The sequence below is a fragment of the Artemia franciscana genome, chromosome 11 (genome assembly GCF_032884065.1).
Source record: "Artemia franciscana chromosome 11, ASM3288406v1, whole genome shotgun sequence".
In the NCBI taxonomy this organism is placed as follows: Eukaryota; Metazoa; Arthropoda; class Branchiopoda; order Anostraca; family Artemiidae; genus Artemia; species Artemia franciscana.
In genome coordinates, this window is record NC_088873.1 from 30,638,685 (window position 1) to 30,699,097 (window position 60,413).

At 36.6% G+C, this 60,413-nt stretch overlaps 1 protein-coding gene across 1 annotated transcript; it reads right to left on the reverse strand.

Moving 5' to 3' along the window:
• Nucleotides 1-233: 233 nt before the first annotated feature.
• Nucleotides 234-60,165, reverse strand: LOC136033375 (uncharacterized). The gene is made up of 8 exons (XM_065714162.1): nt 60,019-60,165; nt 53,125-53,277; nt 44,194-44,332; nt 34,475-34,632; nt 32,336-32,470; nt 24,738-24,871; nt 13,231-13,450; nt 234-453 (listed from the first exon to the last, which is right to left on the reverse strand). Exons 1-8 carry the CDS (start codon nt 60,116-60,118, stop codon nt 320-322), a joined length of 1,173 nt encoding a protein of 390 aa, XP_065570234.1. The 5' UTR covers nt 60,119-60,165; the 3' UTR covers nt 234-319.
• Between the last annotated feature and the right edge of the window lie 248 nt (nt 60,166-60,413).

Consider the following 60,413-nt stretch of genomic DNA (forward strand, 5'->3'; position numbering starts at 1 on the left):
GCTACATGCGTGGTTTGTCCTTTTTTATTCACAACGGCCAAGAAAATGAACAACATTTGAAACGAAGTATTTCATCGGGCTTTAGCACGAATGTAACGACAGTTAAGAAAAGACAGCTGACACTGTAATCAGAATAGAAATATAGCCAGGATATCTGTTACCTCGAAAATACCTTAGTTTTATACGAATCAATACATGAGTTTTTGAATAAACACAAGGAATAAAAAAAAACACGAGGAAATTTGCCAGTCATGTTTAAAATTCATTACTTATTAACTTGTAACTTTTCAAAAAATACATCATCATGTCTGTTCAGTGGTTATGCAACTGTATTAATCCCAGCGGTTGAAATGCACGGTATTTGGTTGTAATTTAGACAGAAGCCATCAGACAAATCCGTTTCAGCCTCGAAATTATCGGTATGGACACGAACTTCAAAAGGCTTGGATGTACCTGAAAGCAATAAGATTCTAAGTTTCTAAAAAAAATTAAATAAAAAATTAATGCTCGTATTGACATTACATTGAATTTGTTTTACTTTTGATTTAATTATTTTTAAAAACCTTGTTTTTTGGCAAAAGCCTGATAACCAAAACGAACCATAATTGGACTTTATGTTTTACCTGGAAAATGAAATGTGGAATTACAAGGGGTAGTTGTATGCTAAATTTCAAAATGCTACCAGAAGTTTTCTCCACGCATATTTTTTGTTAAGAAGTTCTTTATAAGTTGCTAGCTTAAGGAAATTTGGATTTTTTGATATTATTAAAGAGCTGTGAGAGAGACGAAAATTCTACAGATTTGTTTGCTGTTTTAAAAAATCCAAAATAATTTTTCTGCAACTCGCAGGCTATACATGATGATTTTTTGAAATCTTAAATCTGAAACGTCCTCACACGCCCTTTTCCCCAAAAGAAATCCGATCGAAATTCTGAGATGATCATCTTGTTCAAAGTAGTCCGAAGGCCAACTAACTTTGTCTCTGGGGTTGACAAGGCACTCCAGAGTCCATGACGCAAGAACAGTAGGGTGATTTTATTTAAGATCATTACCAACTTATTGTTGATAGATAGATAGATAGATTTATTCACACGAAAGCCCAATTGGGCCATGGTGACTTACACAAAACAAGCGAAAAAAATACAGCAACAAACATAGACTGAAAAGACATAAAATTAACTATTTAAGAAAACATCACGATACCTCATACATACACGGACGAACTTTCCAATATTGATTATGCTCAAGTAACACCTACTTCTCAAAAGTTCCAAAATCCAATCTCTCCCCCAAACCTCCCTACCAAATATTTCCAAGCGCAACTCTCTCAAATCCCCTAAAAAATGATACAAAGACTGAAGATGCTAAATTTGAAAATGCTACCAGAATTTTTCTTCACGCATATTTTTTGTTAAGAAATTGATATAGGTCAAACCTGATACAGATCAGGTTTCGTGTCGAGAGACTAAAAAGTCAGATATACCGTAGTGGTAAACTGTGCTCCGTTGAATGAAATAAGTTCGTTAGCTACCAGAGTTAAGTGTAATTATATTAGTTGAGTTGCATAAAACGTGGGTTCTCTATACGGATTACGAAATAAGTGGCGTCAGAAGTGGGATACTCAACTGAATAAAGTGAAACTTGAATTTTTTCGCTGATTAAATTGTAGCATAAATTAAGGTAAAGAACCCACCATTTTCGTAACATTTAGTGCTGTTAAAAAGATACTTTTTGGATTTTATTATCGTTATCTCCATCCATATATCTCTAAATTGTGGATAGTATTAAACGTTAACTAAATAAAAAAAACTAGTTTTTTTTTAACTGAAAGTAAGGAGTGACATTCAAACTTAAAATGAACAGAAATTACTCCGTATATGAAATGAGTCGTCCTCTCTGCAGTCCCTCGCTCCTTACGCTAAAGTTTTTAATTGTTTTAAAAAGTAGAACTGTGGCAAAGAGTCAAACTTTAGCGTAAAGAGGGAGGAATTGCGGAGGGGACAAACCATTTCATATACGGAGTATTTTCTGTTCGTTTTAAGTTTTAACGTATCGCCTGAAACCTATTGCCAGTTATTCCGTGCGATACAGAAGGAGGCAGACCAGTCATTTACCGACTACGGTAAGAAGCTAGAGCAGCTGCTGACCAAATGGTTGGACGTCGCTGACTACAGATTGATCACGACCGTAGATTGGCTGTGAACGAAGATAGGTGATATCCTTAGAGAAATGGTGGTTGAACAATATGCCACTTCCATTAGAAATGAACAACTACGCGTTTGTTCTAGAGAACTTGAGGAACCGGCTCCCGTTACTGTCTGCAAGGTGGCTGAAAACTTCTTTCTAGCCCACGAAGATGACAGAAGCGAAGGATTGAATGGAAGCTCATATCAGTCCTCAAGGGAGGAAATGGCTCCAAAGGAAGCATAACTAGTTGAATCTGCGAACAAGCCAGTGAATAAACTAGATCCAGGAGTAAAGACGTTTCGCGCAAGAAAATTAACAGAGGGGCAAGAGGTTGTTTCAACTGTGGAAAGTTTGGTCACAAAGTTATTGACTCTAGGGAACCAAGGAGGTGACAAAACTTGTTGTCTCGCAGTCTAAGCCCGGAAGAAAGAATCAAGCCAAGATTTCGTGTCAGGGGTGTGATAGATGGTAAGCCAGCATAGTTCCTTATTCACAGTGGAGCAACCATCACTATAGTCCATGGAAGGTACACTGGAAGCCTGGGTGGCACTGGAAACCTTCAATAACAAGAATTTACAATGACAAAGTGTTTCACTCTGACTAGCTCAGGCCAGGGTTTCGAGATCATCGATGGTCTGCTCTACAGGAAGATGGAGACTAGGTGGGACAATGAAGAGAATACACAGCTGGTAATTCCCAAGCCTTGTATGTCGTTTGTGTTAAGAGTCGTCCATGATTCCCCAATGAGCAGCTACACCGGAGTTGCACGCACTCGGGTTGGATCACTCATAGGTTCTTCTGGCCAGGGGTAGCGTCAGAATGTCAAACGGTTTGTACCTACTGGTGAGCTGCCAGCTAGTGGCACGGCTTAAGCAAAATGAACTGGTCCCCATGTTACGACTACCGGTCATTGAAGAGCCTTTCAGGAGGATTGCAGTAGACATTGTGGGACCATTGGTACCATCTGGGAACGGTAATCAATTTCTTATGGTGGTATCAGATTTTTGCACTCAGTATCTCGATGCAGTACCCTTAAGATATATGAAATGCCAGGAAAATTATAGAAACATTTGAGCAGTGCCTCTGTCGGGTTGGTGTTTCAGAAGAAACCTTGACAGACCAGGGTTCGAATTTTGTCACTAAGAGCTTACACGACGTATACAAAATTCACAAAGTAAAACCTATACGGACATCACCCTTTCATCCACAAACAGATGGGCAGGTTAAAAACTTAAAGGAAATTGGTTGAAATACCTTCCGTTCCAAAAGGATAGTCAGCAGAAGGACATCGAACTCACTCATTTTTTAACTTACAAGTCACTAGCCAAGCAGATGAAAAAGGAGCCTATTTTGAGCTACGGGACGGTCTTTTATATCGGCATACCAAAAGAAAAGATGGTTTGACTCATTTCCAACTGGTGGTCCCAGAGGACTAATGTTCTCAGCTAATCCTGCAATCTCATTTCTTGAACTCCCCTAAAGTTGGTTCATCTAGGTCGTAACGCAACAACTAAGATTTTACTTGCTTACTTCCTTTGGCCCGACATCTACAATCAAATCAAGAGCGAACTGGATTCGTGTTCATGATTAGGAAGCAAAGCGTTTGAAGAATATGCTGTGAAAGTAAAAAAAGTGTTACCTTACGTAAAAGTCAAAGGAAGAAGGAATGTGGTGATTCAATCTAAAATCATTTACTAACTTATTATATAGATCACGTTTCGTGTCGATAGACTAAAAAGTCAGATGTACGAGAGTGGTGAATTGCGCTCCGTTGAATGAAATAAGTTAGTTAGCTACCAGAGTTAAGAGTGATTGAATCATTGTTATATGTTGCACAGTAGAGGGAATAAAACTTGTGTTCTCTATACGGATTACGACAGATGTAAGTTACACGAGTTGCTTGTTATTAACATATAAGGCTTTTCATTGGGAAAAAGGGGTTATTTTGATCCTAGATCTCCTAAAGGGCTTAAGATATTAAGGTGAACTTTAAAGAAATGCTGAAATGGTAGGCAAGACACAATCAAACACACTATGACCATAACGGCTGCGAAAGGACATATCAGCAATATCCAAGGAACGGCTAAGGGCATTAAGCTGAAACTTTAAGGGTATTTTGAGAGGGATGTTGAAAGACGATCAGAGGGGAAATAGCTCCGTCTATATTTTTCAAATATCCTTTCTCTTCAATACCGAAAGAAATTTTGAAAAATCTAGTTTCCTGAAAACCTTCAAAGATTTAGTAACTATGCCCCTGGGGATGCCATATCCCCCACAGCCCCGAGGCAAGGATAGTAAATTATGCAATTTGCACATTGTATGCATGCACGATTTATCAAAAGAACTTTATCAAAAGAACAATGTCTAAGGAACAGCTGAGGGTATTAAGTTAATAGTTCCATGACATATTCAGGGGAATGTTGAAGAATAATCAGAGGTAACCAGCCCCTCTTGTCCTTTTCGAAGCACCACCTCAACACATTCCAATATTACTTATACTTAAGTAACACCTACTTCTCAAAATTTCCAAAATCCAATCCCTCCACTCAACCTCCCTACCAAATTATTTCAAGCGCAACTTCCTCAAATCCCTACAATACCCTAAGAAATGATACAAAGACTGAAAATACTAAATTTAAAAATGCAACCAGAATTTTTCTTCACGCATATTTTTTGTTAAGAAATTGATATAGGTCAAACCTGATACAGATCAGGTTTCGTGTCGAGAGACTAAAAAGTCAGATATACAGGATTGGTGAATTACGCTCTGCTAAATGAAATAAGTTAGTTAGCAACCAGAGTTAAGTGTAATTATATTAGTTGAGGAGTATAAAACGTGGGTTCTCTATACAGATTACGACATAAGTGGTGTCAGAAGTGGGATACTCAACTGAATAAAGTGAAACTTGGATTTTTGCTCATTAAATTGTAGCATAAATTAAGGTAAAGAACCCAACACATTCGTAACATTTAGTGCTGTTAAAAAGATACTTTTTGGATTTTATTATCGTTATCTCCATCCATATATCTCTAAATTGTGGATAGTATTAAACGTTAACTAAATAAAAAAACTAGTTTTTTATAAATGAAAGTAAGGAGCGACATTAAAACTTAAAATGAACAGAAATTACTCCGTATATGAAATGAGTTGTCCCCTCTGCAGTCCCTTACTCCTTACGCTAAAGTTTTTAATTGTTTTAAAAAGTAGAACTGTGGCAAAGAGTCAGACTTTAGCGTAAAGAGGGAGGAATTGCGGAGGGGACAAACCATTTCATATACGGAGTATTTTCTGTTCGTTTTAAGTTTTAACGTATCGCCTGAAACCTATCGCCAGTTATTCCGTGCGATACAGAAGGAGGCAGACCAGTCATTTACTGACTACGGTAAGAAGCTAGAGCAGCTGCTGACCAAATGGTTGGACGTCGCTGACTACAGATTGATCACGACCGTAGATTGGCTGTGAACGAAGATAGGTGATATCCTTAGAAAAATGGTGGCTGAACAATATACCACTTCCATTAGGAATGAACAACTACGCGTTTGTTCTAGAGAACTTGAGGAATCGGCTCTCGTTACTGTCTGGAAGGTGGCTGAAAACTTCTTTCTAGCCCACGAAGATGACAGAAGCGAAGGATTGAAAGGAAGCTCATATCAGTCCTCAAGGGAGGAAATGGCTCCAAAGGAAGCATAACTAGTTAAATCCGCGAACAAGCCAGTGAATAAACTAGATCCAGGAGTAGAGACGTTTCGCGCAAGAAAATTAACAGAGGGGCAAGAGGTTGTTTCAACTGTGGAAAGTTTGGTCAAAAAGCTATTGACTCTAGGGAACCGAGGAGGTGACAAAACTTGTTGTCTCGCAGTCTAAGCCCGGAAGAAAGAATCAAGCCAAGATTTCGTGTCAGGAGTGTGATAGATGGTAAGCCAGCAGAGTTCCTTATTCACAGTGGAGCAACCATCACTATAGTCCATGGAAGGTACACTGGAAGCCTGGGTGGAAAAATATCGTCCACCATGGAGATAATTTTTGTCCACGGCGATTGTAAGCAATATCATCTACATGAGGGCTATGTAGAGATGGGACCGTGGCAATTATACCTTCCAAGGCAATGTAGTAGTTGCAGTTTCTGTGAATCTACCCGCAGTCGCTTTCATTGGAAGATCGTTTCCATGATTCGTAGAGCTTTGTAGCCGAAGTTCAGAAGTAGACTCGCTGGTGTCTCTATTTTTCTGTCGACTAGAGCAAAAGACTACACTGGACCGGAAGCTGAGACCCAAACCCCCGAAATAAATCTTCCAGAAAATGATGTTTCCCAGATTATGGTTGAGTCAGAGAATGGGAAGGGCAGCATGAGAGACAGAAAGAGTCGAAGACGCCGACGAAAGAAGAAAGCAGATTGGGGACGAAAAAAACTTGGAGAAAAACCTTCAGAAGTTGATCCAGAACAGTTGACTTTCAAGGAATTGGCTAACCTTCAATAACAAGATTTTACAATGACAAAGTGTTTCACTCTGACTAGTTTAGGCCAGGGTTTCGAGATCATCGATCGTCTGCTCTACAGGAAGATGGAGACTAGGTGGGACAATGAAGAGAATACACAGCTAGTAGTTCCCAAGCCTTTTATGTCGTTTGTGCTAAGAGTCGTCCATGATTCCCCAATGAGCGGCTACACCTGAGTTGCACACACTCGGGTTGGATCACTCATGGGTTCTTCTGGCCAGGGGTACGTCAGGATATCAAACGGTTTGTACCTACTTGTCAGCTGCCAGCTAGTGGCACGGCTTAAGCAAAATGAACTGGCCCCCATGTTACGACTACCGGTCATTGAAGAGCCTTTCAGGAGGATTGCAGTAGACATTGTGGGACCATTGGTACCATCTGGGAACGGCAATCAATTTCTTATGGTGGTATCAGATTATTGCACTCAGTATCTCAAGGCAATACCCTTAAGATATATGAAATGCCAGGAAAATTACAGAAACATTTGAGCAGTGCCTCTGTCGGGTTGGTGTTTCAGAAGAAACCTTGACAGAACAGGGTTCAAATTTTGTCACTAAGAGCTTACACGACGTATACAAAATTCACAAAGTAAAACCTATACGGACATCACCTTTTCATCCACAAACAGATGGGCTGGTTGAAAACTTAATGGAAATTGGTTGAAAAACCTTCTGTTCCAAAAGGATAGTCAGCAGAATGACATCAAACTCACCCATTTTTCAACTTACAAGTCACTAACCTGGCAGATGAAAAAGGAGGCTATTTTGAGGTACGGAACGGTCTTTTATATCGGCATACCAAAAGAAAAGATGGTTTGACTCATTTCCAACTGGTGGTCCCAGAGGACTAATGTTTTCAGCTAATCCTGCAATCTCATTTCTTGAACTCCCCTAAAGTTGGTTCATCTAGGCCGTACCGCAACAACGAAGATTTTACTTGCTTACTTCTTTTGGCCCGACATCTACAATCAAATCAAGAGCGAACTGGATTCGTGTTCTTGATTAGGAAGCAAAGTGTTTGAAGAATATGCGGTGAAAGTAAAAAAAGTGTTACCTTACGTAAAAGTCAAAGGAAGAAGGAATGTGGTGATTTAATCTAAAATCATTTACTAACTTATTACATAGATCAGTTTCGTGTCGAGAGACTAAAAAGTCAGATGTACGAGAGTGGTGAATTGCGCTCCGTTGAATGAAATAAGTTAGTTAGCTACCAGAGTTAAGAGTGATTAAATCATTGTTATATGTTGCACAGTAGAGGGAATAAAACTTGTGTTCTCTATACGGATTACGACAGATGTAAGTTACACGAGTTGCTTGTTATTAACATATAAGGCTTTTCATTGGGAAAAAGGGGTTATTTCGATCCTAGATCTCCTAAAGGGCTTAAGATATTAAGGTGAACTTTAAAGAAATGCTGAAATGGTAGGCAGGACACAATCAAACACACTATGACCATAACGGCTGCGAAAGGACATATCAGCAATATCCAAGGAACGGCTAAGGGCATTAAGCTGAAACTTTAAGGGTATTTTGAGAGGGATGTTGAAAGACGATCAGAGGGGAAATAGCTCCGCCTACATTTTTCAAATATCCTCTCTCTTCAATACCGATAGAAAATTTGAAAAATCTAGTTTCCTCAAAACCCTCAAAGATTTAGTAACTATGCCCCTGGGGATGCCATATCCCCCACAGCCCCGAGGCAAGGATGGTAAATTATGCAATTTGCCCATTGTATGCATGCACGATTTATCAAAAGACATTATAAGCAATGTCTAAGGAGCAGCTGAGGGTATTAAGTTAGTAGTTCCATGACATATTCAGGGGAATGTTGAAGAATAATCAGAGGTGACCAGCCCCTCTGGTCCTTTTCGAAGCACCACCTCAACAGTGATAGAAATTATGAACGGTCATTTTGTTTAAAGGATCTAATAATTATGCCCCTGGGGACCGCCAGGTTAAGGAATGCAAAGTATGCAAATAGTCTATTTTTTTACATCCGAGATTTATCACTGGGAAAGTGGGAATGATTGATCCTGCATTTGTCTAAAACAGCCAATAATATTGAGATGAAATTTTGGAGAATGGTTACGTTAAGCTAAACTAAAAGGAACTACGTGCAAACAGGTTCTCAAAAAGGCGTATCTGCAATATCTTAGGTAGAGGTAAGGGCGTTAACTTGAAACTTTCAATGATACTACTCCTACAATTGCTGCTGTAACTGCAACTTCGACTACTTACGACTGCTGTTGCAACTATTTGCAACCGCGAGTAAGATTACTTGCGACGGAGACTACTTGTAACTGTGATTGCTTGCGAGCTCGACAACGACTACTAGTGGGTCCTACTACTTTGGCTGCGACTACGAATTCTTGCAATTCTGACTGCAAATACTTGTGACTGCGACTGCTTTTACTTTAATTACTTTCAGGAAACTTTGAGGAGGATACTGAATGAAATTAAAACACATTACATGGATGCTGGTTTTTAAAAAGATGTATCAGGAACATCTCAACGACAGCTAAGAGAACGACGCTGAAGCTTTCAGGGCATGCTCAGGGGGGATGTTCAAAAGTTACTAGAAGGCTGCCAGCCACATTCACACTTGCCCTATTTACATGCTCCCTCCCCCCATTGATCACAATTTTGAAATGAATAGATGTTGTTCAAAATATTGACCCCCAAGCTTCTAGGGTAATGGCTTTAAATTATGCAATTTGTCCATTGTTTACTTACAAGATTTATCATTGGAAAGGGGGGAATTATCGTTCCTCCGTGTGTTCGAAAAAGCCAACAGAGTTAAGTTTAAACTTCAAAGAATGTTGAGGGAGACAATGAACTAACACAACAGATACTGTGTGAATCCAGGTTAGCAATAGGGGGAAGCTGCAATATCTTAAGGACGCCTGAGTTTATTAACTTGAAACTTTCAGCACCACTACTATTATGACTACTACTGAAGCTGCAATGGTGACTACTTGTGACTGTAATTATTAGTGCTTGCACCTGCAACAATTTGCGACTATGACTGCGACTGATTACAGTTGTTACTAATTCTGCTTTAGACTATTTTTAGGAAGTTTTTAGAGGGACGTTAAAGAACATAAAAACAGACTATGAGCATGCCGGTTGTCAAATTGGTATATCAGCAATATCTTTGGAACGGCTCAGGATATTCAGTTAAAAATTTTCAGATGTTTAGAATGTACCTGCTCAACACTGATCAATATTAAAAAAAACACTTTGTTAAAAATAGTCAAAACGTCTAATAACTATGCCTTTGGGGATGCAATGACTCCTACATCCCCTGAGATTGGGTTATAAATTATGCCGTGTCCACATTACTTACATATAGGATTATCGTTGGGAAAGAGCGGGAACGTTTGATCCTAGATGTGTAAAAAGATGCTAAGGGTATTAAGCGGAAAATTCAGCAAAGTTTAAGATGGATGTTAAACTAAATCAAAAGACTCTAGGCATATCCTGGTTGACAAAAAGATGAATCGATAATACTTCAGAAGCGGCTAAGATTAATACCTTGAAAATTAGGATCGCTATTGCTACTACTATTGGGACTGCAACTGCGACTACTTGCGACTGCGACTATTTGAGACTGCGACTAATACTACTTACAAGTGTGACTAATTGTGAATTCAACTATGACTACATGCAACTGGGACTACAACTACTAGTGACCATGACGACTTGCGACTAATGCTACTTGCAATTACGACTACTTTAGACTGAGAATACTTGCGATTGCGACTACTTTGGACTATGATAGCTACAGACTGCGACTGCAACTGCTACTAATTGTGCTTGCGAATGTGAATGTAACTCATCTGCTACTACGGGTGCTTCCGACTGTGACTACTTATAAATACAAGTTAGTCAACTTGCACCTACGAATGTGGCAATTCGTGACTACAACTGCTACTACTTGTGACCGGGACTAATAATGATTGTACTGCTTCTACTATTGCGATTGTGACTATGACAGCAAATACTACTGCAACTTTTACTATTATAGAAAATCAGAAAAACTTAACTATATCCTGCTTTTCAAGATGTCCATATATCCAAGCCTATATCCAGGTTTCCAAAAAGGCTTAAATATAATATTTCACGAATAACTAAGGTTATTAAGTTGAAAATTTCATGGGATAGTGAGAGACATGTTGAACTAAAGTAAAAGATGCTTAGTGAACTTAGTCCAGACACTTACGCACATCCATACAGATCTCAGGAATGGCTAAGCGTATTAAGTTAAAACTTTCATAGAATGCTTAGGGGGATATTAATCGAAAACCAAAGATTCCATATGCATCCAGGATGTCAAAACGAAATGTTTTCGATATTTAAAGAGTATTTAGGGAAGGATATCAAGTTAAAACATTCCGAGAATATTAAGGAGGATTCTGAAGACAAGGATAAATGTTCATTTCAGTTGCTAATGGGTGTAGCTGCAATATCTCAGGAATCGGTTAGGGTATTAATTTGAAATTTTCAGGAAATGTCAAATTGGGAAGTTGAACTAAATCAAAAGATACCATATGCATTCTGTTTGTCAAAATGGCATTCCTGCAATATCTCAGTAATAGGTAAAGGTAATAAGTTGAAATTTTCAGATAAATTGTGAGGGATGTTGAACGTAATCAAAAATTTGCTGTGTGTATAGCAATTGCCCCAAGTGTAAATGTGCAGTATATAAGGATTAGCTAATTGTATTTTGCCAAAATTTGGAGGAGATGTTGAACTGTATCATATGGTAATGTATGCATCCAGCTTTGCAATATCCCCAGAACCGTTGAAACTTTCAGAGAATGTTCAGGGTGATATTGAACTCAATCAAAAGATACTATCATCATCCTGGTTGTCAGAAGGGTTTATCCGCAACATTTCAGGAACAGCTAATGGCATTTAGTTGAAGCTTTCTGGGAATGTTGAGGGAGATTTTGAAATAAATCTAAAGACACTAATTATAACTAATAAATTAGAGTCCAATATTTTAATTCTGAAGCCAATGACGTTTAAAATTGGAGATACATTCATTATATTAACCAATAACAAGATTTTGGCAGTAAAAAACGAACAGAAATTAAGGTCAGGAATAGAAATCCTAAAACGAGTAAAAATTAAATTGAATGGTCAAAGTAAACCAAAAACGAACAAAAATTACTAAAAATAGGAGTTTTGCTACCGCTACGTTTCCAATCTCCTAACCGTAAACGTTGTAAAACACATTGCGTCACTTGTACTTTAGTGAAAAAAAAATATTAACACATTCTTTTTATATTTATACCATTGAAGAAAAAAAAATAGATTACAGTGAAATAAAACCTTGAATTGTTGAGACTTACAGGAATTCATATCATCGATGTTATCCTAACCAACTCCTTACTGGTCTTTTCTCCATGTGTAATTTTAAGTAGTTATTCCTAGGAGAGGTAGAACAAGCCTATAACAGTCGATATTAACAATCTTCCCTATACACCTTGTATATACACCGTAGCATATTAGGGGCTATGTATGTTCTAATTGCCACTAAGATGTTTGTAGTCGAAACCATATCGACATGTGTTGTGAAATATTCTTACAGTTGGCTTAGCGTATCAGCGAGAGACAGGCATCAAGGTTATATTAGAAAAGAAGAACAGGATCTCATGTCACATCTATAAACCTGAACATAATTTTTTTTTTTAAACACAACCGCAAAAATATGAAAATTGCAACTATAAATCTCAATTTTTTCTGCGAGCAACTGAGATATGTGTGCCCACTGTGTCCCCTATCATCTATTGCAAGAAATGGTCGGTAAATAATGTCAATTGTCCTCGTTGTATCTTGGCCATAACTACTGGGAGTCGTATTAAGTTTTTAGTGAAGGTTTTCATAAATTATAGGAGGCTACACCATTGGGATGTTTATATCAGAAATAAATATAGTCTCACGCGCTATACGAATAGAAGCAATAAATGAATGTTTTTCTAATTAAAAGTAAACCAAGCATGACCTTTTTTAGATTTAAAATTTGGAAGCACAATTCAGGAATTAGTTCTTAGAAATTTAAGTTTGTTTTAGGCTAATATCTCCTTGAGGTTTTTAATCCACCTTATATTTATTTTAAATAGGAAGTTTAACGCAATTTTTAAAAGTGAATAAGAAACCTATATAAAAAGAAAAACAACAATAAAACTTGTTTTTACATCCGAATCATGAAATGACTGCTTCTTCAGTCACATTAGAGGCCTTAATTTTACTGTATCTTATTGCATAATCCATTAGTGGGAAATTCATAGGGACTTGGTTGTTGAAGTCACTATAACTGTAACTTCTCGCATGGGCTATTTTTATTTGTTCAAACCATGTATTTTTCCTTTTCCTAACCATATATAACCACCCCCTTCTCCTGAACCAGACTCATGAGGAGAATGTGAATTGCAATGCTACTATCTAAAATAGCTAAGTTGTGTTTCCAAAATGAGTAAAAGTGCTGAAGGGAAGGCAAGCTGTAGTCACGTTATAGACATGTACACAACGTAAACTTACTGCATACAGGGATCTCTGATGTGTCTTCACCATCTGCTGCAAGAAATGGTCCGCAAATTCTGTCAGTTGTCTTCGTTGTACCTTGGCCATAACCACTGGGAATGGTGATCCAGTCTGTTGTACAATCTGTATCTACACTAGCCGTGCCTGCCTCACCACTGATCTGGAAAGCTGGAGGAGCCGCTGAAGTGCATTGGGAATAGCACACGCCACAGAATCCCTGAAAATTAATGGCTCTGAAGTCATTTTTACTTTTTGTGTAGTGGGTTTCTCCAAAGATTTCAAAAAATAATATAAAAAAGAATTGGTCTAATGCCAGTGGAATTCACAATTGGAACAGATACTCTGAATACTTTACCTGCATAAATAACTACTTTCCCTCCATGCAAATGAACAAGAAAAACAAGAAATAAAACAACAAGAAACCAATAACAATTTTGACTGAAAAGGAAAAAAGAGGAAACAAGAAGATAAAGCCAAAAATGATAAGTAATATGAAGGTCAAGGAACTATCAAATACACTAAACTAATACATAGTTGAGTTATGTATGACCACTACAGGACTTTGGATTGCTTGGTGGGAGAGGGAGGGAGGATATTGAAACTCTTATATGTCGAAAGTTCATATAAGTTTGACATAGATTTTCATTTTAATTTATGTCTGTTTTAGAATTCGTCCATAGCAGTCTCTGTTGTTTTAATGTTTGATACGACTATTCATTTTCTTTCTTGTTTGTTTTGAGTTCTGTTTATTCATTAATATTAACTTACGTTGGTTCTAAGTTTGGATCATTATATGAATTTATTTGTGCTCATCTTAGATTTTAATTTTGCTCTTTGCTTTTCTTGAAAAACTTTTTCCAGCAAAATGTTTTATATTAATTTCAGTTCAATATTTAAATTAATGGCTTTTTTATTGATTAAGTGTGTGAATATTTGTAAAGTTTTCTTTTCCAGAATTTTTTCTTACGAGCCAAAATGCTAAGCTTAGTTGCAAATTTTGGGCTAAAATTTTAAATATTAGTTTGTTTGAAATGGAAAATCTTTCGTAATAACTGTAAAGCTGTTTTAAACGAAACTGTTTAGCCAACTGTAACTTTGGAAAAAAAAATGTGGAAAAAAATGTTTTATAATATTCCCATTTATACACCGAATGTGGCAGAGAAAAGTTTCATTATATACAATTGCTTTAGTTTTATTCTAAAGTTATTACCGTCAGTGCAGGAGTTTTGTTTTATAATGTGAGTTTGTTTCTTATTTATTTTATTGTTTATATTTTTTTGTGGTGTTTTATTTATCGTGGCATTTTATTTATGATGTATTAAAAAAAGTCTTATATTGTCGGTTTGTAATTTTCTTCTTTTTTTCCGCTGAGAAAGGCTCCCGGACATGCGGCCGAAATATTCGGAGTATTCGTATTATATATTTTTAGTTAAAGTGTAGTTTGTATATTTTATTTTAGTTCACTGCTTTATAGAAATTAAACCCGTTTTTTCTTCAATCAATTTTTCGTAATTAGACCTTAGATCCTCCTGTGTCTCCGGAGGCGCCCAGGGCGTCAAAGAAGAGTCTCCAGTAGTCTCTGAAACTTGCAGCTGCAACGATGTCTTCCCACTCTGACTGAAGAAGTGGGATTGAAGCGTGAAGGTGTCATAGGTCGTTGTTGTAGGTACGACGGAGTGTATTTTAGGGTCTTCCTCTGTGGTGGGTGCCCTCGGGTAACCAGAAAAAAGTAAACTTGGGAATTCTGGAATCGTCCATGCACAGCACATGTCTGAGGTAGCTCCACCTGCGTCTTCATATGGTCTCGATGACGGACGGTTGACCTGTGATGTTTCAAATGTGCTCTTTCGTTACCTTCTGGGTCCAATGGATGCCGAGGAGTCTACGTAGGCACATGTTTTCAAACGACTGAATTCTCCTCTCTTGTTCTTGATTGAGATGTCATGTTTTAGATGCATAGAGGAGGACGGGCAGGACGTTGCTGTTGAACAGGCGGAGCTTAAGCCGGAGAGAGAAGTTACTCGATCTCCAAACTTTTTTGAGTCTGTTGAAGGTGCTGCTATCCTGTCCAATTTGGGCGATGACTTGTTTGGCTGTGGATCCCGTGTTCTTGATGGTGCTGCTAAGATATTTGAAATAGACTACTTGTTCCACGTCGTTATCACCACATTTGATTTTCATAGGTGAACCGCTAGTTGCCATGCCTTTGGTTTTACTGGCGTTGATATTGAGTCCAAAATCTTCTGCTTTTTGTTGGACGCTCGAGAGCAGCATTTGAAGCTGTGATTTGCACGTTTCGAGGATGGCAATATCGTCAGCAAAATCTAGGTCACTCAGCAGGCGATCATTTAGGCGTAGCCCAGTTGAGTTCACGCTCCTCAGTACGAAATCGATAACGATTGCGAACAGTAGCGGGGATAGTACGCACCCTTGTTTCACCCCGGAGAGGATGGGAAATTTGTGTGAATTTCCCTCTGTTGTCTTCACACAACAGGTTGCATCTTCATACATCACCGTGATGAGATTTACTATGATATCAGGGATACCATAGGGGCGAAGGAGCTTCCAGAGTGACTGGCAGTCTAATGAGTCGAACGCCTTTTTAAAGTCTATGAAGATCATATAGAGTTTATTGCGCTATTTGCAGTTCTCCTCCGTGAGCATTCGTAGGGTGAATATCAGGTCCGTGCAAGAGCGGTTTGGGCGGAAGCCATGCTGTTCATCACGCAGGTATTCATCTAGGTGACGCTGTATTCGGGACAGGATAATGTCGTACAACAATTTGCCAAGAATCTAGAGCAGGCTGATGCCTCGCCAGTCGTTACAGATCGTGGCATCACCCTTCTTGAAGAGCTTCACGAGCCTACTACGGCGCCATTCTGAAGGTACTTTTGCTGTTGTCCAGATGGTTCCGAAAAAGTCTTGCCAATAGATGACACAGGTGTCCAACGAGCATTTCAGCATTTCTGCCGTGATGCGGTCGTCTCCTGGACGGAGACGACCGCTTTTTGACTGCCTTCAGAATTTCGTCTTTCGGGGGTTCGATGTTGATGTCTAGTGAGATTTGAGGATCTTCGGGGATGGAGATTGGCTCGTCCGGAGATGGTCTGTTCAGGATTTTGCCCTTGGTTGGCCCAAACCTCCTTTTTCTCTTTGGGACCGGTAACCAGTACGCCGTTTTCGTCCTTCACCGGACCATCGCTGGCTCTCTTCCTCCTGATGATCTCGTTTGTTATCTTGTACAGCGACCTCCTGTCTCCATTCTTGGCAGCTTCTTTAGCTTCACGGTCTTTGATTCGTAGAAATGGCGTTTGTCTCAGTGCGCGCTCTTTTTGACAGCTTTGTCAATCCTTCTGTAATTCTCGGTCTTGTAGATCTGATTTACGTCGTGGCAGGCAAGGATCTGAAGTTTTGCGACTTTTCTCTCCTCTAGGAGCTGCCAAGTGCGGTTCGATAGCCACTGGTCCTTTGGTTTCTTGCGGTGCCCAAAGGTCTTGCTTGCTGACTCAATGTAGAGGTTCTTTATCTAGTCCCATATCATCTCCTGGTCGTCTTTGTCACTGATATAGAGTGCTTCGAACTTGTTGCTAAGTTCGGTAACGAACTCATGCCTGGTCGTTCGGTCTAGGAGCTTGTCAGAATCAAATTGGAGTTTTTAATTTGGTGCCTTTTTCGCATTCCTCTTCAACTTCAGGGAGAATTTGATTACTAGCAGGCTGTGGTCTGATCTAACGTCCGCGCCTCTGTATGCTCTCACGTCTTGTATATTGGAGCAGAACTTCTGGCTGACTAGACAATGGTGATCTGGTTTCTAACTGCACCACCAGGGGAGGTCTATGAATGCTTGTGGACGTCTCTATGAGGAAAGATGCTGCCTCCTATCACCAGATCATTGGCCATTGCAAAGTTGATAAGCATCGTTCCATTCTCTTTACGCACACCCATGCCGTGCCTACCGAGTGTCTGTGGGCAGTAGGACTCGTCGTTACCAATGATGGCGTTTAAGTCACCGAGAACGCACATGCTGTCATGTTTCGGAATGTTGTTGACCGCTGCCTGTAGAGTGTGGTAGAATTCTTCTTTGGTCTCGACTTCTGTGACGTTGGTGGGGGCGTAACAGACTACTACAGAAAGTTTCGCTTGTCGTCCAGTGAAACGCGCTACGAGAATTCTTGGTGATATGGGAGTTCCTTTCAAGAGAGATCGAGGTTTCCCTCGTCATGATGATTGCAACTCCTTGTTCATGCCTGCTTTCAGCGCCACTGTAGAGGGTCGCAGAATGGTCGTCAAGTTGTTACTCTCTGGAGCCAGTCCATCTTACTTCGGACAATGCCAGGATGTCTAGATTATATTTGTGCATTTCCTGAACTACTTTTTCGGTCTTCGCTTTTCCGTTGGGACATCGTGCGAACATTCCAAAAACCAAATTTTGGGTTGCTATTTGCTTTTAGAAATCATGTTTGGGGGCATGCGTTTGTCGTCGTCGGTAGGGGGTTCAGATCCAAGGCTCTTCATTAACGTTTCCGTTACAAGAGAATTTTCCCCAGGGGATTACTCCTCTGGTTCCCGGGAAGGGGTTGCAAGTCCGTTGCCCGACCCTCCTCCTTTATACAGGCTTGGGACAGGCTACTGGCACTGCTGGTAATAGGTCTAAAAGATAAAGCCAGTTTATGCTTAAAGATGTCTATTGCTTAAAGTTCACTATATTACATCCACAAAACGGGGGGTCCTATGATATACCATACTTTTTACTGTATCAGATGCACTTTTCATGATCAGAAATATTCCTTGGTATCCTGTCGGAATTTCAGCCGGTAATTAAAGCACACTGAATTTATATTCATCTATCTCAGACGCCTGGTGGAATAGGGAGGGATACAACTAGAGTATGGTTTTATTTATTCTAAACAAATAAAGACTGGTTAAGCTTTAAAAATATTTATTACTTAATCATATTGAAAAGGATTTTGGAAAAAAACACACATGTTTACATAAAAATAATAGTTGGAGTTTACTATTATAGAACCCGAAACGGGGCTTCCATGATATAGAATGCTTTTTTTACCGTCTTGTATGCACTTATCACGATCAGGTATGTCTCTTGGTATCCAATGTGTGAAGAATCTAATCTCGTCTTCAGGACGATAATAAGCCCCTTTAAATTTAGGACAAACAAACCTTTTAAATTCAAGTGTGGAATTTTAGGGTCACATTATTTAGTCAGAAATTTATCTGTAGGCACATTACCCTTCTGTGAAACTGTGAAAAATTGAATATTCCTTGGACTTCTTCCTAAACACTACTCAGTTCTTTCCCAGTTTTCTTATATGGTGTAATCGCTCGGCCATAGAATCCCTGTCTGTTCATGTGGCTTAATGTAGTTCTCCGACAGCGTTTATCACATTCAAACATATTATAGTTTACTTTCCATTGATAATAGTCATTTTCTTTATGTTCCACAGAAAATAAGAAAAATACAAATTCGAATATAATACAAAATCATTTTTAAACCAATAAATTCAGTGTAATATCGTCCAATTATCTTTGAAGCTATTGTTGTAGCATTTAAGAAGAGAAATGCTTCATCAAACTTTTATACCTTTGCCCAAGGTTAAAAAGACTTGTTTCGTAATTGCAAAAAAGCTGTAATTCACTGATCCCAAAAGAATGTGTTACACATCTAGTATGTGAGTTCCTTTCAGCCTCAAACGGTACCCTATAGTAAATATATATCTTAAGTAACTAGGAATAGTTAACAACATTTGAGTATATATTACTTCCCTCATAAGGCTCTCTTTTCATCGGTTAAAATATATACAACTTTATTAATTTCGTTAGATCATGAGATATGTACTTTCATGTCTCAAACGACGTCCTATAGTAAAAAATATATCTTAAGTAACTAGGAGCATATAACAATGTTTGAGCTTGTATCTTTTCTCTCATATGGTTGTTGTATCACCACTTCAACTATTTGAGTTTTGTGCTCAAAATTGCTTTTATTTTTTTATATTATAATATAAATATATATATATATATATATATATATATATATATATATATATATATATATATATATATATATATATATATATATATATTTATTTTATATTTTATTAAATTTTTGGTACTCATTCAGCAAGTAAAATACAAAATTTATGAACTAGTTGAGCTTCTGTGCTCATAGGTGCTTTCATTAAATTTTGATACCCGGTCGTAACCAAGACATTCGGAATTTATCAACTATCTGAGGTTGTTGAAATCGGATGTGCTGTTATCAAATTTTCGGCTCTCAGCCATCAAATAAAACACGGAATTTATCAACTAGTGGAATTTGTAGTACTCAAAGTACTTTCATCTCATTTTTAATAACCAGTCAGTAACTAAAAGATGTGGAATTTATCAAATAGGAGAGATTGTTTCACTCAAAAGTGGCTTTATTAGTATTTTTATACCTAGTTGGTAACTAAAAGAGTTAAAATTTACCAACCACCTGAGATTGTTGCACACAACTTTTTTCATGTGTTTTTATGTGTGAGTTTGCTTTTGTGTTTTTTTGTCTGTCCCTTCACCCGGGCCTGTGTGACTGAGTGTTTGTTTTCATGTCTCTGTGTTTGTCTTTGTGTTTTTGTGTCTCTGAATTTGCAGGCTTACATGTAATTTTGTCTGTCTCTTACTATACTTATTATTCTGAATAATGGTTTGCTTGTCTTTGTGTCTTATTTAATTAGTTTTTATGCGTCTCTCTCTCTCTGTCTCTCTCTCTCTGTCTCTCTCTCTCTCTCTCTTTCTCTCTCTCTCTCCCTCTCTCTCTCTCTCCTCTCTCTCTCTCTCTCTCTCTCTCTCTCTCTCTCTCTCTCTCTCTCTCTCTCTCTCTCTCTCTCTCTCTCTCTCTCTCTCTGTATGCCTATGTGTCTGAGCGGCTGTTTGCTTGTCTCTATGTCTGACTCGGTGTGTGTGTGTGTTTCTCTCTTTCTCTCTCTGTATGCATATGTGTCTGAAAGGCGTTTATTTTTCTCCATGTTTGTCTCTGTGTGATTTTGTGTCTGACTGTGTTTTTGTGTGTGTTTTTGTTTATTGTCTCTCTCCCCCCGTGCCTCTGTGACTGAGCGTCTGTTTGCAGGACTCTGTATATGCTTTTGTGTTTTTATGTGTCAGATACTACTTGTACTTATGAAGTTTTTGTTTCTTTCAATATGCATTTTCGTCTGAGTGGTGGTTTCCTTGTCTTTGTGTCTGTCTGTGTGGGCTTGTGTGTGTGTGTGTTTGCGCGCGCATGCGCGTGTGTATTTGCTTGTGTGTGTGTGTCTGACTTGGCGTGTTTGCATGTGGTTCATTCTCTCTCTCCCTCTCTCGCTCTCTCTCTCTCTCTCTCTTTCTCTCTCTCTCTGTATGCCTTTGTGTTTGAAAGGGAGTTTACTTGTCTCTATGTCTGTCTTTTTGTGATTTTTTGTCTTCAAAAGTGCATTCATTCAATTTCTGGTACTGAGCCTGCAAGTAAAATACACAGGATTTATTAACTATCTGAGTTTCTTTCTTGTATAAACGTAGGTATGGTATGGCCCCTTTTAACAACGAAGGTTTACACAGACATGCGGTCTCGATTTTGTGAATTCTTTCACGAACATGCAGTGACTATGACAAAACGGTTTATATCTCTTTACATATATACATTTTTATTAATATATGCAATTTAAAAACATTCTGATAATTTTTTAGCCTTAAAAGCTGATTTAAGCAAAACAAACTTCCGTAAATTACCCCAAAAATATTAGTTGGTGCATATTTTTTTTTGTATTTTTTAAAGCCTCTTACATGTTTCCTTCCAGCAGTGAAGTTAGGACTGATAATTGAAGGACTTGATGTTTGCTGGTTCAATATATCGTACTGTCCATTCTTATTAGGAGCGATATGATATATACGTATCGTATCCAAGTCAAATTGTTCAAAAGCACTATTCAAATCATTGGAAAATGACTAAATAATGTCATTTGTGCTAACAGTTAACATATTAGTAGGAGTGTTAGCTTGAAATGAGTTTTCTCTTTCAATATTCAATGGAGGTGAGTCAATAGTGTATACTGTATCTAAATCTCACTCTTTAAAGGCATCATCAGAGTCATTCAGAAATATTTGAATGAGTTCGTCAATAACTTGTAGAACTTTTCTGGGCTCATCTTGTATCATAGAGCTCCTTGGGCAGGGAGAATTCTCAATTATGTTGATGAGAGCATCCATAACTGCAGGACCTACAAATCCGGGGCAGTATTTCACCCCAATCTTCCCCCACATTGACCTTGGGATTTATTGCCCGGGGTATTTTAAGTTTCACTATTCTTATTTTCTTGGGTCATTTTGTTAGTGGAAAATCTGCATTAGTCTACAATAATAAATATAGTTTTAATAGTCAATTATGTTCTCATACTGTTTATGCAGATGAAAGTAAATATAATACATAGAAGGAAAACCATATTTATCAGTATTTAAAAAAATGTATGTAGCACTACCTAACATCCCTCCATATCCCTAACACATTTTTCTGCATTGTCTTATCCATCAACAAGCATTGTGCCTAAAATATGTTGATATGTCTTGTGTCATGAAACCTGTTGTTCCTGTGGTTAATTTCATTAGATTTCATGCACTCAACCATTGCCAGTTCCATGATTTTTTGAAAGAAATTGATTCGGAGTTTGTTGATTTGCCTTATTATACAGCAGTTAGATGGCTAGTTGTGGAAAGATTTTGCTGCATTTTTTTGAGCTCAGATCACAAATTGATTTATTTCTCACAGAGAAAAATAAACCTAAGCCATTATTATCAGATAGTGAATGGATTTGGAAATTGGCATTTTTTGCAGATATGACAAGTCACATGAACCACCACTAGTCACCACTTGAATCCGAAATTGCAAGGCAAAACAAATTTGATCGATGACTACTTTGGTCATGTCAAGGCATTCAGAGCAAAACTTGCGCTACTTGAAGGCCAGGTGAAAGTTAAGAATTTTGCTCATTTTCCATGTTGTGAAAAATTTCATGCAGAGAGTAAAGTTGAATTTACTTCTTCATTTGCAAATGTAATGATTTCAGATTTGAAAAAGCAGTTTCAGGAGCGATTTGCTGACCTTGATGCCAAAGAAAATGAAGTCAGGCTCTTTCATAATCTATTTGACTGCAATGCTGAAAATCTTCCAACTCTATTTCAAATGGAAATTATTGGTCTCCAGGCAGATGACAGACTGAAATATAAGTATAGAGAAGGAAATCTGATTGATTTTTATAAATGTCTGCAGCCAGATCAGTTTCCAAATTTAATAAAGTTTGCTTGTAGTTTTGTGTCCATTTTCGGTACAACATACTTGTGTGAACAAACATTTTCCAAAATGAAGCATGTGAAATCTAACTATCAAGCAAATTTGTCTCATGATCATTTGGAGTCTATTCTAACAATTGGCTCATCTAATCTCGAACCTGATTTTAATGAAATTTTAAAGTCAAAACAACACTATCTTTTGTCACACTAATTTTGTTGCATAAAACTAAAGGCAGGAGTCTATATAGTCTATTCTGATTTTTTCCAACAAGATATGTTTTAATTTTTTTTGTTTATAATCTAATATTTGAGGACATTAAATTACTGGCACTGATTTGTTTTTTTTTCTCTCATTTTTTATCTCTTTGGCCCGCATAAATATGGGAAATATATAATATGGCCCTTACATTGAAGAGTTTGGAGACCCCTGGTCTAAACGTATTCAGTTGGTGCTTGCATTTGTGTTAAACATATTGTATAAGCGAATTTATTTTTTTTTAATGTAAATTTGATCTATGAAAAATTTCAATTTTTTTCTATCACTCAAAGGAAAAATAAAATAGGTAAATCAAATATAATTCTTAATTACCTACATTTGAAAATCACTTGTTCATTTTGAAAGCTGTTTCAAAACTGATAATGTTACCACATTAAGAAGCTGTTTATATACAAAAATTATGTCAATAAACTACTATCCAGTTTACTATCAAATTCTTTACGCTCGCACAATAAATAGTGCGACCTAAAATCAAATATAATAATTATTTATAACTTTCTCTGAGCTGGGTTTTCATAGCTAGTATATGCTCTAATTTAGTGCTAATACGGTTATGCTAACTTGGTCTAGAGTATTGCATACTATTCAAATATCTTGAGGGGTCTTAGGTCCGTAGTGCATATGGTTGTACTACTTATTTTCAAGGGCTGTACCTCTAACCCTAATTTTTTCTTCTTCTGGATTAGCGTTCATTACGCCCTAAAACTTTTGTTTCAAAATTTGATCTTTTCAGAAGAAAAGTTGGTTGGCCTTTTTGGACAACTGTTTCGTGGGGAATTGGAGTGTTCTTACCCGCCCCCCCAAAAAAAACACTAAATTACAGATATAAATTTCAAGCCATTCAAGCAAAAAATTATTTAGGGGGGCTCTTACCCCTATCTAATTTTTCGACACATAAGAGTCCTTTTCTCTATTTTTTTCTTGTGTTTTGTAGTTTTCAAGGCCCAAAGAGCTGAAGATATAAGTTCTGAGCTGATCATAATTTTTTGGCCCTTCTTTGGCCGAATTTTTAGCCAGCTTCGTCCGCAAACTGGATCTGTTCTTAAAAATAGGCTTCTTTTGGCTCGGGGATTTACGGTGGCAAGTTTCAAGCTTCAAATGATAAGGGAGAAAAGGGCTTTTTGGTTGATTTTTGAAACCCATACCCCCCCCGCTTACAAAAAGGTTAATTTATGACCTCTTAGCCCATGCAACGATTTTTGAAGGTTTCAAGCAAACCCAAGAAATTATTGGCCTAGGACGCAATTTTATGGGGCTTAGGGGTGGATCTAGAGCAAAATCTTGGGGAATGGAGAATGTGAAAAGGGCACCAATAATTGACCAAACTGACAAATTTATTTAGAAAAATTATAAACACAAAAAATGATAAATAAAGGCACCATAAGAAATCTTGAGAGGGCCCAGGGTCCCTCTAGCCCCCTGGATCCACCAATAAAGGGTCATAGCATCATAGTGCATCATAATGTTATGATATGAATGATCATCATACTAATATTTCACTGGTGCATTAGGGTTTGCTTAGCCAGGTACTTAAGGTCTTGGTTTCCGTTTTCAGGCAAACCCATATTTCTTTTTCTTTTTACAAGTCAGGGTCCCTTTGACTCAAGAACTTTCAGATACGGGTTTCAAGCTAATTAAAAACATTATTTCCTCCTAAATCTTTTCCTAGAACATTAATTTTTAGCATTAAAATTCTACAAAATATCAAATCAAAACAGGCTCTAATTTAATGTATTTTGTACCAGAAATAAAGCATACTTGTAGTTTGATACATTTTGCATCAAGTATTATTCTTTCGAAAAACACTTGAATCCTTTCGTGCCATTGTAATTTTGATTTATTTTGTGTGTTACCTTATTTAAACGCTTTCAAAATTACTTTGAAGGTCACTGACAATAGCCCAAAAAATTACCTCTGCCATCCGAATGCATATCGTATAGTCTGTATTCGATAACATGTAAGTATTTTCTGCGTCTTCGACCTGGTAGTTGTAACTAAGAAGAGTTCCTGTAGTTGACGTAAAGTACTGCAGACACTGAGGAGGGGCTGTATAAGTATAAAAATAAACTATTAGAGAGTTAAAGAGTACAAACTTTCTAAACAAAACTACATCTTAGCTGTCGTAGCTATTCATACATTATATGAGAGCTATCATAGCTTTAAGTAAGAGTGGTAAAGGCTAATATTGTAACAGATTGTCAAAAATACACGCTTACAGTGATTGATCATAACTGTCTTTATCTATCTGTGTTTGAAATCTATCTTATTAAATGAGTAATTTCTGTATATGTGTGTATATCTTCTTCGGAAATAGGAATGTATTATTTTTTTCTGAAAATTGACATACTAACATTTTTCAATGTGTAAAAAGCGATTTAGATAGATCGTGACTCTGGTAAAATTTATTTCTCCTCTAAGATCCCTTAATATATTTTTCCTAAATTGTCTGCTGAGGCATATTGGAGACCCAACCACCGGAGCCAACTGTCAACTTGAACGTTGACAGTTGGCTCCGGGCCTTAAATGGGTGAGTGAACAGTAATCACATCGTTAATATTCTTAAAGTACCCATCACACTAAAAATGGAATTCGATTCTTGAAATTGGTTTAGTCAAAATTTCACAGCCATTTAAGTCTTAAAAGGTTAGGAAAACCATGGAACTCAATTTTTAAGCAAAATATGTTCGATGCAGGTGTGAAGTATAAAATATAGAACGTGTGTTAAAAATCAATTGAAAAAAAGCGAAAAATTATCATTATACAGCTTTCGAAAGTGTAATTTTTCTGATGGTCTAGCGAAAGACAGACACTGTAATTAATTTGCAGTAAAATTGGAAAAAAATATGTTCAATAGCATAGGGTTGTACCACCAGGTGGATTACTGACATTACAGTTTAATTTGATTGTCGATAATATAGAAAAAATTTTGGTATAAACATGCAAAAAGGTTTTCTGATTAAAATGAAATGAAATTGAAGTTCATAAGAAAAACTGTCTTTCTTTTCACGAAGCGAAGCTTGGTGCCACGGTACTAATAAGGTAAATGCCAAATATGTATTATTTGTACTTCAACACTTGTGATTTGACCGGATATTAGGTCAAACCATTTTTTCGTTCCAGGTTGACAACATAGCTCGGAAAGTTGTAACTTTTCTTTGGAGCAAATATGGATAGCTTCTGCGTCCTCGTACAACGTGTGAACATAATTGTTCAGGATGCGAAATCAGCCGATCCAGGTCCTCATTTTAGCGTATAGAGGCGGATTTTATTATTTAAAAACGAAAGTAATTAAAATGTTATTATTTTACATAGTGAAAGTTAAAAAGAAAGCATATAGATTAAAAAGTTTGCTATGTTCAAAAAAATAATTTAAAGGGGGCTACTATATGGGGGTAATGGTGCTCTTCCAAAGTTAGTTCCCATGCAAATTGGCGCATGAAGAATGACCTCCACGTGCCTCTAGATATCTGGCTAGCCACCGGAAATTCAAATGCACATAGGGACGGTTGGGTTAGTTTTCCTCCTCCTGAAACTTCTATTGTAACGAATGGAACCAGGAATTCAGCCTCGGATATATCATCTCAAACACCTTCTCAACCCAGGGTGGCATCGGATATTCCCTCTGAATATCCGTAACCAGGGTGGCATCAATGTATCCACCTGGAATGGTCTGACACTGAACCAACCCGGTTTAAAGCTTCTATGAGCCAAATAATTAAAGAAATATAAAGTTACAATTGCTGGAATCACTGAAACACATCTGTCTGGTGATGGCGAGGCGTACATTGGTGAAGGGCGCACACTGCTCTGGTCTGGTGGTCACCAGAAACGAGGAGGCTTTGGCCTAGTGCTGAACAGTGCCACACGCAAGGCACTCATGTCATTCGCACCAGTAGCAAGTCTCCTGAGAGTAAGACTCGATGATAAACAATGATAACCTGTTACACCCCCACAAATGAAGCCGAGGAAGAAGATAGGGGTGACTTTTATACCCTTTTAAGTTCTGAGCTCTCTTCAGTACCTCCCCATGACTCCCTCGTCCATCTAGGAGATATGAATGCTAGCATTTTAAATGAATCTGGCCTGTGGGGTTTTGCTGTTGGATCCGCAACAGTAGATAGCCTAAAGGACAATAGAGAGAGAATGCTGAACTGCTGTCTCGCCCACAGTCTTACCTTTGTAAACACATGGCTTCAGAGGCCCAGCATAGCCAATTATACATGGTATAGCAATGATGGATCAACAAAGAAGATGCTCGACTACATCATCCTACGCCGGCGATGGCTGTCGTCTGTACAGAATTGTCGCACCTATCGAGGTGCCGAACTTGGGAACACTGACCACTGTTTTGTTGCAACCAAAATCAAGATTCGTCTAAAAGCTATAAAACCAGCCAGACACCTCAGAAAACTTACACCTACCGTATCCAGCAAGACCCCACTTTGGCTAAGCAGCATCAGGTCGAAATATACAACAGATTTGAGTCTTTAAGCAGTGAGATGATAGTGAAGGTGTATGGAAGGTCTTCAAAGAGAATGCTCTTGCAGCTGCAACTACCGTTGCTGGAATTAAGCAGCATCAGAAAAAGGACTGGATCAGCAACGAGTCCCTCGCCAGTATTGATCTCAGATGGAAAGCTCGCCTTTGCGGGGACATGACAGCGTATAAGCAATTAAATAAAGAGCGCAGCATCATTCTGCACAAAGACTCTAAGACCTTTATTGATAAAAAAGCATGCGGACTCCAAGAGGTCACGAATAAAATGACATTGGAGCCACATATAAGATTCTCCGTGAGCTCTCAGGTCAATACACTCGAACTACATTGTATCTTCGTACCGCCAGTGGTGAGAATATTTATGACCAATCATAGTGCCTACACAATTGGGAGCACCACTTCGAGAGGCTACTAAACTCAGACCCACCCGATCAAATTGACGACCAAATTACTGCTGTTAACAATGCTACACTAGAACCCCAATGGAACTGACTTTACAACAGAAGAAATTAAAACTGGAGTACAAAAGCTAAGAAACAACAAAGCCCCGGGAGTATGTGGCCTGACATCAGAACTCCTTAAAAATGGCGATCCATCCATGACTCTCTGTCTACAAGTGCTGTTTAATGCTGCGTAGCACTCTGAAATGATGCCATCAAATACCATCAGACTAGAAGACAGGCTTATTTATGCAAGTCTACAAGAGGAAAGGAAGAAAAGCAGAATGTAATAACTATTGTGGGAGAACTCTGCTCTCGGTACCCGCCAAACTCATCACTATGCTGCTCTTCAAGCGGGAAACAGAGTCACTCCGTCCCCTTCGTCACCACCAGCAAGCTGGATTAATGCCAGGTAGGTCAACTACTGACCAAATTCATAGAATTAGACAGCTGATAGAGACAAATTTAGAAAAAGAAAGGAAGATATACATTGCCTTCTTCGATTTTCAATCTGCTTTTGACACTGTTGACAGACACTCACTGTGGAAGATCCTTCAATCTGCCGGTGTACCTAAGAAAATTTTGAATTTGTTCAGCGAATTATACAATAAGACCGAAAGTGCTGTCATTGTAAATGACCAGCTCTCATCAAATTTTCAAATGAGAAACGGTGTTTGGCAAGGCTGCACTACTGCTCCCAAACTCTTCAACCGTGTTATGGACCATGTTCTCAACAAAACAGTACTGGTGCATCTGTTTAGCATCGATTTTGCTGAAAGTCTGTCATATGTAGAGTTCCCTTGTATATTGCATTGGTGATCATCAAACTGCCATCAATCTGCCCATGACATCAAAACTGCGCTAGAGACGCTAGTATCTGCTGCAGAAAAAGTTGGCTTATATGTAAACTGGACCAAGACCAAAATAGTGCCTCTGGACAAAACACAATGCAGCCCCCTGACAACGAAAGAAGTATATGGCCAAGATGTTGAGTTAATCAGGTATTTTACATACCTTGGTTCAATTGTCTGCTCAAACAGACATCTAAATGCAGAGATATCAGCAAGGGTGGCAAAGGCAAACGCCTTTTTCGGCCACCTGATCAGAATAATATTCCACAAACCCAAGATCAGCAATCTCGCAAAACCTCGTATCTACTCTGCCTAGGTATCAAGCCTTATGTAGTACTCGTCAGAGTTTTAACCTTTGACTCAGTCGCGGATGATGAAGGTAGATGCTGTCCAGACAAAACACCTTCACAAAATCCCACACGTTAGATAAACCGACAGGCTACTGAACACGGATATCCTTCCGTCCTTTAAATTACCACCCCTGTCCGAACAGCTTGAGCCTCGCTCGCTACGTTGGTACAGTCATTTACTATATCTACCCACTGAAACACCTGCCCGACATATATTCAACTTCGATTCAACTGCAAACGGCTAGAAACGCCCCAGAGGTAGATCACGTATGAGATGGGCGAATATCATAAGCGATCAACTCAGAGCGTGGGCCATTGACCCCAGCGAAGCTCCTACCCTCGCCCAAAACAGATCACTCTGGAGACGACTAACGGTGCTGACGCCTAGTTCCCTCGACATTGGCGTCGCTGACGAGCAAGAGCTTTAAGTAAAGTTAAAAGAAAGTACACGGTCAAGTTGAACATAAGAACAATACAATAAAGAGAAATTACATGACACACTTGGACAATTATACTGACAATCGCAAGAATCTGGAAATTCGGAGGATGTGAGCCCGAAGAAAACCAGTCTGAGTTAAGATCTGAAGAAGAAGAATGCCTATTAGTATAAAATAAGTTAAAGGTTTCTAACATAGACTCAATCAGGGCCGTATCCAGGGGGGCTGAGGGTTCCCCCCGCAATATGTGTGTCCAACTCGTAAGAAAGTAACAAAAATGCACATAAAACAATTGTGATGTATTTTTTTAATGTTTTTTGCCCTCCCCCCCATAAAAAATTGCCCCTCGAACAAAATCCTAAGTACGTCCCTGGACTCAATGGACAAATCCAGAACAGATAACTAAAAACAATGTAATATATATTATATACTTGTATCTATAATCTACTTCCTCTGAATATGAGGGAACATTCATGTAATAGAAAATGAGTAAATTCTAACTTGATATATTTAGAAAGACAAAAATCAAGACCCATTAACTTGCGTATCAAATACAAGGTAATAACAGGATAGCTACCTTGAGGTGGCCCCAGTCGCCACATTTCAGGGTAATGTTTCTGATTGGGTGTAAATTTGTTTCAGGCAATATCAAACAGTTCTCGGTAACGAACTGTAGTATGGAGCGACCTGGCTCAATAGTAACTGAAACTCTAAAAATGGTATTTTGATACCAATAGTTACATCAAAAGCATTGTATTTTAATGCTGATTTTAAATATATAAGTTTCATCAAGATTAGTTCTTACCCATCAAAAGTTACGAGCCTGTGAAAATTTGCCTCATTTTAGAAAATAGGAGGAAACACCCCCTAAAAGTCATACATCGTAACGAAATTCACACCATCAGATACAGCGTATCAGATAACTTTATTATAGAAGTTTCAAGCTCCTATATACAAAAATGCTGAATTTCCCATTTTTTGCCAGAAGACAGATCACGGATGCGTATTTATTTGTTTTTTTGTTTTTTTTATTGTTTTTTTTCTCTAGGTGTGGTCGTATCAACTCAGAGGTCCTAGAATGTCACGAGAAGGCTCATTCTAACGGAAATGAAAAGTTCTAGTGGCTTTTTTAAGTGACCAAAAAAATTGGAGGGTACCTAGACCCCTCCCACGCTCATTTTTTCCCAAGAGTCACTGGATAAAAATTCTGAGATAGCCATTTTATTCACCATAGTCGAAAAACCTATTAACTATATCTTTGGAGACGACTTACTCCCCCGCAGTCTCCGTGGGAGGGGCTGCAAGTTGCAAACTTTGACCTGTGTTTACATATAGTAATGGTTACTGGGAAGTGTACAGACATTTTTGGGGGGATGTTTTTGGTTTAGGGGGAGAGTTGAAGGGGGGAGGGTTACGTGGGAGGATATTTCCATGGAGGAACTTCTCATGGACGAAGAGAATTTAATCGAAAAAATATTCTAGCTCTATTTAAAAAAACAATGAAAAAAAAATATGAAAAGTTTTTTCTACTGAAAGTAAAAACCAGCATTAAAACTTAAAACGAACAAAAATTATTACGCATATGAGGGGTTTACCTCCTCATAATACCTCGCTCTTTACTCTAAAGTATTTTTAGTAATTTCAACTATTTATTCCATGGCCTTTGTGACTCAAGGGTCATTCTTAAGGAATTGGGACAGAATTTAAGCATTAGTGTAAAGCATTAGCGAGGTATCGACGAGGGGATGAACTCCCTCATATACGCAATAAAAACATACGAATATAGAAGTTCCTTACATAAGTTAATTCGTAAGTTACGTATATTTTTTACTAATGAAAACGTCCGTAAAAAATTGAAAGTTCTAGTTGCCTTTTTAAGTAATAAGAAAATTGGAGGGCAACTAGGCCCCCCTCGCTCCTTTTTCCTCAAAATCTTCCGATTAAAACTATGAGAAAGCCATTTAGCCAAAAAAATTAATATGGAAATTTCGTTTTAATTATTTATTTGCGGAGAGTCAGGATCAAACCATGTATTAATTCAAAAACATCCCGAAATTAAATAAAAAAAAAAAAAGTTTTTTAAAAATGAAAGTAAGGAGCAACATTAGAACTTAAAACGAACAGAAATTACTCCGTTTATGAAAGGGGCTTTTCCTCTTCAACGCCCCGCTCTTTACGCTAAAGGTTTTGCTGTTTTAAAAAGTAGAGTTAAGAGAAAGAGTCAGACTTTAGCGTAAGTAGCGGGGCGTTGAGGAGGAAAAGTCCCTTTCATATACGGAGTAATTTCTGTTCGCTTCAAGTTTTAGTGTTGCTCCTTACTTTCATTTAAAAAAAACTTGTTTTTTATTTAGTAGCTAAAAGAAATTGGAACAAACATAAAACACAGGACTGTATTAATACATCAAAATATGTTTTTTTGACGTAAAAAACTGATTTAAACGGTATTAAAAACAGAGAAATGTGTTAAAATGGGATATGTTGGTGCTAAAATAAGCTCACTGTTACCAAATGACTGTATTGTAATAGCCTGTATACAGTTCAATATAAACAACAGACATCGCACCGCGGTAATGAAACTTCAATATTTAAAATTAACATTATGTTGAATCTCACATTCATCTTTTTTAATGAAAGATAAACCAATTATGTATCTTACAACAGTTCAAAAAGTTCTTCAAAGCCGTTAGCTATTTTCAATATCCTAGATGTTTTAATGTTTTTTGCCAGTATCCTACAGTTATCGTTCCACGAAAAAGTGGCCAAGGCATTGATGTCTTAATATCCCTATAGTGGTTTGCAACCTCTTTCTTCCCGGCTAGTGCTACCGTTATCAGTGCTACTGTCTATTTATTAAGTTTCTTTAAAGATTTTTCCAAGTGGGCTTTCGAGGGATTTCCGATCCCACTTTACACGTTATAAAATAAAACCAACTAACCATTAGAGATAGCGTCGCAAGGAAGCTGACTAATTTTGACATTCCATGTTCTTTCCAGTGATTCTGCTTCTGAGCTGGCTCCAAGAGAAAAACTGAGAGTAAATGATCCACCTCCTGTCGTCATGTCAACATACACTTAAAGAAGTGAAGGTAAAGTAAAAAAACATTTTTTTTTCATCAAACAAAAATTTTTGCCGACCGTACATTGAATCTTTAAATAAATTGGACAGATTTTTTTTTCAAAATAATCTTCTCCAAGTCTATGAACACCGAGAAGTTTTTTAGTCTGTTTATCCCAACAAATTAATTAAAAAGAAAAATCCCACAATCTTTTATTTCGAAAATTATTTGCACACTGAGATTCCACAGTCACAATCTTTAAGTGCATATATCTTCAATATCATTTATCCTGTTTTAAAGAGTTTTGACGACCGTAATAACAATGGACGCTTAGTAATAAGGAGGAAAATAGCCTTCAAGAAAACAAGTTAAACGAAGCAATTAATTACGAAGAAGATTTTCTACAAAACAACTCAAACCAAGCAAGAACATAAATAAACAAAAAATATTTCTCCTGAGCACTAATATTTTTGTTAAATATACATCTGAACTTCTAGTGTTTACATTAAGACAGGGAAAATTTAATAATATGTTTTTGAGAAAACGGAACGTTTGCATTTACCTTTGGGGGTTTTTACTTTAGGTGGCAAACCAGTAAAGGAATGCCAGAATAAGGAATACTAAAAACCAAGTCCGTATCCAGGAGATTTGCTCTATGGGGCTTTTTTTATTGGGGGGGGGGAGGTACAAGGCTTAAACCAAGCAAGCCCCCATCCCCTCCTTGGATAAAACTATATTGCAAGCATCAAAACTCAAATTATAATTCTGAAACATAAAAGGCAGGTAAACATCTAACATAAAAGTTCATAATTTCCAGAAAAACAAAAAACAAAATAAGAGCCAGAAGTTCCTCCGTTCTCTAAAAATAATACAGTGTGTGTTCAATAACTGAACACAAATTTCCAGCAACAATTTTACCAACAATCTTGATATATGCAATTGCTAATAACTTCTGATGACTATCTATTAAATCAATAAGTGTCATCAAACAGTTCGTGGTAACGAACTGTAAGTAAGGAGTGACATGGCTCAATAGTAACCGAAGCTTTGAAAACCAGAGTTTTGATACTAATGGATATATCAAAAGAATTGGCTTATTATACTAATTTAAAAATATATAAGTTTCATTAAGTTTAGTCTTGCTTATCAAAAGCTACGAGCCTTAGAAAATGTGTCAGATTTAAAAAAAGGGGGAAAGACCCCCTAGAAATCATAAGACTTTAATGAGAATCACACCATCAAATTCAGCGTATAAAAGAGCCCTATTATAGAGGTTTCAAACTCCTATATACAAAAATGTGGAATTTAGTAATTTTTGACAGAAGACGTTTATTTTTTCTTTGTTGGTGTTTGTTTTTTGTTTTCCCCAGGGGTGATCGTATCAACCCAGTGGGAATAGAAAGTTGAGACAAGGGTCATTATAACAGAAGTGAAAAGTTCTAGTAGCCTTTTAAAGTGACTAAAAAATTGAATGGCAACCAAGCCCCCTCCCACGCTACTTTTTTCCCAAAATCGTCCGATCGAAATATTGAGGTAGTTTTTTTGCTCAACATATTTGAAAAGCCCAATAACTATGCCTTTGGAGATAACAGGACTCCTCATAGTCCCTGGGTAAAGGTCGTATATATTTAGGATGAGGAGGGGGGGAGTAAGAGTTTCTGCGGTTTCTGTGGGTAAATTGAAACTTACTGTTGGTACTTTTCAGTGTTTAAGACTATATAAATGTTAGGACCAATCCTAAAAAAATCCCTTTTCCTGCTTATTACCCATGAGCAGAAGCTTAATATTTTGTTTATTTATTTATTTATCCAATAGCTTACAAGCTAAAAGCTTGTAATCATAATATTACATATTACATATAGTACATATAGTACACATATTACATATCTGTATATATATTACATATTTTACACATATTACACAGTATTACATAAATAATGTCTCAAATATTTTTTACTTAGTGCACAGCCCTTCAAAAGAAGATGTTTCAACAGAAATCATTAAAAATTCGAAACTTACTGTGCTGTCCTGTATTTGTGCCACATAAGACTGGGATTGGGTTGGAACCTCCGCTTACCGTGAAACTGTCTGTGACACATTGTCCTTGGAAGTTCGCACCCATCGTTTCGAAAGTAGAGCTATCTGGCTGAGAAATTACAAATTCTTGGAAATCAAGACTATAAAAAAGGAACAAGAAAGATATAAAACTTATTGAAATATAATTTGGTCGAGAGGGGAAATCATTCTACACTAACCTAAGCAATTCATAGAAAAACTGGAATTGTTTTCTACACACTTAAGAGAGTGTGCAGTCTAGAGAGGAAAGAATACCTATTTTATTTTTTGACTTCCAGTGTACAAGTTGCTAGAGACTTGGTACCAAACTGAAAATAAGTTTCTTCGAAGCTAATTTTTGTTTCATTTTTCAAATTTTTTAGGAAAACTGCAAACTGTAGAAAAAATTCAACGAGTTCCCTAAAATTACAGAGCTAGGTTGAAACATGGAAACACTTAGAATTTATAGTTTCTTTCGTCCTTTTGGACCTAAATTCTATATCTTCTTGCAACGATTAGGTAAAAAAGGCTGTCAAATTGTTTTTCTGACAATTGACTTGTTGAGAAACGGAATTGTCGAAATATATTACAGTTAAGATGCAACTTCCTGTAAAGTCCGCATTGGGTTTCATACTTATTTATTTTAATATATTAAATTCTTCTCTTTATTAGTGGTTTCTTTTTTTTGCAGCAGTTTCCGCAGAGGCAAGAAGAGGCCAATAATACACACAAAGCCCAAAAACTAATCTCTGTAATCTAAAATTTAGCCAGTGGTATATTTTGTCTGACAACACACTAGCTCCATCTCTTCTCATGATATTTGAAAACTCATACCAAATTTTTGGCTACTACAAACCGTAGTTCACTCTTTACTAAGTTCCAGCTGTCGCTTCAACAATGAACATATATCATACACAGAAAAAAAAACTTCAGGTTTTTACAGCTTGATACAGCAAAGAATGAGCTCTAGGGAATCAGGCAGTAGAGTTACTCGGACATGATATTATACACGATGTGACACAATCTTGGATATAACAATAGAGTTTTTGTCGAAGATTGTATTTTATTTGTAATAGTATGTTTTGTTACTTACAAAGGCACGGAAATATAGCAATTTTATTTCAAATGGTGAAAAAAGCAAACAAAAAGCAAAAAAATCAAGATGACACATCAGTACTATGCAAAAAAGTGATTTTCCTTGTTGACAAAATGGGGGTGTTAAGTTTCCCGTATGGGGTCTTCGGCAGTGATGATTCAAATGATGCCCTTTATTTTTGATAAAACACCGTTTTTGGGAGATTTCAGGCTATTTTTTTCGAGATTACCATAAATTTTCTGTTGCAACAAACTTATCAAACGGTTCGTGGCAGCGAACTGTCAGTAAGGAGCGACGCGGCTCAACAGTAATGGAAACTCTAAAAAAAGAATTTTTATTTCAATTGATACATCAAAAGATTCGACTTATTATGCTGATTCCAAATTTACAAGACCTATTAAGTTTAGTGCTAACCATTAAAACCTACAAGCCTGAGAAAATTTGCCTGATTTTCAAAAAAGGGGCCAAATACCCTCTACAAGGTGTAAAAGAAAATAAATTGTTTGATTTTCGAAAAAGGTGTGAAATACCTCTAAAAGTCAAGGAAACCTAACGAAAGTCACACCAGCAGATTCAGGGCATCCGAAAATCCTGTTGTAGAAGTTTAAAGCTCCCATCTGTAAAATGCGGATTTTGATATTTTTTACCAGAAGAAAGATCATGGATGCTGGTGCATTTAATTTTCTGTTTGTTGTTTTTTTCGTTGATTTCCCACAAGCGTGATTACATCAAACCAATAGTCATAGAATATCGGGAAATGACTCATTCGAACCGAAATTAAAAGCTCTACTGCCCTTTTCAAGAAACCATAAAGATTGGAGAGCAAATAGCTCCCCTCAAACGCTCTTTTTTGCTCAAAGTCACCCGATAAAAATTTGCGACAGCCATTTTGTTCAGCGTAGTTCATAATCCAATAACTATGCCTTTGGTGGCAACATAACCCCCCACAGCCTTGAGAAAAGGTATGTAAGTCATGAAATTTGCCCATTGTTTACGTATAGGATTTGTTATAGGGAAGTATATAGATATTTTTTGGGACGGGGAGAATTCCCCATGGGAAGGGAAGTTTCTGGGGGATAAACTTTTCAGGGAAAATTTTAACACTGGGGGAATTTGCCAGAATTCCTATACGAATTCTTTTTATTTGTCTTACTTTATTTTTGTCAAATCAACTTTACATGTGGAGATGTTAAGAGGAATGGTCTGGGTAAAATTTTTACCAGGTTTAGAACCAGACAATTCCATTTAGAACGGAATTGTCTGGGGGAGTTTTGCTGTTGGGGGCGGGGTGTATATTACGTGGGAAGAACTTTCCATTGGAGGATTTTCTATGGGGGGAAGAAATTTTCAATGGAAAGAGAGCTGGATTTCCTGGCATTATTTAAAAACCATCAGAACTCAATGTCAGTGCAATAGCGCTGCGTAAGTAAAGAGCGAGTTGGGCATAATGTATAATTTTTATTTTTTGTAGACCAGGGCACTTCGTGTCGAAGAGCTTGTTGTAAAAGCTTCAAAAAGGGCTCATACGATTAGAAATTTAAAGGGCTACTGCACTTTTTAATAGTCAAAAGTAATTAGAAGGCAACCAAGCGCCCTACCATGCCCATCTTTTCTGCAAACATATCCGATCAGAATTTTCTAATGACCCCCCCCTCCCCCCACACACTCACATCTAGTACTTTCCCAAAATGCATCCGATAGAAATTTTATGATAGCCATTTGTTATCGTTGAAATATCGAATAGGGCTCATTCGATTGGAAATTGAAAAATCTATTGCCCTTTTTAAAGGTCCAGAGCGATTTCAGGGCAACCAGCCCACCTTCCACGGCAACCATTTCCCCCAATTCAACTTTAACTTTATTAATATCAAGTGATCCCTACATGCATCTCTTTTAACATCCCCACAAAAGGTTCCATGACATGTGAACGTAGGGAAAGACATTACAATCATATCTATCAATGTTCGCAATAGTGATTCGCTGAGTGATGCAGAGTAAACTTTTAATTACTCCCTGCAAGGATGCAAAGCAATACTTGTACCTAGAAAGGTTACAAAATGTTCTGGTGGTATTACCATATTTGTGCAAATTCATCAGAAATACGTGAGAAGACCAGACCTTGAGAGATTTTCTTCAAAAGTCGCAAATGATCGTGCCATTTACTCTGTTGATATTGAATTATTAGATGTTGATAAAGAATGTAAGTCTGTTTTTTGTTTGTATTATAAACCCGCTTCTTACCTTTCAGATCTTTTCTCTTCGTCCCTTGACCATTTTCTTGCCCAGCTTGATATTGCTAAGGAAATTTGTCCTTTGGGTGATTTTAATATTAACTTGCTACAGCTTGAAGGAGATAAGGGAGTAAATTTGTTTTTTGGGACTCTATATCTAATGGTATACCATCCTCTATATTATTCCCAACTCGTCATGTTAAGGCAAGACATTCTGGAACTTTAATTGATAATAGCATTTTTTGTTCTCTACGTTTTTAAAATTCTTTTTTACCGGTAGACTTGTTTCTGATCCTTCCGATCATTTCCCTATTTTCTTGTCTCTATCTGGTATACAATCCTGTTTCTTCTAGTAATCATGGAACTAAAAGCTCTGTAACATCTAACCGAGCTTGTTCTAAAACTAACGTTTCTATGTGCAGTAGAGAGCGTTCCACGTGTGACTAGGGCAGTGTTTTGGAGGTGAAGAATGTGGATTTTGCAGCTGTAAAATTTACAGCTCGGTTTAAGTATTTGGTGAATAGACTTTACAAGAGGCTCATTTGATAGGAAATATTTATTTCTAGTTCCCTTCTAAAAGATGAAAATTATGGAGAGCAACTCCCCCCCCTGAAATCCCCTTTTCCCCAAACAAATTCAATGGAAATTGTGAGATAGCAATTTTGTTAGCAATAGTCCAAAAATCATAGAACAATGTCTTTGGGGTTGGCAAATTGCCCCAGATCCCGTGAACAAGGGTTTTAAGTTATGCTTCGGGGCATATAAGGCTTTTATGAAACGGATGATCGCATAAACCTTGGATCCGATGAAACTCATTTGATTGGAAGTTCGAAGTTTTAATCTAATTTTTAAGAGTCAAAAGTGAACAGTGGCCAATCAGCCCCCCCCCCCAAGTCTATCATTCCCCAAAAGACATCCGATCAAAATTTTAAGAGATATATTTTGTTTAGCACTGTTGAAAGACCCAGTAATTGTCTTTGGGGATGTCAATCTCCCCACAGTCTCCGGAACAAGGGCTGCAAGTTTGGCAATTAGTTAATTGTTTACACCTTGTACATGTTACTGAGAAAGGTATGTAGGTTTTAACTTTGCTTTCCAAAAAGACAAAGATTATTCAGATGACTCTTTCAGAGAATTTTGAGAGGAGTGTTGAACTAAATCAAAATACGTTATGTGTATACGGACTGTCAAATTGGTGTAACACAGGAATAACTGAATATATTAATTTGGAAAATTCAGGAAATGATAATGAAGATGATTAAAAAGGCAATATTTGCATGCTACCAAACGCTACTACAACTACCACCCTATTCTATTTAAGGTGTTGAGGGAAAACTTGAACTAAATCAAAAGGCGATTGTGAATGCACATTTTCAAAACAGTGTATGTCTACAATTGATCTGGGTGTTAAGTTGGAACCTTCAGAAAATGCTTAAAGGGGAAGATAATTTCACCAAAAGGCAATATGCGCACATTACTACTAATTCTACTGTTACTGTTACATTTACTACTGCTGCTACTGCTACTACTACTACTACTACTACTGCTAACCCTGCTCCTACTACTACTACTACTACTACTACTACTACTACTACTACTACTACTACTACTACTACTACTACTACTACTACTACTAGCACTACTACTATTACTACTACTACTACTACTACTACTACTACTACTGCTGCTTCTATTGCAACGACTTGTAAGGCTAAGAGCATTAAAATGGAAATTTCAAGAAGTCTATGAACATACAGGTTATCAAAAGGACATATCAGGAATGGCATAGCAACACTTAATTGTATTAATTCAAATTTTCTAGGACTTGATGAGAGGGATGTTCTATTGACCAAAAGGCAATATCTTAATACTTCTGCTTCTAGTAGTAGTACTGCTATTCAATGCTATTACTAGTAATGGCAGTAATACTGCTGTGAATACTATTACAACTATACCTAAGGGTATGAAGATTAAATTATCAACAGTTTTTTAAGGGGGAAGGTGAACTGAATCATTACACACCGTCTGTATGCAGGTTGTCAAAAAGGTGTAACTGCAATATTTTAGGAATCTTTTGGTGTGTGAAGTTGAAACTCAAAGGGCTTGTTGTGAGGGATGCTGAACTAACCGAAAAAAAATATTTACATCCTAATGCTACCGCGCCTACTGAAACTACTAATGCTGTTTCTATTATAACTAATTTGTGATTATTATAGCTATTATAACTACTTACTGTTATAGTAGTTACTATAATCTAGTAACTAATATACTAATATAGTAACTAATATATAGTAACTATAATATTGTAGGTAAGTTACTATTATAACTACTTATTATAACTACTTACATTAGTAGTATTACTATTACTGCCAATGAAGCTTAGGCTACTTCTATTAATTCTTCCGCTACTACTACTGCTACTATTAAAAATAAAGCTTTTACGCCCAAAATTTGAAATATATAGAAAGTGTACGGAACTAATTCGAAAGAAACTATGCCCACACAGGTTGACAAGTGGACGCATCATAGAGTTTCACGAACGGTTGATGGTATTAAGCAGAAACTTTCAGTGGGTGCCGAAAGGGACGTTGAAGAAACCAAAGGTGCTATGCACATACTGCTACTAGTGCTGACAAAGCTATAAGGGTAACAAAGTAATATCTGAAGAACAACTTATATTATTAAGTTAAACCTTTAAGGGTAAGTTGTGGGGGATTTTGCGAGTTTCTCCCAAAGAAGAGTAAAAGTTACACTTCAGTGCTGAATTTTCTCAAAGAAGAGAAATAAGTAACACTTCGATTCTGAAATTTTCTAATAAAAAGAAAAATTTCAACTCGCTGGTAATATTTTTTTTTCTTTGGTAAAGGCGAAAACATTATTTTTGTGTGTTAATCGTTTGCAATCAACAGTGTGAGAATCAATTTAAAATGAATCAAGCAGAAAAATTAAAAAAAAAATTGTAAAGTCCTGGATTTTTTTTTAAAGCCAGAGACACATGAGTTTGAATTACAAAATTTTCAAATATAACGTTATGTTACATGCTTGCTACTGCCAATCATTTCTTTTCGTCTGCATTCAAGTTAGGTCTGTTTTATCTGCATTGCTGTTAGTTATCTTCATTCAAGTTAGGTACGTTGAGATTCAGTTAGCTTGGGCCATGCTAAGCTAACCTAAATAAACTAAACTTGAATGTAGATAACTTAATGTTACCTAGCTCAAAATCGAATAAATCAGTTATGTTGCTATCGATAACTATATCAGAAGGATGGCAGCACTTGGGGTAGTAAAAAATAATCACCATATAAGACGGTAAATGTCTTATATTATGCCTATTAGTAAACGTTTCATATCTGAAACTTTATAAACTAGCACATTATATGTCTCTAACTTTAAACACTTTATATAGTCAAAATGTGTCTTCATCAATCATTGAACATGAATGGATGGCAGTAGTAGGAATGTGACGAAATGAAATATCTGGAAATCTTGTAATTAACACTCACATATCTCTGGCTTTGAAAAAAAAATTCAAAGTAGCAAAACTTCACAGGATATTTTTTCCCCACTTTTTTATTTTAAATTGAATCTTATACTGCTAATTACAAACGAACTAGCAAGCAAAAATTATCTGTTCACCTTAAAAAAAAAAAAAATTACCGGCGAGTTAAATTTTTTCTCTTCTTTCGGAAAACTAAGAATCGAAGTGTAACGTTTATCAAAATAAAGCAGTAGATGATACAGATACTTGTTTTTGTGTAAATTACCACCAACTGCCTTGCAATCGCTGAAGGAAATGGATATTAGTTTCTTTTTCTTTATAGTTTTTATGTGATTCATTAGGAGGCCTAGTTAATTATATACCTGCTTTTTGTCGTTTAAATGGTATTTGGACATTTGTTATATATTTAGAATAGTAAGCTGAAATGGACTTCGGTTTTGTTTTAGTACCTTTGCGAAAGAGTAAAAACTGGGATGTTTGCCCGAGGGTTTAACTCCACGACATCTCTTACAAAATAAAGCTTACCCAGTAAATTTACATGTTGCATTACAGAATTCAAAAATAGAGATTAATTGTAATAAGAGCTTAGCTATTTTATTTCATTTTTTGGAGGGTATAAAATGAATATATAAAACGGAAAAAAAACTTTATATACAATCATCTCATAGTCAAGAATGCATCAAATGACAAAACAGAATTATATGATAAGATTTTGCAATGAAAAACTGTGGCTGTGACAACCTAGACAGTTTGTAAAAAGGTCGTTATTATGAAAGCTTTTAAGAGTTATTTTACATGAACGTTTCATGGTGTAATGGTTAGCACTTTGGATATTGAATCTTGCGATCTGACTTCAGACCTCGGTGGAGCCTTTTTGTAACTTGTAGCTTACTTATAATAATAATAATAATAATAATTTATTCCAGAAAAAGCCCGTGGGCCATAGGGAATTTACATAACAAAAAACAAACAAAATATTAACTAAATTAAATTAATACTATTTAAAGAAAACGCTCACGATGTACCGCTGCAATCCTTACAAATCTTGCCATCCTTTTAATACTCAGGAAATCTGTCTCTTTCATTCTATCTACCATCCATATCTCATTCAATTTTTCCTTACCATACATCTCTCGCCTCCAATCATTCAATTCGACACATTCACACCAAAAAGTATTAAACTTTCATCCTGAGATCCACACATAGGACAAGCAATAGATTCTACCTTCTCCCCTTTTCTCCCTTGATACTTTCTTTTCTCCCCAATCAAAAATCCATTTCCCCTCCAATCCAAATAAGCCTTCAAATCCTCTCTACTTAACCCAGCCTTCCAAAATACCTCTTCCCCCAACTACCCTTTATCTTTCTATACAATTTTAACGACCCTGAACGATCCAGACTTGCCCACCATATCTGTATTTCTTGATGATTCAACCTCTCTTGTACCTCCCTTATTACTATTTTCTCCATACCCATAATCCCTTTTCCTTCATTCCACGATTCCCCTAATCCACACTTATCTAAGATATCCTTAATCTCCGCCGGCCACCCTGTTTTACTATTCTGTCTCAACGCCTCTAAGTATGCTGCCTTTGCTACCGTAAATCTCTGCACACCCAGTATCCTAACCCAATATCTCATTATGGTCACTAGCCTCATAGATCGCAGTGATACTAGCCCAAAATTCCCCTGGATTACCGAATTACTAAACGAATCCCATAGTCCTAACAATACGTATACGTATAATACCATAGACCTAACCTAACTAATACGATTTAGGTTTCTACTGTACTTCTTTCTTTTCAAAAATAAATTAATTACAACGGAATAGAATGCGTTATGAGGTAGAATTAGTTTTTTAAAATAAACTAGCTACCACTGCAACCTGGATCTTCAATAGAAAGTCTATTATTTGATACAATTATAATGAACTATGTGGATCTTTTATGTAATGTGGATTGCTGTAACCTACCGCTGTAACCTGGTTTAAAAGCCTGGTTAGTTGGAATAGTAAGAGAAGATCTCCAGAATGGCACCATACCCTAGGTAGGCAAACTTTTAAAAGATGATCCTATTATCTAAAATTATAGTTGCTATGTGCCGTAGTTTGTTCTTTACTAAGTTTCAGCTATTTCTGATGAAACTTATATAGTCCCCATCTATGGATGTGTATGGATGTGTATAATGAACTATACACATCCATTATGTATTCCTTATATTATCTTGTCGAGAAACAAGCCTGTATAAGTATTACACTCACTTATTACGTCACACACGGTTACAGCCGGCGGTCAAGCTTGTAGGCTACATGAAAATGTATATTTTTTTTTTTGTAAGAACTGGTTCTTTTTTAAAAACTATTTTTTTTTAGCTACAAAACTATTTTTTAACTGTGTGAAAATACAGTTTTTTGAAAAAATTCATTATATTTTAAAACCATATTTCAACAACAAAACGAACTAGATGTAGCAATTTCATTTAAAATGAGCCATTAAACAGCTCTCTATGATTTTCCAGCGTCAAGCTAGCAGAGGAGAAAAAATGGAAAAAAAGATGCCGTCGATGCAGAATATCCCAGTTTGAGCCACTTTTCTTTTTTTTTAAAGCCAACACGTTTTCTTTGTTGTTTAAGACAAAAGACTGTAAGTTTCCCACATAGGAGTTCCGGACAAAGCAGTTTTAATAGTGTACTTTGTATTTCGATCTGAAAGTATGTTGAGAAGTTATTGATTATTATATTTTTCTAGAATGGGACGTGATCGTCTCTTACTAGGGTGTTAGCTACCGCTGAAACAGGGATGTATCCTATTTCAATTAAACCTTAAAGAATTGGCTTTCAAATATCAGAATAGCTTACCGGAGCTGGCAAATATCGGCACTACATTTTTGAACTACAAGTGAGCATTGAAGGGGAGCAACAGAAGCGGAGGGATAACCAGGATTTTGAAAGTAGGTACAGTTCTTGTTGGTCGTAGTTCCACATGTTTGTATGAGAACTGAAAATGGAAAAATTAAAATTATTTTCTGTTTAAAATATAAAGGACTAAGCATCACTGGGGCTATGGAATAAAATCTTAGTTTATCAGGGTCAACGCAGTAGGGATGACAACAACGAGCAGCATAGCGTATTTGTGACGATTTTGTCTTCATGTAGCATACGTAGAAATTTTAGGGCAGTAATTTCAGCTGGAATGGTCAAAAGTCTGAAAAAGTCTTGCAACTGATCCATGCTTCTCAGACATGTTTCAGTCGAAAGTTTGGAAATGTTGAACCTTATCAAAAGCAACTTATTACAATAAAATTTATTTTATATTTTGAATTTATGAATTAGGTCTGCAGCACTTCCTCCACTCCTCAGCCGCTAATGTTTGAACAGAAAGTTAGGTGGGTTACACCCTCTTTCATTCGAAATAATGTAATAATTTACAGTCATCGTGAAAATAAGTCCAAGGGCCTGAACTAAGTCTTTATTCAGTCCAAGAGGAGTTTATACTTGATGCAACACAAATCAAATTAAGTCCTTACTCGGTTTGAAAGGAAGTCCAGTCGTGAATGCACGGAGAAATAATCTTGGTCCAAACGCAACACACAAATGAGTTTGATTCAATCAGCCAATTGACTTTATGGGAAAACGAACTAGGTGATGCTTTAATTTAAAGACAAGCTAAGCACTAATTTGGTAGAGAATCCAGATTTATTCTTGATTCAGTGCAATAAAGAGTGAAGTCCAATCCATCGGTTGACTTGGTAAGAAAAAAAAAGAATTGAAGTTGGACCTGACTTGGTGTGAAAATGAACTAAATCCTTATTTGACTCAAGACGCAGTATCCCTGTCTGGAAAAGCGAGCCAAGCTCTGTCTCTTGGGAAAACAATTATTATCTGAGCCGTAAAATATTGGTTACTCTGTAAAGAAAATAGTCCAGTCCTGAAAACAGCAAATTACAAGCCAACTAAAAAAAACGAAATCCCTCACTCGGTGTAAAACAAGACGTGTCTTGACTTGGTTATAAAAGAACGAAGTCCCGAATCAGTGCAGAAGTATGATAAGTCCAAGCTGACGACTCAAACAGTTCGTGGTAACGAACTGGAAGTAAGGAGTGACCAGGCTCAATAGTAACTGAAAATCTAAAAATCAGAACTTTGGTACCAATAGATACATCAAAAGAATTAAATTTTAATACTGCTGTCAAATTTTAAGTTTTATCTAGTTAAGTCTTACCCATCAAAGGAATTTGCTATATTTTAGGAAAAAGAGGAAAATAACCCATTAAATTAATAGAATCTTAGTGAAAATTCACACCATCAGATTCAGTGTATCAGAGAACTCTACTATAGAGGTTTCAAGCTCCTATCTGCAAAAATACAAAAATTTGTATCTTTTGCCTGAAGAAGGATTACGGATGCGTGTTTATTTGCTTTTTTTCAGGGTGGTATCGAACCAGTGATCCTAGAATGTTGTGAAAGGGTTAGTTCAAAGGGAAATTAAAAGTTCTGGTACCCTTTTTAAGCGAGCAAAGAATTTGAAGGGCTGCTAGGCCCACTCTCACCCTCATGTTTTTCCGAAGTCACCCGATCAAAATTTTGAGATTGCCATTTATTTCAGCATTGTCGAAAAATCTAATAGCTATGTCTTTGAGGATGACTTAATTTCCCACAGTCCTCATTGGAAGGGTGTCAAGTACCCATTGTACCCATTGATTATATGTAGTATTGGTTATTTTGAAGTATACAGATGTTTTCAGGAAGGATATTTTCAGTGGGGGAGGGAATCAGGGGAGGAAGTTACATGGGAGATCTTTCCACGGATGAATTTTTCATGGAGGAAGTTTTCCATGAAGGGGGCGCCGGATTCTCCAGCATTATTTTAAAAAAAATTATAAATTAAATTAAATAAAAACAAGATTTTTTTCAACTAAAGGTAAGTAGCAAAATTAAAACTTAAAAAACAGAAATTATTATGTATATGAGGGTGTTTGCCCAAATTAAAAGAAAAACAGCTTAAAGAGGCAGGTATTGACGAGGAGGCGAACGCCCTCATGTATATAATCATTTCTGTTCGTTTTAAGTTTTAATATTGCTCTTTACTTTAAGTTGAAAATATCTTGTTTTTTTAAAATTAATATAAGAATGAACTGAGGCCTGGATTGGTGTAAACAAAATCGAAGTGTTGCCGCAGAATAAAAAAAGCTAATACCTGACTCAGTGAAAAATAAGCTCAAACTTAGGGCAAAAATTAGTTACGTTAAAACTGTCATGTAATCGTTGGAAATAAGCTTAGTAATAATTTAGTATAAACGTCCTGGTTCAATGTAAATTATAAGTTTTCCTGACATTGTGCAAAAAATAAGCTAATCCAAAGCGGCAGTTTATTTCAATGCAAAACAAGCTAAGTCCTGACTCGTACGTATACGTACTAAAGTTTTGACACACTGCAAAAATCAAGCAAGTTCTGATTTGGTGAAGAAAAAGCAAAGGCTCTAACTATATGTATATATATATATATATATATATATATATATATATATATATATATATATATATATATATATATATATATATATATATATATATATATATATATATATATATATATATGATGTAAAAACAGCCGAAGTCTAAGCTGCAGAAGTTCATTGAAGCGAAACAAAACGATTAGAGGCCTGAATAAGGAAACAAATGAAGCTAATTCCAAGTAACAGACTCATTTGGTTCCAAAATAAACTAAAGACTGACTAAGTGCAAGAACAAGCCAAGTCTTGACTCAACGTAAGAACATGCTAACTCCCGATGTTCTTCAAAAACAAGATAAGCCCATGCGCTGAACTGACACAGAAAGAAAAATATAAGGCCTGATTTGGAGAAAAGGTGAACTTTGTCCTAGCTCGGTGCAAAAAAAAAGAAGAAGTCTAAACCATAGACTTTTTTTGCACAAACTATACCCCTGATTTGGGGTTAATCAAGCCAAGTCTTGAGTCGATTGAAAAACAAGCAGTCTTCATTGGGCGCAAAATAATATGCCATAGAAATAATTATAATAAAAAAAAATATATATAAGTCATGGTTTCTTGTAGAAACAGAACGACCTCTGGCTGAATCTTTAAAAGAACAAGATGTGTACAATCTATAAATTGAGTTGGGATCAAAACTGACCAAAAATTTGGTTGAGACCAAAAATTGGGCTAGGTATTAGGAAAAAGCTATTCCCAAATCAGTGCAATAGTGGGCAACTTTTCTTTCTGTGAAACAGTTCTTATGCTACACTGCCTTTCAATTTAAAATTGTAACGGAAATCTATTCTTAACAGGTAAAAAATTTTATGACTGTGAAAAACTAAAAAAAAGACCTTTTAATACGGAAAATTATAACAAAATTATACAAAAGTCCGAGTATATCAGCCTCACATCCGGAAGCCTTTATCATGTGGGAAAACATATAAAAAACCTAGCTTAAACAAAACACGAAAAAAACAAAGAAGACGCACAAAGGTTGCACAAAAAAAGAAAAACGAAAGGAAACATACTTTTAATCAAAATCAATGTAACAATAAAAAAAACAGGTAAGAATGTCTGCTGTATACTATTGCATGTGTGTGTCCGAGTTAAACTTCTGGTATGGGACTCAAGCAAAATGAAACGATCCCAAGAAACTATTGTGTTTCCTAAATTGATCTTTTGCATTGCTAATCTGGCACAAGCTCGTTGAATTCTTACAAAGTTTATTTTATCTTGACCTTTTAAATTCAAACCTGAGTCATGTTGAATATAAAATTTTATTTTTTTTCTTCACAACTAAAATTAAGTGTAACTTTCGCCTGTTTTTTTTTTTATGTAAGATATGATAAATTGGATTTAAGCTATATTCCTTTCGTCTCTTTTTGATTTAAATTACCTTTGCACATAATTTTTTCATTTCCATAATGTCTATAAAACTTCATATGGGACTGACACTATTATTAATTATTCTTGCATCTTCAAACATTATATTATGGTGAAAAAAAAAAATCAAATATATATTTTCTGGTTGCTGATTCGAAAGTTTCTGCTTTTTTTTTATTATACTTAAAGAGAAAATCTATTGAGTTTTGATTCTGCTGGCATCTATTTTCTAAATTTTGCTGGGTTCTTCTAATATAAAAGTTTTCACGATAACAAGGTTTTTTATATTCACCACTTCAAATGTCTTTTGGAATTAAATCGTTGCCTAAACTTATTAAAGGTCTTATAGGTAAAAGTCTTATTATAGGTCTTGTTTGGGATTTGAAAGAAGGTTTAATATTGTTTTTGTTCTTTGGATAATTTCTGTGATAAAATTGGTACAGAATGGAAAGATCTACAACATATTTTCTTATCAATTTTGATTTCTTCTATAAAAAAGGCGTCACCGACAAGACCATATCCTGGGGGAGGGTTAGTGGAGTTTAACCATATCCCCCGAAATGTCTGTCTGACTCTTAAAAAATGTAAAAAAATTGCATATCAACGGATTCTTGATGGGGTTTCAATCTTATTGTAAGCCCCCCCCCCCCAAAAAAAAAATTGGGAAACGGCACTGGTCACTGGATTTTTTTCCCATTGCTTGAGATATAGCTTTTTTGGGATGCTGATTCTCAATTAAAATATCTTTAGCAAAAACAAATACCCTATATACATATTAAATAAAAACAACAAATTTTTTTTAACGGAAAGTAAGGAGCGAAATTAAAACTTAAAACGAACAGAAATTACTCCGTATATGAAAGGGGCTTTTCCTCCTCAACGTCCCGCTCTTTACGCTAAAGTTTGACTCTTTCTCTTAACTCTACTTTTTAAAACAATAAAAAACTTTAGCGTAAAGAGCGGGGCGTTGAGGAGGAAAAGCCCCTTTCATATACGGAGTAATTTCTGTTCGTTTTAAGTTTTAATGTTGCTCCTTACTTTCATTAAAAAAACTTGTTTTTTTATATTTAATTTCTGGACGTTTTTGAATTAATGCATGTTTTGATCTTGGCTCTCCACGCATAAATAATTAAAACGAAATTTGCATTTTAATTAATTGCAATTAATCGGAAGATTTTGAGAAAAAAGAAGCGAGAGAGGAGGCCTAGTTGCCCTCCAAGTTTTTGATCACTTAAAAAAGCAACTAGAACTTTTAATTTTTTTTACAAACTTTTTCATTGGTAGAAAATATACGTAACTTGCTAATTAACTTACATAACGAACTTCTATATTTGTGTACTTTTATTATGTATATGAGGGGGTTCAACCCTCGTTAATACCTCGCTCTTTACACTAAAGCTTAAATTTTGTCCCAATTCTTTAAGAATGACCCCTGAATCAAAAAGGCCGTAGAATAAATAGTTGAAATTGCTAAAACTACTTTAGCGTAAAGAATGAGGTATTTAGGAGGACATGAACCCCACATGTGCGTAATAATTTCTGTTCGTTTTAAGTTTTTGAAAAAACTTTTCCATATTTGTTTTTAAATTGTTTATTATTGTTTTAAATAGTGCTAAAATATCCTGTGCTCCCTTCGTGGAAATTGTGCAATCAATGACAAATTTCTTTCATGGAAAGATCCTCCCACGTAACCCCCCTCCTCAACCCCCCTCCCAACCAAGGAGTCCCCCTGAAAACGTCTGTACACTTCCCAATAACTATTACTATACTTAAACACTGGTCAGTCCCTCCCCCTTGGACAGTGAAGGAGTAAGTCGTCCCTAAATACACTGTTCTTAGGTTTTTTGACTATTCTGAACAAATTGGCTATCTCAAAATTTTGATCCGTTGACTTTGGGAAAAATGAGAGTGGGAGGAGTCCTAGGTCCCCTTCAATTTTTTGGTCACTTAAAAAGGGCACTAGAAGTTGAAATTTCCGTTAGAATTAGACCTCTTACGACACTCTATCGCCACTGGGTCGATACGATCACCCCTGGAAAAAAAGAAAACAAATAAACACGCACCCGTGATCGGTCTTCTGGCAAAAAATACAAAGTTCTATGACTTTAAAGGGGTGTTCCCCCTATTTTCCAAAACAAGAAAATTTTCTCAAGCTTGTAACTTTTGATGGGTAAGACTAAATTTGATTAAACTTATACATTTAAATCGAACAGTTTGTGGTAACGAACTGTAGTAAGAAGCGACCCGGCTAAATTGTAACCAAAACTCTAAAAAATGGAATTTTTATATCAATAGCTACATCAAATGATCGCATTTTAATGCTGATTTTTAAATATATAAGTTTAATCAAGTTTAATCTTACCCATCAAAAGTTACGAGCCTGAGAAAATTTGCCTTATTTTGGATAATAGGGGAAAACAATCCCTAAAAGTCACAGAATCTTAACGAAAATCACACCATGAGATTCAGCGTCTTAGATAACCCTATTGTAGAAGTTTCAATCTCCTATCTACAAAAATGTGGAATTTTGTATTTTTTGCCAAAAGGCAGATCACGGATGCGAGTTTATTTGTTTGTTTTTTTTTTTTTTTCCAGGGGTGATCATATTGACCCAGCGGTCCTAGAATCTTGCGAGAGGGCTCATTCTAACGGAAATGAAAAGTTCTAGTGCCCTTTTTAAGTGACCAAAAAAATTGGAGAGCACCTAGGCCCCCTCCCACGCTAATTATTTTCCCAAAGTCACTAAATCAAAATTCTAAATCAAAATGATTCAAGGGTCATTCTTATGAAATTAGGACAAAATTTAAGCTTTAGTGTAAAGAGTGAGGGGGTGAACCCCTTCATATACGTAATAAAAACACGAGAATACAGAAGTTCGTTACGTAAGCTAATTTGTAAGTTATGTGTTTCTTTCACTAATAAAAACATTCGTAAACAATTGAAAGTTCTAGCTGCCTTTTTAAGTAACCAAAAAACCGGAGGGCAACTAGGCCTCCTCCCCCGCTCCTTTTTTTCTCAAAATCATTCGATCAAAACTATGAGAAAGCCAATTAGCCAAAAAAATAAATTTACAAATTTCGTTTAAATTATTCATCTGCGGAGAGCCAAAATCAAAACATGCATTGATTCACAAACGTCCAGAAATTAAATTAAAAACACGTTTTTTTAACGGAAAGTAAGCAGCGACAATAAAACTTAAAACGAACAGAAATTACTTCGTATATGAAAGGGGCTGCCTCCTCATCAACGCCCAGCTCTTTACGCTAAAGATTTTTACTGTTTTAAAAAGTAGGGTTGAGAGAAAGAGTCAAACTTTAGCGTAAAGAGCGGGGCTTTGAGGAGGGAACAGCCCCTTTCATATATGGAGTAATTTCTGTTCGTTTTAAGTTTTAAGGTCGCTCCTTACTTTCCGTTAAAAAAATGTGTTTTTTTATTTTCATCATATATAATCCAATTCTTTTGATGTATCTATTACTATCAAAATTCCGTTTTTTAGAGTTTCATTTGCTATTGAGCCGGTTCGCTCCTTACTACAGATCGTTACTACGAACCGTTTTAGAATATCACTACCGTTAAGGTGAAAAGTAAGCTTAGTAGCTGGTTTGTTGTTGAATCCGAAGTTAAGCAGGTTTTATCCTATTCCCGTTTATATGGTTTATTTTGATTAACTTTGTCTTAAGAAAAAACGAAAAGGCTATGGAACAGCATGGAATAAATGCAAAGATAAAACATTTCTAGACTTGGACCATGAAGATGACTTGAGTGTTTGAGTGTCTCAGATGAAAATGTTAGCAAAATATGAGATTTCAGAGATTTCGGAAGTTCACAGTGCAAGAATAGGGTTAAAAAACTATTATTAAAAAGACTAAGACGCTTAGACTGGGAAATATTTGAAGGTGAAAAGGTATTGTTGAGTAACTAGAAGATTGATCAAGTGGATAAGCTTACTTAACTGGGTAGCATTATCAGTAAAGATGATGGATATACATTGAAGATGTAAAAACTAGAACAGCCGAGGCTATTTTTTTATGGTTGAAAAAAGTTTGCAAAAATAGGAAGATAAGCCTGTGAACCAGGAAAAGAGTATTGGAAGATGTGGCATTGACAGTAGCTAAGCATGGTTCTGAAACATAGATGTTTTGAAGGCAGATGATGATTTTTCAACGTTTTTTAGAAAAAAGTGTTAACACATGGTCTTAAATTCTATTTTGACGGACTGTACGTATAAAACAAGCTGTACCGAGAATGTGGTTCGATCCCACTTTATAGGGTTACAATGATAGAAAGGTTTGCCGAGGAAGGACAAATTATGCCAAGGAAGGATGACAGATTCCCAAAGATTACTCTTTTGGACCGCCCATTTTGGGCGAGAGGAAGGGCAGGTTGGCCCGAAAGGGTTTGAGAAGAGATCATAAGAAATGATTTAAGGGAAAAATAGAACTTCACAGGAGGGAGTGAAGAGTGAAACCTTTAATAGATTAGGGTTTTGGGAACAGTGTGCCCAGCTGTGTTGGCCTCAATCTGCTTGGTGCTGCAGTAGGTTGTCAGTAGTAGAAGTAGTAATTGAAGTAGTAGAAGTAGAATAATATTCAAAAAGGGGTCTTATTTTGTATTTCAACCATTTTTAGGATACTAAGTCAAATGTACCTATATCGGACAGGGGGATATTGGATTTCCTGAGATGTTAAGACTGATACAATTCTTCCCCAAACGTTATGCAATTCATATAATTCACCCTTTTTTTGCAATCTTCTCAAATTTGGAGGTCTTTTGAATCTTGCCTTCACTCCAAATAAAATGCTACAATAGGCTTATTTGGTCATGAAGCATCTAAATCTGGGTTTTTCTTCATTGTAGTACAAGTACAAACAAAGTAGGAGTAAAGAGGTTTTAATGTGTTTAGCCTACTTACAAGTACAACAAACACCAAATCCAGAAGCACAGGAACCGTATGCCACACCACCAGAACGGGAACATTCATTACTTGTCAAACATGTTCCATTGTATTGATTAGTTGCAGAGCAGCCAGAGTTTGGAAATCGCACAACAGAAAATATTGAAAAAACTGAAAAGAGATTTCAAACAATTTAGAATACCTAAAGTCCACCATGTGAGTTAGCTTCATTAATGAAAAGATTAGATACAAAGTCTGTTTGACACTTCATAGCCCCAGTAGGCTTGTGGAATCACAAGGAATATGGCTTGTTGAATGGTATTTTGTGACCGAAAAGTTGTTTTACGTTTTGTTCCCTTGAATCAAAGTGATTTCTTGTATTAATTGTATTATCGGCTTTTCTTCCAAAAACCTTGTGAATTTCTCTATTTTGTCCAGAATTGAACACCTCTTACTGCTGCTCAAAAGGGTACTCATTACTCATACTCATGGTAGTCTTACTCATGCTCAAAAGGGTACTCTTACTCATGCTCAAAAGGGTATAACCCAGCGCTCATCTCCTCCATACGCCAAAATAAGCTCCGGCTTCACTAGTCAACCCGTTCAAGTTTCTTTCAAATTAGTGTGTGTTTTTCAAAACAAGTGTTACAGTAATTTCATCCTTAACAACCCCTGTCGGAAAATATGTATTTTCAAATTTTTTCCAATCAAAATTATTTCATTGATTTAACATCCACATTTTGACATTTTATTACATTTTTCGGTGAAAACGAAGTCTTACAATCAAATTTCCACCGCAACCAACGGTTTATCCTTTGAAATTTGTATTCTACACAACTCGTTCAGGCAAATTAATGTATACACTAATGGAACAATAGTCAGCACTAGCAATAGTTTTTCAAACCATAGTTTTTACATACAATTTATGTTTATGACTTCAAAGTCATTGAGTGGAATTGAGTGGCTAGGCAATTGGCCAACGGTAACAATATCAAGTTTTTGTTCCCCTTACAGTCACCAATTAGTGTCACATTGCCACCCGTTCTTTGTAGTTATACCGGTTCATCATTAATCAATGGAGAAATCCCCTCAAAACTCGTCTTGGCCTCTATGAAGAGTACCAGTGTTGTTAGATCCTGGACCGCGTCCCCCCTCGATTTAAATTTTTTGGCTTGTCTAGTCTTGTGTGCAAGGTGAGTGGAATTCCACTGTACAACTTATTGTTTGATAAGAAATCCTACAAAAATCTATATGAATTGACTATGTAATCAGTGGAACATGATTCACATCTAATTGAAATTGGAATAACCGATTCAATGTTTTCAAAAATTTGTGCTATAATTGTTTACAGATGCAACTTACTCAAGATAAGAGTGTTTTTAGAGCTGAGAATGTACGGTTAAAGTGCACATTCACAGACGTTTTAACTGAAGAAAGAATCATGTTAATATCGCTATGTCAAATTAAAACCTATTGGGAGATCACCCGCGATGGTATTTTCCTACTAGAATTGGCACCATGAACAAAAATCGAATAATTGATATATAATTAATTCATTTCCAAATTATTAATAATCTATTTTTGGTCTAATTCATGTCCAAATGCAAATCCTATTTTATACCCTCGGATTTCCGTAAAAAATTCAAAGTGATAGCCATGCCATTATCATTATTAATGTCAGCCTATCGAATATAAGACATATTGTTCACTTGCTGTGCCTATTTCAAACTAGGAAAAGTATTAAATTGTTTGATCCCCTTGGCCCACCATATACATTCTAAACCCCTCATATCAGCATCTATATTTAAATCAAGGGGAAATTTATTGTTCAAAAACAGAATAGAGTACAAAATTTGACGACCAAAAGTTCTGGCTTTCATGCACTACTGTATATTGTTTTCTAATGTCGTGGTTATACCTACAAAGGATTTCTAAGCATTTACGTGAACAATCCTTGTCTGAATGATTACAGAGTGGAAAATATTCTCTCTTACCTATATAATATTGATTTGAGTGCCCTAAGAATAAAGTGTAATTATGATGTTAGTAAATTTGTTTATTAGTAGCACATATATGTACAAAAAAACCTTTTTCGTGTTCTTTAGATCTCTTCTTCTTCTTCTACACGTAGATGCTCATCGTCGTCGAGACCAGCTAGTGATGGTGAAGCCTTAGTGAAGGTCTTATCCGTGTATGGTATACCAGACAAATACATTAAAGTTATTAGTGCTATGTCCGAGAATATCGTGGCTGAGGTTAAGGTAGGAAATTATCTTAGTAGCTGGTTTCATATTAAATCAGGAGCTAAGCAGTACTGTCTTCTATCCCTATTGATACAGATCATTTTGATGGACTCTGTCCTAAAGAGCACAGGAAAAGCAATGGGAGAACACGGAATCAAATGGAGAACAAAAACTTTCCAGGACTTAGATTATGCTGATGATTTACGCATCCTGGATGAAAGTGTGAGTAAAATGAATGAACTGTTAGAGGTTTTACGAGTTCAGTGTGCTAGAACAGAATAAGTTTGAAAATTAATGTTAAGATGACTAAGTTTCTAAGACTAGAAATAAGAGAAGATGAAAATGTAACGTGGGTTAACAAAAAGATTGATCAAGTGGGCAGCTTCACTTACCTTGGTAGTATTATTAGTAAAGACGTTGAGAGCAGTGAAAATGTTAAAAGTGGAATAGCCAAGAATACAAGTGTCTTTTCAGAGTTGAAAAAGTTTTGAAGAATATTAAGATAAGTCTGCGAATCAAGATTAGAATATTGGAAGCTACAGCGATGATAGTATTCAAATATGGTTCTGAAGCTTGGGTGCTCCGAAATCAGAGGAAGATTTGCTAGATATTCTCCAGAGAAATTGCCTACGGATTGTTTCAGGTACTTGACTGACTGACCGTATTTCAAACAGTAGGCTGTGCGAAAAGTGTGGTTCAGGTTCTCTCTCAAGGGCTATAACGAGAGAAATGTTGAGATGGCTAGGTCATGTCTTGCAGATGAAGGATGACAGATTGCTAATTGGCCAACCGTCTAGGCCTAAACGGAAAACAGGCCATTAGTGTTTGGGGTGGAAAGATGTCGTAAAGAAAGATTTAAGGGAATTAGGAACTTCCTAGGAGGGTGTAAAGAGGATGGGTTTGAATAGCTTGGATTGGAGGAGGAGCGTGCGTAGCTGTGTTGAACTCAGTCGGCTTGGTACTGCGGTGACTTGTTAGTAGTATTAGTAGTAGTAGTAGTAGTAGTACTCCTCTGTGCTTGGTTGAAAGCACCCCGAGCAAGGCCCCACTGCAGATTGAGAGGCAGCCTTATACAGTATCTCTCAATGACTGACACTGCCTACAATAAGCAGTCCCGCTGGCAAAATTCCCGCTTTTACAGTTTCGGATCCATGCATGTTGTCTAACATTGGTGTCCCTCAGGATTCAATTCTGGGGACCACTACGTTTCCTAAAATATATAAATGACCTTCCATCAGCGATAGAAAACAACAGTCTGAATGTCCGTTTCGCCCATAATACCGGATCAACACTTGCAGGGCAGTCGGAAGTGGATGTCAAAGAGAAGCTGCAAATCGTGCTTTCCCAGCTGATTGTATGCCTAAAAGCTAATCGTACGTCATTGAATGCCGCAAAAACGAAATTCATTATTTATGGTAGAATTGGAAACAAAGAAAAAGAAATTTCAGTTATAAGTGATGAAGCTACAGATATTTGAATTCAAAGGGTAGCTTCACTCCGGTATATGGGTGTAATTATCGATGAAAATATGTCGCATAAAGAACATTGTAATAGATCACGAGTCAAAGTTGCCCAAAGAGTTGGTGTAATGAGGAAGCTTCAGCTATTTTTCCCGTATAAAATTCTACGCCTCATTTATTTTGCCTTGGTACATTCCCATCTTACGCATGGTCCCCTGATTTATCTGGAAACATTCAAATATCATATAGAACCGATACAGACTTTTCAAAACCGGGCTCTTCGAATTCTGAAAAGATATTTACCGTCGCCTTCTTCCTGTCAAAATAAAATTAAAACTGAAACTCTATGTTTATTAACTAATATTTTGTCTGTTTTATAATAGTTCACTTTTCATTCTTTTTTATATAAGTTTAAATATGACCCCTTGGAACTGCCTTCGTGCTTTCGTTCCAGCAATTTTTTCCCTCAGCAACCTGACCATGCTTATAAAACCCGTCATAAATGGAAAATACAGCACCTAAAATCAACCACTGGGAGATCGCGGTTCTCGCCATATTTTTCGATCATGGGTTCATAGCACCTTTGTCTACCATATATTGATTGCATCAAATATGTCCTAAATATAAACAAGCGCTAAGAGCTCATATGACACTTTTGACGAGGCAAGAAGAGCTAAGAGCCAAGAGCTCATATGGTATGAGCTCTAACAAAATTCTAAGAATCAATAGATTGATTTAAAAGGAAAATCAGAGGCTTAATGCCGGTCAGGATTTAAAATAAGAGCTCTGAGTCACGATGTCCTTCTAAATATCAAAATTCATTAAGATCCGATCACCCACTCGTAAGTTATAAATACCTCATTTTTTCTAATTTTTCCTCTCCCTTTAGCCCCCCAGATGGTCGAATCTGGGAAAACGACTTTGTCAAGTCATTTGTGCAGCTCCCTGACACGCCTACCAATTTTCATCGTCCTAGCACGTCCAGAAAGACCAAACTCGCCAAATCACTGAACTTCTCCCCCCAACTCCTCCAAAGAGAGTGAATCCAGTACGGTTACGTCAATCATGTATCAAGGACATTTGCTTATTCTATCCACCAAGCTTCATACCGATTCCTCAACTCCAAGCGTTTTCCAAGATTTCCCCCTCTAACTTCCCCCAATGTCAACAGATCTGGTCGGATTTGAAATAAGAGCTCTGAGACATGAATTCCTTCTAAACATCAAATTTCATTAAGATCCAATCACCCGTTCTTAAGTTGAAAATACCTCAATTTTTTAATTTTTCCAAATTAACACCCCCCAGCTCCTCCAAAGAGAACGGTTCCGTTCCAATTTTGTCAATCACGTCTCTAGAACTTTTGCTTATTCTTCCCATCAAGTTTCATTCCGATCTCTCCACTCTAAGCATTTTCCAGGATTTTTGTTTCCCTACTCCAACCCCCTATGTCCCCGGATCCAATTCGAGTCGAAAATGGAGCATCTGAGTCATAAGATCCTTCTATATATATATCAAATTTCATTAAGATCCGATCACCTATTCGTAAGATAAAAAATACCCCAATTTTCACGTTTTCCAAGAACTCCGGTTTCCCCCTTCAACTCCCCCCAATGTCGCAGGATCTGGTTGGAATTTAAGATTAGAGCTTTAAAGCACAAGATCATTCTAAATATCAAATTTCATTAAGATCTGGTTCCACCCCCCCCCAACTGCCCCCAATGGGTTAAAAATGTGTCATTTTTTCTAATTTTTCAGAATTAACCCTCCCCTCCGTCCCAATAGAGCGGATACGTTCCAATTATGTCAATCACGTATCTAAGACACGATGTCCTTCTAAATATCAAATTTCATTGAGATCCGATCACTCGTTCGTAAGTTAAAAATACCGCATTTTTTCTAATTTTTCAGAATTGACCCCCCCCCCCCAACTACCCCAAAGAGATCGGATCCATTCTGGCAGTGTCAATCATGTATCTAGGACTTGTGCTTATTTTTCCCGCCAAGTTTCATCCCGATCCCTCCACTCTAAGTGTTTTCCAAGATTTTAGGCTTCCCCCTCCCAACTCTCCCAATGCCACCAGATCCGATCGGGATTTAAAATAACCGTTTTGCGACACGATATCCTTCCAAACATCAAATTTCATTAAGATCTGATCAACTGTTCGTAAGTTAAAAATACTTCATTTTTTCAATTTTTTCCGAATTTACCGGCCCCCCACTCCTCCCCCCAGATGGTCAAATCTGGAAAACGACTATTTCTAATTTAATCTGGTCCGGTCCCTGATACGCCTGCCAAATTTCATCGTCCTAGCTTACCTGGAAGTGCCTAAAGTAGCAAAACCGGGACCGACAGACCGACAGACAGACTGAGAAATTAGAGAGACTGAGAAACTGAGAACTAGAGGTGTGAACTAAAAAGCTTTATCTGTGTCAAAATTATGTTTTCTTCACCGCAATTGCCCAACGTCCTTCCCCTGCAAAGATCTAAGTCTGAACCTTTTTTTCTTTTTAAATTGAAAGCTCATAAATTTCTTTGGATTGAAAACTCCGAGCTAGGTTACCTCGGTATCCTACTATTGAAATGATCAAGAAGATAGTAAAACATTTGCAAACTAAAACAAGCAAATTCTTTTTGGAGAATAAGAAAGAAAGAAGAGAAAGAAGGATAAAGAGAGAAAGAGAGAGCGAAAAAGGGAGGAAGAGAGAGGGAGGAAAATTTATTCAAGAATAAATTAAAACAATAAGGCAAAGGCACTTTAACATATTCCCCCTTGTCCCCTTGTCTTTGTGGCTGGGAATGGACGACATAATGCCCGACCATTAAAAAAAATAACAGCAGCTTGCTGCCCTGTAGGTTGCAAAGGATTTTTGGTAAATTAACGTTATTTTAGGCACGTTTAACTGATTACTGGATGAGTGTTCCAAACAAGAAAGTAAAATCATGCAAGTCAAATTTACTAGGTGATCTTTGACGTTTGTACTATGCTTTCATATAATTTAGCATGTAAGAAAAGATGAAATGGAACTTGAGCTTAAAAGTGTGTTGAACATATCTGTTTTTCATTCCTTCAACCACGAAACAAACAATAATTAAGGCTATATTCTACAGGCTACCTTTTCTGTGACGCAATCGTATTAAAAGACAGCCAATATAATTGCCAAAGCACACATATATCTCCTTGCTACGAAAGATGCCATAAAAAACTTACATTTCCCTTCTCTCGATATCCCAGTACCAAGAGTCGTGTTATAGCTAAGACTCAGAGCTACTTGAACAAAAAAACAGAAAAGTGTCATTTTTATAACCATTTCTCAAAGCCTTCTATGTACAAATCATACTTATAACCAAAGTATAAAAGTCCAGGCTCGTAATAAACAATGACTGTTAAATGGTAGCTATTTTTTTTCAGAAAATATTAAGGTAATGAGCCGATTATTTTTCAGCTTATTCGCTACACATCATCAATTACGACAAGACCACATTACCGTATAATGAATGATTGATGTGCATCATTGTCTCCAGATACACCAATACTGAAGAATTAGTTTTTACAACTGAAGAGTTACTTGCACACAAACACATGAAGTTTACAGTTTTCCCAAA

What these genes read in the sequence shown, in the direction of transcription:
- LOC136033375 (XM_065714162.1), bottom strand. Translation starts at nt 60,118, where the DNA reads ATGGTTATAAAAATGACACTTTTCTGTTTTTTTGTTCAAGTAGCTCTG. An exon ending in GATATCGAGAGAAGGGAAAT is followed by an intron (nt 53,278 to 60,018) that starts GTAAGTTTTTTA and finishes ATCTCTTTTCAG; the next exon opens with TTTTTTCAATATTTTCTGTT. An exon ending in GCCGATATTTGCCAGCTCCG is followed by an intron (nt 34,633 to 44,193) that starts GTAAGCTATTCT and finishes CCTTTTTTATAG; the next exon opens with TCTTGATTTCCAAGAATTTG.